This window comes from Cheilinus undulatus, linkage group 11, assembly GCF_018320785.1.
Source record: "Cheilinus undulatus linkage group 11, ASM1832078v1, whole genome shotgun sequence".
NCBI classification, from domain to species: domain Eukaryota; kingdom Metazoa; phylum Chordata; class Actinopteri; order Labriformes; family Labridae; genus Cheilinus; species Cheilinus undulatus.
Window position 1 is genome coordinate 49,164,843 of NC_054875.1, and position 72,089 is coordinate 49,236,931.

At 40.2% G+C, this 72,089-nt stretch overlaps 3 protein-coding genes across 3 annotated transcripts in view; all 3 read right to left on the reverse strand.

Moving 5' to 3' along the window:
- The window catches only part of pim2 (Pim-2 proto-oncogene, serine/threonine kinase), a 7,429-nt gene extending 1,149 nt beyond the window's left edge, over window positions 1-6,280 (reverse strand). The window contains exons 1-7 of the mRNA XM_041800366.1: window positions 5,993-6,280; window positions 3,931-4,031; window positions 3,774-3,824; window positions 2,713-2,921; window positions 2,440-2,609; window positions 2,155-2,331; window positions 1-1,797 (exon numbers count right to left, since the gene is read on the reverse strand). The exon at window positions 1-1,797 is cut by the window's left edge and continues 1,149 nt beyond it. Of these exons, the coding sequence (XP_041656300.1) occupies window positions 1,640-1,797; window positions 2,155-2,331; window positions 2,440-2,609; window positions 2,713-2,921; window positions 3,774-3,824; window positions 3,931-4,031; window positions 5,993-6,086 (960 nt within the window). The 5' untranslated portion in view covers window positions 6,087-6,280 and the 3' untranslated portion in view covers window positions 1-1,639. The remainder of the gene's footprint in view (window positions 1,798-2,154; window positions 2,332-2,439; window positions 2,610-2,712; window positions 2,922-3,773; window positions 3,825-3,930; window positions 4,032-5,992) is intronic.
- A 5,970-nt stretch (window positions 6,281-12,250) lies between these two features.
- otud5a (OTU deubiquitinase 5a) lies at window positions 12,251-56,746 on the reverse strand. Its single transcript, XM_041799884.1, has 9 exons — window positions 55,898-56,746; window positions 47,116-47,209; window positions 19,297-19,361; window positions 19,055-19,211; window positions 18,667-18,815; window positions 18,340-18,525; window positions 17,891-18,095; window positions 17,686-17,757; window positions 12,251-14,063 (listed from the first exon to the last, which is right to left on the reverse strand). Exons 1-9 carry the CDS (start codon window positions 56,483-56,485, stop codon window positions 13,930-13,932), a joined length of 1,650 nt encoding a protein of 549 aa, XP_041655818.1. The 5' UTR covers window positions 56,486-56,746; the 3' UTR covers window positions 12,251-13,929.
- A 10,780-nt stretch (window positions 56,747-67,526) lies between these two features.
- si:ch211-180f4.1 (uncharacterized protein LOC100144405 homolog) overlaps window positions 67,527-72,089 on the reverse strand; it is a 14,465-nt gene continuing 9,902 nt past the window's right edge. The window contains exons 10-12 of the mRNA XM_041799066.1: window positions 72,061-72,089; window positions 71,776-71,934; window positions 67,527-68,072 (exon numbers count right to left, since the gene is read on the reverse strand). The exon at window positions 72,061-72,089 is cut by the window's right edge and continues 156 nt beyond it. Of these exons, the coding sequence (XP_041655000.1) occupies window positions 67,527-68,072; window positions 71,776-71,934; window positions 72,061-72,089 (734 nt within the window). The remainder of the gene's footprint in view (window positions 68,073-71,775; window positions 71,935-72,060) is intronic.

A 72,089-nucleotide genomic window follows, 5' to 3' on the forward strand; every position in this document is an offset into this window, starting at 1 on the left:
AAACTTCTGCAAATTCTCTTAATTGCACAAAAACATTGGAGATGTTTTTGTGCAATTTTAAATGTTTAAAAGAGACATGAATGCAGCTTTTATGTTGGTGGTAACCTCACATCTCCCCAGCGTCTCCTTCTTTTCCACACATTGCCAACGCTTTGTGCCAAATTTACACCGCTGTTTTTCTCTAAACTCAATGTTGGAATTGTTGCTGATGTTTTTGCACAATTTAGGAGTCATGCAGGAAGCATTGTGCAAAAAAGAAAACAGGTACAGAAATGAGGAACAGAAGTGATTTTTTTAAAGGCACTGATGCTTTTTGGTGCCACTGATTCTTAACATAAGAGATTGTATTGTTTTAAAAACCTGTGGAAGTGTAAAAGTCTGGAACATTTAACAACCATAGGACTATAAAAACATGTAAATTTGTTCCCGGAACATTTTAAAGCAACTAACTGGAGTCTAACTTTACATCTCAGAGCAGTTCTTTGTGAAGGGCTGTCTTTTGGTCCTATTAGATTAGATAAATGAGGAATGATTTTGTTGTAGGTTCTTCTTATTTTGGTGAAAACTGCAGAAAATCCTAACACTTTTAGCTAAAACTTAAAGCACAGGCTTACAGAGTTTACGGTGGATGCTGGCATGAACAAAACACGACTTTAAACTGTATTTATGGAGATTTACTAAAAAGGATCAAATGACGACCACCATAAAATATCTCCTCTCTTCTCTTGGTATTTTTTATGATTTCTTTTAAGTTGGCCGCACAAAAGGCGATTTTTGGGCCTGATTTTCCCCTCGACACTGTCTGTTGGGGACTTTAAGGCCTGCTAGAACTGTTTGTCTAAATAATCCTCTGGGCTTTGGTCTAGAAATCTTTTTATGATTGATTTGTGGAGTTTATCAGCAGGCTGAGGGGTCGTGTTTGACCACACAAGTTTCTGTGAGATCTCAGGCCTGTGATATCACAGTCTGGCTGAATCATCCAGTGTGAATTTCAGAGAATTTTAACAATAAAATGTAGTTGAAAGTGTCTGAATTTCTGCTGTTTTTAAAATCAATAAGAAGCGAAAATCTTCTGGTGTGTGGTCAGCCTTAAAAGGAGTGTTTAAAGAAGCTAAATCAGTGTTTCAGCCCTCTGACGGTGCTGGATGAGAAACAAACAAACACAAAAAAGATAAAAACAAAAAACTAAAATGTGGACAGATCTGCCAAAATGAAAAATAAATATTTAATAAATAATCAAAGAGAACTCAGAGCTGCTCCGTTCACCAGCAGAGATAAATAAAGCAGAAAACCAACTCAAGCTAGAATAAATATTTCCTTTAGCAGAGGCCGAGAACTTTAGAAAACCACAGCAGTGTTTTCACCTTTTAGATATTCTGGGTTTAGTTATGAGGACCTAAGAGAAGACTGTACCCCCTCCCTTTGCTGTGAAGCTAAACACGCTAAAACGCATGCAAACTGATCAGCCTCTTTAACATCCAGTGTCAGTTTGTGTCCCCGCCCTCCTGGCTGAATAGAGTCCTACACCGTCATTGTGTGAGGCACCAAAGAGTCCAGAGTCCTGTAGCGACCCCAGCTCTGTCACAGTGAGCGAGTCCAGAAAGCGGCGAGGTCGGGGCGGCATTTATTTTGACCACCGTCACAAAGACTGAGCCGGCAGAGAGCTGTGCTCCTCCTGCCCGTCGCCCTCTTCCTCCTCATCCCCTCTCTGCATCCACGGGTGGGACAGGATCTCCTCCAGGGACGGACGCTCCTCGGGACGGTAGGACATACACCAGCGAATCAGGGACTGGCACTCTGAGGAGGCAGGCAGAAAGGGGAGGAGTCAGAGCAGGTTGGCAACTAAATATTTCAGCGATGTGATACTGGTTTGATACCATGGCAACAAAAATAAAAGTCCCAGACAAGGCTAGTTAAAAAGTCTTGTTCTGATTACCAGAATTCTCCTCACTCCAGCAACAAAAACAGAAGTCTACGTCCCCGTTACGGGGTACTTTCTTATTCTTACAGTCCAAATATTGCAGATTTAGACTTGTACATCATCTAAACTGCATGAATGTTGCCGTAATTGCTCCAAAACATTGACAACATGCATTTGCCCACTTGTCAGTATAAATGTTCCTGTTTCTACACCCTGGCAACAAAAGAACTCACCTTTAGAGACCCGCCTGGTGAAAATGGGCGTGGCCCCGACAATCTCCTGGTCACGCTCGAACGGGATGTCGCCGCACACCATGTCGAAGAGCAGGACGCCCAGCGACCAGACGGTGAGAGGGACGGCCTCGTAGGACTGAGACACGATCCACTCAGGAGGACTGTAGACCCGGGTCCCTGAGGACACGAGAACACGTCTGTCAATCATCGTTTTGTTTACATGTCACATTTTAACTCTGAATAAATGAAACCAGTCATGTTGACGTAACATTTCTCTCTGCGTACCTTCAAAGTCGCTGTACGGCGTCTCTTTGAGTGGCGCTCCTGACCCGAAGTCGATGAGTTTGACCTCGAGCGTTCTTGTGTCAACCACAATGTTCTCGTCTTTGAGGTCTCTGTGAACGACGCTGTGAGCGTGGACAAACTGCAGCCCCTCCACAATCTGACGGAAGAACCTGGTGGACGAACAGGAAGTGTTAGTGGAGAGAACCGGAATGAAACACTTTAACGCCGGCATTAGCGAGGTTGAAATAAACAGCAGAGAAGAGGTGGTAGAACCTGAGAGCGAGGCGTTCAGGCAGCGCTCCTCTCTCCGTGATGAAGTCGAACAAATCCTGACACTGTGGCGGCCTCTCCAGCACCAGCAGGAAGCCCCGCCCCTCCACCTCAAACCAGTCCAGCATGTGGATGACGCCCTTGTGCCCGCCGACATCTGACAGCCGCTGCAGGAGAGCAATCTCCATGGGAACGGGACCGACCACACCAGGCTGAGGGAGGGATTAAAAACACAAGACTTAAATACAGATAACTAAAGTCAAACACATTTATGAAATATCTAAAAACAGGATTTTTGATCAACTTTACATAATCCGTTATTTTAATATTAATGTCAAATACCCTACAGTTCTATTTATTTCTCTAATAAGAAAACTGGTCAGTCAGATATGTATTTATCATGAGCAGTAGACAATTACAATTTTAAACACTTTATCTGAAACCCAAGCCCTTGTCAAACCTTGAAAACAGAACCTAATAAGAGAAAACCCCTGGAACAAAAGCAGAAACTCCCTCTGAGTTTGGATTATCAATAATAAAATAATAAAAACAGATTATTTCAGTAACACCTCGATGACTCATGCATGTTTTTTACATTATTAGTCATCAGCTACGTGGCGTCTGTGGGTGGTTTTCCCCCACGTTGTGGTCTGCAGGTGTGCTCAGGTGGTTTTCAGCTGGTGGGGGCTCTCCCTAATGAAGCTGTGATAAATTAAAGATGACTGCCACTGAGGGGAAATCCTGCTGCATCACTTTCCCCTCAGTGATGTCACAAGTTTCCATGGGAACTACAGGGCCAGCCCGGCCCATGGCTGTAGTTCAGCTGAGAGTCCAGCAGGGGGCGTGGCTGAGTTACACAACTAAGAGCTCTAACTGCAGCACCATGATTGGCTGATAAATTAACAGAACAATGTGGATAATCAACTAAACATGGAAGCTATTTCAAAGTTTGACTGTGGAATTATGGGACACAACAAGGCATTTGGAGCCAATGTCTGACTCTTAGGGACAAATTCTGAGATGGTTAAGCTAATAAATAAGAGATAAGTGTATGATAGACTCACCAGTCTGGCCCACTGCTGGACTTTGTCACTGCTGATCTGTTTGATGGCAACCTGCATGGACAAAAAGGAGACAAAAAAGGATTTTCTATTAATATGAAATCAAATAAAATAGGAATACACTCATAAAAAAGTCCAAAAGTGAGGCTGAAAGTCTGACCTGCAGTCCATCTGAGAGCCTCTGTCCTGTAAACACTGAGCCGAAACCCCCGCTGCCGAGCAGAGACCCACAGTGATACTGGCTGCAGAACGGTTCCTTCACTGAAACACAAAGTCACACAAAATAAGTTAACTGTGAATGTTTAACAAGGAATTTACAGTAAAAAAGAACTGAATCAGACTTATACTATTATTACTGATCCATTGTCTGCCTCTGGGATAGATAATAAAACCGTTAACATTTCACTTTTAGGGCTCTGCTGTCCCCAAGAACAACCAACAAACACAGAACAGACATGACCTGGTTAGAGAGAGCCTGCAGAGCATTCTTTAAAAGACAAATGAGGAAATTATCCTGAATAATTCCAAGGAACCTGTTCTGTGCTCTGCTTTATTTGCATGAACAAGAAGGAGATGTGTAATTATAGATTTCCACATCTCTCTGCTGTGTATTATTAGAGCCTGTTTGTTTTGTGCTGTTGTACATGAGAGATAACACGGCAGGGCTGGGCGATACGGACCAAAAAAAGGTCATACTTTTAGGCTAAAATGGCGATGAATAATATGTATCTTGGTGTTTTTGTAAAGAAAAACAAAGTAGATTCTACGTTGAACCCATGTGGTTCAAATGCCAAGAGTCACACAGGGACTTTTATCGAACGCCAGCTGCAGAATGAGGTCCTTCCTGTCAACAACCTTTTACTGAGCATTATACTGGCATCTGTATTTCACAAATCAACATCAAAACAAGCTTTACTGACTTAAAAATCAGTATCTTGTTATAATTAGTTTGGAAATGTATCAAAATATCTGAAAACTAGACGTATTTCCCAGCCCTAGGGTCTGTCTGAGTTTGTTTTGGTGTCTGCTGCTTTACATAAGAGATAACACGGTGGAGAAGTAGAAACTAAATTTAAGCTCAATAAGCGTTTTCCTTGTAATATCACTTTTTGCTCAGTTTTACTGCTGTAATTTAAGCAGCTGCTGTTTCATTTAAGACAAAAAGTTTAAAAGCTTCTAAAATGTATGGTGGCCCTGAAGGCCAACTAAAAAAACTTTTTACTGAGCAAAAAAACAAACAAAAAAATGACAAACAATATTCTATGAAAGAGCAAACATGAAAAAACATGTTGTGGAGCACCTGAAAACGTATGAAAAACAACAAAGAATTTAAAATAAAAAACACAAAAAAAGTCATGAAAAACACTAGTTTTGATAGGGGTGCACAAATGTTATTGGTATGATATCAGTATTAGCAGATATTAACTTAAAAAAGTGAAATATTGTATTGGCAAATATAAACATTTCTGCTGATATTCATAACTGATATTTTGACAAAAAAATTTGTACATATCAGCTGTTAATATTTGCCATACATACAAATACGTTTTGGAACTTTAACCAACAGACCTGCATCAGCAAAAGTCCTTTTCTTATTCTTCATCACTCCTCTCACTTTAATGTCTGATTTAAGGACTAATTTTTTAAGTCTGAACTAAATTTAAACATCTATATCAGATAAAAATACTTTGTAAAAACACAAAAGCTCTTAAAGATGCACAATATGTGACTTTTGTTGATATTTACAAAGTGTTTCTATGATTTTTGATAGTTTCTTGTGAGATCATTAATAGTTTTGCGTTTATTTCTTTTCTTTTTTTTTTTTTTTTTTTTTTTTTTTGGCATTTGCCTTTCAGGGCCTCCGTACCCGCTAGATTCACTAAAACCAAGACGTCAAAATAACCATGAAGAAAACAGTTCCATTTATCAGATAAAGCCTCGCACCCTCAGCTGTCAAACCCAACGACGGTTACGTGGTTGGAATGTTAATCCGGAAGTTTAAATTGGTTGTTTTTTTAAATTTTAATCTGGTATTAACCGAAATAAGGCCTGAAAACGCCCACTCTACTTCAGTTTAGTTGACGTTTCTTACTTTTACAACGCTCATACTGTTTTCGGATGAGTGCTGACGCCTTCTTTGGTTCCCTATATTTGTTTACATGCCTTTAAAAAGCATAAAAAACACTTTAATTGAACATCTAACAACTCTTTTTCAGTCTTACCGTTTTTTCCACCGACTTCCTCCTCCAGATGAAGATCAACGGCTCTTTTCTCCAACATTTTCTGGAAGTTTTCAGTTGTTGAAGGTTGTAACATCCATCTTGCTCGGAGTTAAATTCCTTAAAACTTCTTTTTCCGGCTGATGTCGACGTTTCCCTTCGAGTGTTACAACTTAAAATCCGATTCCAGCGGAGAAAATTACGTTAAAAGTTAAATTCTCCCGGTAAAGGTGTGTAAAAGTCGAAAAGAACAGCCCGATACTGCTGATAGAATCAGTACAGTTTCAGCTGACCGCCTTATCTGCCTTACGTTACTGTTTTGCTCTGAGTTTATACTCCTTCTCTGTAGCCATGCCCAGATCGCCCTCGCTGTCCAATCAGCGTCGAGCCTTGTGCTCAATGTTTTGAACCGAGCGACCAATGACATTTAAGCTGCGGTCAGACTCATGAATATTCAACTCCCGCGAGAGGAATTCGTAGAATTTAAAGCAGCACGGCCTGCTGACGGGAAAGAAGACGACGGTTTCCCCCCAAACTTAGAGCGCGAGGAGCTAAATCGAAACGCACCAACGGTTAGCTGACGTTACGCGCGCTTTCTCTTCCTCTCTCACGCTTACGCACGCGCACGCCGGCCTCCTTCGTGTGAAACTTCTGTAGTGGCCGCAGTAAGGTTGCCATAAACGAGGGGTTTCTCGGCATTTAGAGGCCGCGGTTTCAAATGTCCACTGTATAAGAGGCTTCCTGTTCCTGTCAGAGTAAAGAAATTACGATAAAGACTAAAAGAAAGACAGAGAAGTCCCTCATCAGATGTCACAAGTGGAGGAAATTCCTCTACTTTTACTGAAGCTACACCTGCTCTGTCACCATCAACTCCTCACTACTATTTAAAAGGCGTCATACAAACCATTACTGAGGAAACTTAGAGTGAGTCCTCAGAATAAAAGCAGAATGTTGGCATTCATGAATCTATCTCTATTAAAGACCAAAGAACAGCTTTGAACACTGACTTAGGTGCATTCAGAAATAATTCATGTGTCCTTGCCTAGTATCAAGTTTGTTGTTTCAGCCTGATGCTTCAATGGTTTAAAATGAGAAATTATGGCAAATTAATAAAAATTGTAATATCACATTGACATGCACTCAGACCCAGGGCCATAGCTAGGGATTTAGGGACCCTAGAAAGAATAGTACAGATTTCCTCTTAGCTGGCTAGCCAAGCAACAAATGTTGCATCTTTTTTACAAATATATATGCATTTTGATGTATTTTTTTAACCATAATTTCCCAATTTATGAGCCGTTTTTTTTTTTACTATGGCTAAATTAAATGTACTTGCAATATTTTGTAGTGCTGGACCACACTATTTGGCCATTTTTAAGAGAGGGGCCCGAAGAATTGTATTAGATACAGATTTCAGTCTGTTGACCCATTTATTTATTCACTTTTGATACAATAATGACACTAATTATTAACCCCTTAATGTCTGTTGTCGCATATTTGATACATACTTTTAGGATACCCCTATCTAATCAATATGTTAAATTAATTACTCAAAAAACTTTTTTTTAAAAGATTTATTTTTGGCCTTCATTTGATAGGACAGTGGATAGAGTTGGAAATAGGGGAGAGAGCTGGTAGAGACATGCAGGAAATGGTGCCATGGACCAGATTTGAACCTGAGTCGCCTGCATATATGGCGTGCGCCTTAACCACTTGACTACCAGCGTGCCTTGAAAAATTTATGAATACAATCTGATAAAAAAAATGATAAAAATGCCGTCGAGTGGATTATCTGTTACTAAAAACACCCAATGAATAAAATGAGATACTAAAAATAAATTTGTGAAATTTTATGGAAATTTGGATTTTTTTTTTTTTTAATTTCAGTAGAAAGTTAAATAAACATTTCAGTCCAAAAAATTTGAATTTTCTGGCTATTATTTGTGTTTTCAGGCTTTAAGGGGTTTAGAAAAAACAAACAAACAAACAAACAGCGTATGGAAGCCCATTTCTGCCACTTAAAAAAGAAAAACATGTAAGGAAAAAAAAAAAAGTCCAAAGCCATAATTATCAGATTTGAATTTAAAACTATGAGATAAAAAAAATCATAATTAAAAGATACAAAGTCGAAATTATGAGATAGAAAGTAATTTGGTCAATTATAACTTTTTATGTCATAATTCTGACATTTTATCTCATTATTTTTTCCTATTAATTTTGACTTTTTATATCATAATTACGACTTTTCATCTCATAATCATGACTTTTTTAATCTTATAATTATGACCTTTTTATTTCATAATGATGACCTTGAATTTTTTTTTTCAAGAATTGCTATACTTTCATATTTTTCTCCTTTTTGTTTGACCCAAATGGGCTTCTGTACAGGCATCTCAGGGGCCCCTCCCTACCGTGGGCCCAGGGAATTAGTAACCCCCCCCCCCGTGCTACGCCCATGCTCAGACCCTCTACAACACTTGAAGTTCAGCTCAAGTTTCTCCCATTCAACTGGATCTTTGCTGAGATGTTTCATCACCTTGACTGGAGTCCACCTGTGGGATTGGAAAGGCACACTCCTCACTATAGAAGGCCTTGCAGCTGACAATGAGCCAAAACCAAGGGTCAAAGGTCAGAGGAGCTTAAGGAACTTAAGGAATAATTGCATTTCAAATTGCAATATTGTGAAAAAAATTGCAATTAGATTATTTTCCCAAATCGTTCAGTCCTAGTCAGAGAGGTGACCAAGAAGTTACTCTGCCTGAGCTCCAGAGATCTGTGTGGAGATGGGACAAAATTCTAGAAGGACAACCATCACTGCATCCCTCAGCTGATCTGGACTTTATGGGAGGATAGATGGAAGCCTCTCTTCAGCGCTGAACAACGAAAGCCTGATGGGAGAAAAACGCTACTGTTGTACTCAAGACCACACTATCCCAGACCAAGACTTGCCCGAGACCGGAGTGCACCGAGGACAAGACAAGACCAAGGTGGAGACCGGGGGAAGACTGAGGCCGACCATAAAAATCCATTTTAAAAACCACGACGAGGTTGAACAGTGAAAGAGCATTCTCTCTTTAATTTTTGTTTTCTTTTTAATAAATTTGACGGATAAAAACAAGGAGTCTGCAACTCTTTCAAAGCACATGCAAAAATCTCAAATCTTAAATTTGTTCAAGTAACGTCTTGTAAAAAATAAATCCTTTTATGTTTGTAAAAGCCACTGACAAGTCTGGAATTATTTTAAATGTCTGAAAATGAGACGTTCATCTGGATTAGTCAGGTGAACGAGGCCTAAAGTGTTCAGAGGTATTTCTGACTACAAGTAAGACAGACTGATGTCTGAGTTTTTGCAGGTGTAGCTGTTTGTTGTTTAGTGAGTGCTTCTCCTTTTTATCACATTAATGAAGTCCAAGAATAGCAGATCAGCCAGATGATGGAAAATCCCGAGTCCGGGACTGAGACAAGATCAAGACATTCAAAATGTGGTCTTGAGACTGGTCTCAAGTACTGCTACACTAAAAAACTCCACGTGAACGCCAGCATACATTTTTGTAGCCTTCCCCAGGTCTGTGCACTGCAGAAATCTTGTCCTGAGTTAAATCCATCATCAAGAAATGGAGGGAATATGGCACGTTTAAATCTCGTCCTCACATACTGACAAACTTTTTTCATTGGGAACTGAGTGTTTTTATCCCAATGTAGTGAAATGAATCAGCAGGGATCCTGAGAAAACCACCTATATTTATTTGTTATTAATAATCAGGTGTATGACTGAGTCCACTCTGTAATAAAGAACAAAGAAATACAGAAAGAAGACTTTAAGACTGAGGAAATGATGGAGACAAAGGCTACAGAAGAAAACAGATGAGTGAACGTGAGGAGGAAGAGCAGGTAGAGGTGAAGTAAGAAACAAACTAGGTCAAGAGTCAAAAAAGGAAGTTGAAAATGAAGTCAGAGAGGAAGAATAGAGAGGGAAGCAAAAAAAGAGCCAGAGATATAAAGACAGGATGTAGTGTTTGCAGATAATAAACCCACGGACATCTGTTACTTCAGAAACATTTTCCTCTTTTTATTCCAAGAAAAAAAAAGATCTTTTCATCCCAAACAAGAAAATAAAATAAAACAAACTCATAATATTAATAATAACAACAATAATCAATCATTAAGAGGATAAGTATGACAATTCTCAATTTTTCTCTCCTTTTTTTTTAAATTTGTCACTTTTTCTCTGATGATATTGGTCGTGGTCAATTAAACATGCAGCTAAATAAGTCCGATGATGATGAAGATGAAGATGGAGGTAATGTTGGGGAGGAAGAGGAGGAGGAAGAAGAAGCGTGAAGTCACTGCTGGCGAACATTTTGTGGCTTAATGATGAAAAGTAAACGTGATGGTCGATGTAAAAAGGCTGCCGAGGGACGCGGTGACGATGAGGAGGACTTTGTGTTGCTAGTTGACCCGACCTAAGGTTGTCAACTTTTCTAGTTCTTTTGGATTCTAAGTGTCTTAAAATGATCTGATTCTACAGTCATCAAAAGCCCAGAAAATGACCAAAACAAAAAATAAACATTTTTCATGAGAGAGGTGTGTGGCATGGAAGAAATCCATCAGGAACTGTAGTTTTTTTTGAAGATGGAAACATGTCAACTAAAATGTAGCCAATGTTTTTGTGCAATTAAGATAGTGTGTACAGAAGCTAGCATTTTTTAAATGAAGAGACTAATTAATAATGGGGGTCTAGGACTTCTAATTTTTTTCTCTGTGCTATCAAAAAGGTGTCAATATTGTTGGATATCTTTCCAGCTGTAGTTCCATGAGTGTCCACTAGAGGCTGTCGCCTAAAGTGAGTCCATCCCCATAGAGTCCAATGTTAAAGTGTTCAAATTTGATTTACAGCCACTTTATACAGTTTAGTTAAACTAAACCGGGCCAAATTTGTGGTATTTTGTGACACCACCTTTAATACGGTTGCAGAAAAGTAATTCTTTTTTTTAAGCATCAGATAGTCCAAGATATTTTAACCAAAACACTATGTATAAATTACACAAAAAATAGGCAATACTTCTATAACTAAAATCTGTGGATGTCTGCTTGCAAATCTTAAGAATAAAGTTAGCAAAACTATACAAAATTACACATTTCCAGTACTGAAACACTGCCAATGTTTTGTGCAATGTCAACTGTGCACATAAGTTAGTGTCTTTTAAGTCACAATTTATAAATTTGCCAATATTGGGTGTCTAGGGCTTCTGATTTTTGATGCTTTAGTGTCAAAAGGGGGAAATAGTTGGATATCTTTTCAGCTGTAGTTCCTTGAGCATCCACTAGAGGCTGTCACCTACAGTGAGTCCATCCCCATTAAGTCCAGTATTAAAGTGTTCAACTTCAGAGCAGAGATAAACACGTTTACATCAACTTTTAAATAGAACTGACTTATTAAAATAAAATTAAAGTTAACCTTGTCAGAAGTTTCCTAATAAGCAGACATCACTAAATAGCTTACATACATGTGTAACATTTTTGTTAATTACACTTTGCTCACATATTTGTGTGATTAAGTCTGCCAGTGTCTGCTCACAAATTTTAAAAATAAAAAGTAAGCATAACTAAATTGCCTGTTTTTGCCACTTCTAAATCTTCCCACTGTCCGCCTATTGTTGGCTCTGCTGGCACTATAAACAGCTTTTTTACCACTTTTTACGCCAAATTTCACAATTTGATATGCCCTTTTTTGCGTTTCACCCATTTCGTCCAATTTCTGTCGCAGCTAACCCTTTTTCCAGTTTATATCAATTTTTCATCCAATTTCAACAAATTTTCACCTATTTTTGACACTTTAACACCATTTCAGCCACTTTCTTATCCCTTTTTTCCACTTAATATGCCTGTTATTGCCACTTCTTCGGTCATTCTTGCCACTTTTATTGAGTTTTTGGCATTTCTAACCCATTTCTTCTCCTTTTAAAATCCAATTTCACCACCCTTTCCACTATTTTTCCAATATTAACCCATTTTAGCTATTTTTAATGTATTTTATTTCTGTTTCAATCAAAAGGATTAACATTTTTAAGAGGGCTACTTCCTACACAAATGAATTAAACAGATATTTGTTTCTTTGATAAGCATATACCACAGCTTAACTTTACAATGGACCGTTATTTTGCTGGCCCCCAGTTTGGCTGGGCCCCAGAAAGCACTCCTATTATTCTCCCCTAATGGGCGGCCTTGTCTGCTATTCTTGAATGTGTATGGCTGTGTTCAGCCACCATCAGGTACAGTGGGGGTCCCCAGTCTCTGAAACCTTTATTTTTGGGGTCGTGGGCTGAAAAGGATTGAGAACCACTGATTTAAACAATGCTCCGAAGTTTATTTTTTATGAAAAAAGGGGAGATTAATCAATATTGGGTGTCTAAGACTTCTAATTTTCTCTGTGCTATCTGAAAGGCGTCACTATTGCTGGACTTTTCTGAACTGTAGTTCCAAGAGTGTCCACTAGAGGCCGTCACCTACAGTGAGTCCATCCCTATAGAGTCCAATGTTAAAGTGTTCAATTTTAGAGCAGAAACAAACACGTTTATAGCCATATTTTTAAGCAAATTTTAGTTAAATTTAACCTGGTCATACACCGACTTTTCTGACACCACTTTAATATAATCTCTTTCATTTAACAAGTTACAGAATTGAAAACAACAAAGTCTTAGAAAAAGTTCTAATAATCATTTGTCAACAAAAAGAGATCGACCACTGTCTAAATTGCAAAACTACATAGGCAACATTTAAATTAATTTAAATGGTAATTTATTTGTGTGATAAAGTCTGTAGGTGTCTGCTTTCATTTTTGAGTATTTATAAATAAACATAATAGAACATAATTGAACATATCCAGCATTGACATGTTGTCAGTGTTTTTGCTCAACATAAAAAATGTGCTGGAGTTTGCATTTCTGTTTACCAAAATAAACTAATATTTGGTGTCTAGGACTTTTAATGTTTATTGTGCTATCAAAAAGATATCGTAATGTTGGATTTCTTCTGATCTGTAGTTTCTTGAGTGTCCACTAGAGGTTGGCTCGAACAGTGAGTCCATCCCCATAGAGTCCCATGTTAAAGTGTTTAACTTTACAGCAGAAATAAACGTGTTTACAGCTTACTACTAAAAAGTTTTGGTCTTCCTGGGTCTTTATTTACTGGCTTTTGCTTTCCAAAGGTTCTGGGGCTACAGCTCTTTAGAGTTGTTAATTTCCCGTTAGGTTGGGGCTAGCAGTCCTCTAAAAATGTCAGCCAGCAGGAGCTATGAGACGAGTCTGACTCATCAGAAAATAAAAACACCATTTCTAACTAAGCTTACAGCGATGCACCTAGTTGGGCCTGGAAACCATGGAGCTAGCTTGGCAATCAAGTAAGACTTCAGGTGATAGCTTGCTCTCGTAGATGCTGCTTTACAGCATTAACCATCCTTAAGTGCTAATTAGCCTTCCTCACTGAAACCAATGACATTGTTAGCCTCAGAGCTAACTTCTGACAGCTAAAGAAAACAATTTAAATCGAGTGCTATGGTACATTTTTGTTGAAAGCTGCTCCATGAGGTGCTTTATGTCAGGTTTTAATCAGAACTGATCCCAAATCAGCTTTAAGACTGAGCTCCTCTGAGTGGTGACCAGGAGAGAAAAACGTGTCGGTTATGTTGGATCAAAAAGGCGTGACGGAGATGGAGGAGGAAGGAGGGAGGGGAGCAGGTAAGGGAGGAAAGAAGGAGGGAAGGATGGAGAGATGAGCGGATAAATTAAACTGGAGAAAAAAAACTAATGTGCATTTCTTCGTTTATTTTTTCCCTGGTCGATCTCCTTCTGAGGGGCAGAGGGGAGGAGGAAGGGGGAGGGAGGGGTGAGGCAGGAGAGGAGGTCAAGGTCATCGTTGTGTGTGCGTGGGCAGGCTGGTCATCAGCTGCTGTCGGGGGACGGCTCCCTCTCTCGATGCATGGTGGCGCTCTGGTGCTTCATGCTGTCCAGATACTCCTGCTGAGAGACGGCAAGCACAGAGGCCAAGATCTCATCGTCCTCCCAGTCCGTCAGACCTGGAACAGACAGATCCAGTTAACCACCGCACTCACTGATGACTTAGACCAGCGTTACATAACCCTGCTCAGCCAAAGAGCCTAACTGTTGAAAAATACCTTGCAAGAGCCACAATCTAAGTGGGTTAAAGTGGCAATAAAAACAAGTTAAAGGGGAAAAAAGGGTGAAAAGGGGCATAATCAGCATAAAATGTCAGATACTGGATGAAAAGTGACAAAAATGAAGCTACAGGTGGCAAAAATGATCAGAAAGTGGTGAAAACATTCAAAAAAATTAGTGGAAAGTGACTGAAATGGGCAAAAGGCAGCAAAGAGTGGCAAAAAGTTGGGAAAAAACTGGCATTTAATGGCAAAAGGCAGGATAAATGAGTGAAAAGTGGCAAAAATGGGGAAAAGATGCAAATAATAAAAAGCAGTATAAAAGAGTTAAACTAGAAAAGCACTCAGAGAGCATAAACCTCCGCCATTAGTCCTATCGCCCAATAGTGAAGAATCCTTTAAAAAATTCCTGGATCCATCCCCATGTGCCCCCCCCCGGAATTCGCCAATTACTCCCTCCCCGTTGGGGTGGAGACACGGAAAGGCAAAGCACTGGCATTGCCACGGGTGGACTGTCATGGTGGAAGCATTGCCTGCTGGTGCCAACAGATGCACTGACAGTCCGACCCATGGTCTCACTGGACGACTGGAAGTCATGACAGAGGGTGAATATGTCTCTATTCCTCCCAGCATTGTGAGTATTCCCGCTACAATTCGTTGTCTTTCTCTCTGTTACGCTCCGACTCATCTCCTTGACCGGGCGTGCGTCTTTCAAACTCTATAGACTCCAAAACTTTGAATAGAAACACACCCAAAAATGCGGCAGGGATTGAAGTTACTCATGTCCGCCATCTCCTGGTGTAAAGTGGTAACAGCGCAGACCTCCGCCATTAGCCCTATCTCCCATTAGTACAGAATCCTTTCAAAAATTCCTGGATCCAGGCGGTGATCTGGATCAGTCTCAAAATCCAATCAGTTCGTTCTTATACCATTTCTGACATTGCCTGAAAATGTCATCAAAATCCGTCCATAACTTTTTGAGTTATGTTGCTAACAAACAAACTGACAAACAAACAAACAAACAAACAAACTCACCCAATCACATAACCTCCTTAGCGGAGGTAAAAATGAGTGGAAAGTGACTGAAATGGGCAAAAGGCAGCAGGGAAATGGGCAAAAAGTTGGGAAAAAATTGGCATTTAATGGCAAAAGGCAGGATAAATGAATGAAAGTGGCAAAAATGGGGAAAAAATGCAACTAGTAAAAAGCAGTATAAAAGAGTCAAAAAATGACAATGACAAAAGTGGACCTGAAGCAGTAAAAATGGATTAAAAATGGCAAAAAATAAATTGCAAATAAGGGCAATGGAAACATACAGACAAATTTGAAAGTTGACAATTAAAGCCAACTATATAAGCGTGGGGGAAAAAACTGATTAATGTGACTGGCAATGGATTCTTCTGAGGTCAGTTTCTCTATTTTTTAAGGTTTTCTGGGGAAATAATATTTCAAATTAAGACATGAAAGAGCCACACATTGAGTATCACTGGCTTAGACCCTGTTTACAGTCCAGATTAACATCTGTCATTTTGACGGACAGGGTCGGGAAAATTCACAACTAATATTTTATAAAAAGAACAATCTTTGAGGCTGTGCACTGTCAGTGGCAAAAGATCAACAGCAGCACAGAGCAGAGCACAGAGCAAAATCTCCATATTCATGCAAGAAAATGAGAACCGTGCTTTTTAAGACATTATTTTGTTTTAAGAACATTTTCAATATGAAGACTAAAGCAGATCAGCCAGGCAATGCATAGATCATTAGACCCCTAATAACAGCACCCCACAAGATTTATTCAATATATTCCTTAAAGAGAGCATGTGGCAACTGAGGGAGAAAAGCTGTTAAACAGGCACCGCTATTCTCTCAGCTAGTAGCTAACTATCCTAGTATGCTACATGTAATGAAGCCACTTGCAAGACAAACAAAGGGCGGATTAGCAACAAGTTTAATCTGAAAAAGATGATACAGCCTCTTGAAACTGGAGATGCTTCATTTTCATGTTTTGTTAAGAAATAAAGCTAACCTTTAGTTTAGTCAGAGAAACAGGAGATTAGTCCTGATAACATCCTCAGGAAAATTCACCTCCATGAGCAGAGATATGGTGAAACAGAAACTTCCTGCTGAGAAGTTTCTGTCTGTTCTCTGACTAAAAACACTGCCGGCGTTGCTAAAAACATCTGATAAAGCCCCACGGTTGGATACCAAAACATTCAAACTGTGGATGTTTGCTTTCACTAACACCAGCATGAGCTTCACCTCAGACATAATAACAAACACACGTGCACAGCGCCGGCTCGCACGGCTGCTTCCTGTTGAGTTTTGACAGTAAACAACAGAAGAAGACTGACGGGTCTGTGACCTCGGCAGCATGAGCCATAGACACGATGGTTTTAATAAAACCTGCAGAGGTGCAGAAACAGTTAAAACATGACACAGGTTTAAAGTTCAACGTTTATTATAGTGACTAAGGTTGGTTAAACATCTGCTAGTTTGATATTATTTGGTATCATGAGTTAGTCTGTCATTTTGATAATAAGTTATGGTATCAAAAGAACCAAAAGCCTTAAAATCAGTCATATTTGTAACAAAACAAAGACGGTCTACATTGATCTACGTTGGCAGCCTCCTGATAGCTGTTAAAGCTTTGATATCAACGCCCCAGCATAGTTCCACCTTTACTATGATGGTTACAGAGGTGTTAATTAGAGACGAGGTGATTGCACCGCCTTCAGAGGTAGTAATAGGTTAAAAAGAAAACAGAATCAGCAGAGCCAGTGGAGGGGGGGCAGAGCTGTGTGCACGTGGGGCTACTGCTGAGCATGCTCTCCCACCGTCAGATAGGGAAACGTTTATCCCGCCTCTGTGGTATCAGTATGAATGTCTGAAAGATGAAGATGCTGAGGTATTGAAAAATGGCGCTGCTGAGGAAATGCGCTGTGAAAACACCTTTTTTATCCGATGTACAGATAAGCTGGAAACAGTGAAGTACCTCCAGTATGAATACGCCCGGCTGTGAGCTTTTCAATTCAAAATGATGAATTGCAAGTGCCGTCAATCAATTAAACTCCCACCACCAAAAACATGCTCGTTAGGTTAATTGGTGACTCTAAATTGCCCGTAGGTGTGAGTGAAGATATTTATGAAGATATTTCTGGGGAATAATGTTCTCTTCATATGCAGTTTAACTTATTAGAGAAAGAGCAACAGCCTTGTAGAGTAACAAATGATGATGAGAGCAGGTGGTGAGTTCTCTGTAGTATTTATGGGATCACAGTGCAAACTTTCCAGGATCAGAAGTCTGACTTTGTAGTGATTCTTAGCCTAAATAACGTCATTTTTATTACTATTAACATAGGAATTACATCAGCCCGAGGCTGTCAGCTGTCCCACATGTTTGCAGTCAGAACTGTTGTTCATGGTGAGGATTGGACTGTCATGTACAGTTGTCCTTTCTTGTTTCATGAGTATAATCCATTCAAAGCAGCAGCTATTTTAACACAGAACCAGAGCAGACTCTTACCAAAGGCTGTGGGCGACATCTCCTGCATGATGGCTCTGTACTCCAAATGATGACGACTCTGATTACTGGGACCTTCACAAGCACAAAAACTCAGAGTTAATGAGAATGGCACATAAGAAAACTTAACGCTGAAATAAAGGTAGTATTCTTGATAAAACTCCTCGCTCAGCGCCCCGTTTGGGTGACTCACTCTAACGAGTGTTACCTGGTGCGCAGGGGGAGGGAGGTTTGCTCAGGATGAGAGCGGCTCCAGCGGGGGAGGGGGGCTTGTTGTTGGTCGACGGGGTGGTCGTGAGGTCTGAGTGGGAGGGGTCGGTGTCCCGTTGCCGTGGCGACCGGGCGCTCCAGTCGTCCAGTCCGCTGGAAGCCGCTGCCGTCGCCGAGCTGCACGTGGCGCTGGCCTTACGAGGCTGAGGTCAAAAAGACATTTACAGTTACGTCAGTAGAGATCAGACGTATCTTTGCTCTTTAGATGTTGGTGTTTGATTGACAGCTGAGAGGGTAGGAGGCGGGGCCTCAATTAATAAGCATACCAGTTAAACAGATAGCTCATGATCATGTACATGCACAGCCAGAGCAATGATAAAGCTTTAAACTCAAGGAGAGTTTACTGCAGAAAAGCTTTGTGAAAATGACCCTCCTCCCCTCCCATACCTGTCTGGCCTGCTTCTCTTGGTCCCGCAGCCACTGCAGGTAAGACTCCCGGGCCACCTGCTCCTCGATGGCCTCGTTGGTGGCCTCCCAGTCCGTCGCTCTCTTCTTGTCCTCCAACATCTGCTGCTCGATCCACGACTCCTCCGACGTCTTGATGGCCGACTTCATCAGAGACTGATCTGCGTACTGAGTGGGAAAAAAGACACATTCTTTAAAATGGAAATATAGTTCCTTGATGCATTCTGGGATTAAAATGTGAGGTATATTCTTCAGCATCTTTTTGATTTCTTCCTAGTTTAACCCTGTGCTTGACAGTTAGGAACATACCCCTGGTTTGAAGGCTGGCAGTCCCAGTCCGACTCCGATCGTGGCCTTGTTGGGGTTGACCACGGAGTTGTAGTGGATGTTGCGGTGGTAGCTCACTCTGATTGGCTCATCGTTGTTCTGGTGAATGCCGTGGAACGTGTTGATTGGCTCTGTGGAGGAGGAGGAGGGTCATGATTGAGGTTTTCGAACTCTTCGATTCTTTTACACTTTTTAGTGTCATCTTTTATTTTGAGTATCATTTGTAATGAAAAGTATCAAAGATTTTACAGACGACATCTTTTATAAACACAGCAGTGAAGGAGAGGAACAAATCCACCACAATGGCAAGAAACCACCGCCTAAACTGCACAAAGAGGTTGGCAACCTTTGATGATGATGATGGACTCACCTGTGCCGTACTGGTACACCTCCACCGGTCTGTTGTACATCTCAGCCATCGCCTGCATCTCGATGTGGTTGCCGTGGCAATTGTTTTTCCTCTTCCTGTTGATGTATGTGGTGAAGTCTTCGGTCACATAGTTGGAGAAATAGTCGGCATTCTTCATCTGAGGGGAAACAAAACTTTATTAACACAAACGGCACAGACAGACAGAGGGGGTCTGATGTGAGAGAGGAGGTGGGAGGACTCACCAGGTAATCCATACAGTGTTTCCTGACCACTTCATGCATGTCCTGATCGCCATACACCTGATCAGCTAGAAGACAGAGAGAGAGAGTTTAGGGCAGCGGTTTTCAAACTTTTTTCGCCCAAGGCACACCTATGGTTAAGCCAAAATCTCAAGGCACACCATATTTAAATCAATACAAAATAGACTTTTTAAATAATGTTACAGTCAAGGTGGCCTATAAGGAGATAAAGGGGAGAGCTTTCTGGGGCCCAGCCAACTGGGGGATCATGAAGATGGCAAAAGTTGGCAAAAGGTGGCAAAAATGGGTTAAAGGTGATGGAAAAACATGGCAAAATTGGGCAAAAAGTGGCTAAACAAAGTCAGAAATGGGCAAAAATTGGCAAAGAGTGGCCAACCAATGTGTTGAAATTGGCCAAAACTTGTTGAAAGTGTCAAAATAGTGGCAAAAATGGGTTATAATTGGCCTAAAAGAAGGTGGTAAAAATGGGATAAAGAGATAAGAAAAAAAGGCAAAAGTGGCAAAAAGGTGGCAAAATATGATCACAAGTGGCAAAAGGGGTTAAAGTTACTACAGGGTGGTAAAAAGGGGTTAAAAGTGATGGGAGAAAATGGCAAAAAATGGCAGAACAATAGCAAAACTGTGCGAAAAGTGGCAAAAAGGTAGAAAAAATTGGTTTAATGTGGCAAAAAGTTCTAAAAAAAGTTGCAAAATTGGGTCAAAAGTAGTAATAAGAAGTGGCAAAAAAAGCAGTCAAAAGAAGTTGCAAAACTGGGTAGAAAACTTGTTTAACTTGGTTAAAAACAACACTAATTAACAACTTTTACACCAATTCAACCCAATAATGGCTTGCCATGCTTTTCTGCTCTTAATGAGGTAACTGTTAGCCAGGATGCTAGCACCAATGCTACTGAACCAACCCACATACACTGATATCATCAATAAATCCCAACTGGGAGGCCAATTCTCTGGGGTTTTTCAATGGTCCATATCTGGGGGCAGGCCTGGTTACAGTACTTGCCATAAAGTTCTAGTAATAACATATGGTACAAATTCCCAAGGCACACCTAGACTTGCCTTAAGGCGCACTAGTGTGCCTTGGCACACCATTTGAGAACCACTGGTTTAAGGTCACATGTTCAAGATAAACTGTGTGAACATGGTTTATGATCCTCAGCCACTATTAAACTGGGTTAATAGAAATCAGCTGCATCACCACTTCCACAGTTGCCCCATCATTAATTTGGGGTGGCAGCCCAACACCCCAATGAACAGGAATGAACCAGAATAACCAGTATCACAGATAAAGTAATTATATTATGCATTAAACTGTATTTGAATCTGTTTTTGGTGGCCAGATACAAAGCAGTAATCCTTAATGTTTCGTGTGGATGCCCCTCAATGAGTACTGAAAACTCAGGTGGTCTGGGATGAGGGATGGGAATTGTTAATTAGAGCCTGGGCTTAGATCGTCTATTTTCAGTTTCCTCCATCATCAGATAGACTTTTTAGAGCCTAAACTTACTCAAAAATTGAAGGACTCTGCAGGTAGATCCAGTCTTGCAAAATTAACAGTTCTCAAAGTTAAAGCCCCTCCTCTGACTTTGGTGTAGATTTATAACATCTGGCAGGCACATGCAGCTTGGAGAGATCTACAAAAAAGCCTCTTGGGCAAACACTCTAACTTCAAGAAGGAATACACCATTTAGAGAAAACTAGCAAAAATTGGGTTATTTTGGCCCTGTTCCAGGGGTCACACCTGACCGACCCTTCAAATTTGCATATGTTTTGATAACAGGAAGTAGTTTATCACTCAGCTATGCATTGTTCTATCTGACTGAAGCTTCCTGTGTTTATGGAAGGTCAATGCCCACATATACTAGTATGGTAACTTTTTTATAGACCACAGCACCTCCTAGTGGTGACAGGAAATGTGAAGGTTTATGGTGCAAGCTGTTGTTACAGTTCTTATAAATGACTCATGGTAAATTTGTGTCAGGATGGCCAAAAGAAGTTGTGTGTAAAAATCTGACCTCTCATCAGAGGGTGTGGCCTCAGGGCTTGATAAAACAAAAAAGTCACCGTACATCTATAAACAGCCTGGTATACATAACCTTCTCTGAGACAAACGTCATGGACTTGATAACAGTCTTGGCCTGAACACATACGCAAAATTTTGATCAATTATGCAGCGCCACCCTCTGGCAACTGGTAGTAACTGCCTCTGATATTAACATAATTCCCAAATGGTCGTGTTAACCATTCTAAAAAATGCCAAGGCAGATATCAAGATATTGACCCTACTCCAGTATGGAGGTCAAAAGTCTACATCAAGAGGAATAGCCATGGTGATTTTTTCTTCACCGTAAAACAGGAAGTAGATTTTTTGGGGGGGTCTTGACTCTTGTAGAGCCATGAAACTTGGCACAAAAATTCTCAGTGTCATGCTAAGATGATTGCTATGAGGGCATGGCTCATTGGCTCAGTGATTCAGTGGCGCCCCCTACGATACCTCATAAACTGTGGGTATGTGTATCATGTGAGGATTTGTCAAAAGGCTTCTTGGAACCATAAAATAAAATAAACAGGAATTCTGCCATTTGTTTTGGGATTTTTTTTTGTGTGGTTTTTTTTTTGTTTTTTGATAAAACAGGGTATTTCACAGGTCACATTTTACTGAACTCCTCCTGGAGCATTTAACCAAACATTTTAATCTTTGGCATTTTATAAGAAGAGATGCCATAGAGCAGGGGTCATCAAGAACATTTGCTCAAGGGCCAGATTTAGTCTTGACAGAAACTCTGGGGGCCGGACTTTCAAATAAACAGAAATTAAATAAAAATTTTGGTCAGATTAAAGATATTATTGAGCATTTATATTTTCACAGGCCCACCCACAGAATTTGCTGGGCCCTTGAAAATATCAGAGAATGGGCCCTCCCCAATTGTGATTTAACAGCGATATAAACTCATTTTTGACACTTTTTAGCCCCTTTTCACTACTAAATTCAGACATTTCTTCCACTCTTAACCCATTTTGCCACTCTTTAACCCCTTTTCACTATTTTTCCAGGCTATTTTTAGGCATTTTTAACATATAATTTAGACTTTTTGCCTCTTTAACCCATTTTTGCCTTTCTTTAACCCCTTTTAAACCACTTTTCCTGATCATTTTTATCCATTTTGTGTCTTTATTTTATCAAGTTTGCCACTGTTCATCTATTTTAGCCACTTTTAACCCCTTTTCATTACTTCTTTGCACCATTTTCACCAAATTTGACCAATTTTTGATACTTTATGCCCCTTTGTTCCCAATATTTGCAACATTTTACCCTCTTTCACCACTTTTCTTGCCAATTTTTGACCCTTTGTGCCACTCCACAACAATTTTTGCTCTAACCTCCTTTTTTACCGCTTTATCCAGACATTTTTGCAACATTTCTACCAGGGTCAACCCATTTTTTTATATTCACTTATAATGGATGACAAATGAATTTCTGTAACTGTTTCAAAATTTACTGTTTTTGGGGTGGATTTAACAGCTGCAGACAGCTACTCTTAAAACCACATCTTTTCCTCTTTTTGTGAATTTAATGATCCACTGGGGGCCGGACAGGAAGCTTTGGGGGGCCTGATATGGCCCCCGAGCTGCCAGTTGATGATCAGTGCCATAGAAGAAAAACCATTTAAAGCTTTTTCCTTATCTAAAAAACGTGGTCAGGGCGGCTCCTCAAATTTAGATGTCTCGCCATGCCATGAAGCTGCTTCTCACAAAAACAAATTCCATTAATTACCACTTTGGCCAAATCATGCTGAGATTTGCATTGTTGATATGCTTTCAGCTTATGCTGATGTGCGGGCTGTCGTTAGAGAGGGGGGTCGTGAGTTCTGATATAAGGGAACTGAAGATGTATCGATAATGCAGAGGATGAATGCACGGACTAAAGTGTTCTCACTTGGAATCCGAATGCCCCAAAGTAATCATTAATACAAAATATTAACCTGTTTCTTTGTTTACTCACATTGGATCCCCATTAGTTGTTACCGTAGTAACTATTCCTCCTGGGGTTACACAACCATGGTCTGGTTAGCACGATGAACTGCGCGAACCTGAACGCACGCACACACACACTTATCAGCGGTATGCAAATGAGCTTCACTTTGGTCTGATTTCCAGCAAGTCACATGGTCCATCACCGCAGCGATTCTCAGAACCCCCCCTACTTCCTTTTTCTCACTAGCGGTGTAAGTAACACACACACACACACACACACACACACACACACTCTTATCATCATAACAGAAGTAAAACACATGCTTGAGCAGCAGCAGGTGTGAATCTCTCCATATTCTACAGCCAGTATGCATGCTGGTGCATGCGTGTGCGTGTGACCTCTATTCAGTGCCTATATGGCAGTGTGTGTGTTTAACACACTCTCAGTATGACATGGAAGTGAAGTTAAAGGATCAGTTCATCATTTTTGTCAACGTCCGTCTCTTCCTCTCATTGAGTAAATGTGATGTGGACGGTTTTACTAAAGGGAAAAGACATTTTTATCTCATTCTCATTTTATAAAACATTTACAATATAAGGAAAGTAGGATTTTTTGCAAACTATTCTTAAAAGAATAAACACATGTCTGCATGATTTGTAGAGTGTTACTTCTCTGCAGCAAAACAGTACTAAACTGGTACTTTGACATATTTCAGGTTTATAAATTATTGCATCTTTTGCAATCCAAACAACTGCAGTAGGGCATTTTTCCAATTAAATGTAAATTTCAATTCATTGCTCAATTAAATAGAAACAGACATTTTTGTAATATTGATACCAGAATGTTAAACTTTGATTCTGAGCGCTATATTACTGATCACACTGAATTTTTTGGCACATTAGCAATGCTTCCATACTTAAATATTGCCATTTTTGTGCAATTTTGACAGTGTGCAGCAGTGTTCATTTCATCGACTAAAACTATGACTAATAATGTTTTTCCAAAGCCTTGTTTCCATGACAAAAACTAGACTAAGTCAAACAAACATAGATTTGTGATGACTAAAACTGATAAAAGTAAGTTTAATTTTTGTCAAGATGACTAAAACTAGACTAAAATGTAATGCAGTTTTCGTCTGACATTCATAACCTGTGATATTACTCCCGTCTCTCCCGTCTCTGTTTCTGATTTTGTCCACTGTTGTCCTCTATCAATGAAGGCATGAAATCCAAAAAATAAATCTTTAAATGAGAAAGTAACAAGATGGATAAGAAACTGACTTTCCTTTATGTAAAAAATGTGAAAAAGTTCAGATACGGTACAAATCTGGCATGTTTGGGATGAAACAAAACACATGCTCTGTTTCCCTGATAAAGAGGATTTTCCTTTAATAAAGCACTTCTCCATGGACAAATCAAACACTAGAGAAATGTGGGGCTTTTCCTTTGCTGTAGTAACACTGGTACAGACATTCAGGCTTAAACCCATTCATTTAGCCATTATCTAAGACCTTTGTCACGTTTGGGGTCAAGGGGGGCGGGGCCTGGAGCAGAGCTGAGTTGTACACCCTAGACCCGGGGTCATCAACCACATCTGCACAAGGGCCAGATTCAGTCTCCACAGATTCTGGGGTCCGGACTTTCAAACACACAAAAATTCAATCAATATTTTGGTCTGATAAAAATATTATTGTATTAGTATTTGTATTTCTTTTCAAAACGCGGGAAGTTTTTAGGTATCACAGCGAGATCTATCCCTGAAAATCCCAAATAATGGGCCCTCCCCAGCTGTGATTAAGAACTAATATTCATTCATGTTTGACACTTTTAACCCTTTCATTACTTCATTTGGAAATTTCTGCAACATTTTCTGCCTCTCAACTTATTTTTGATCATTGTTGCCACCTTTAAAACAATTTTTGCCACTTTTGTCAATTTTGACACTCTTTAACCCTTTTTTGCAACTTTCCAGCCAATTAATGTTCCTGTGTCCCACTCTTTAACCACTTTTCACTACTTTGCCAGGCTGTTTTTGCAACATTTTTGCACTTTTAACTCATTTTTGATACCTTTTTGCCTCTTTAAAACAATTCTTCTTTTCTCTAACCCCTTTTAAACCAATTTTCCTGCACATTTTTGCCCCTTTGTGCCACTCTAGTATCCATCTTGCCACTTTTTCACCTTTTTTCATTACTTTTTTGCAACATTTTTGCCACTAATAACCCTTTATTTTACTTTTTGCCCCTTTTTTCCTCTTTACCTATTTTTTTGCCACATTTTACCCTCTTTTCCTGCACATTTTTGCCCCTTTGTGTCTCTCTACAACCCATTTTGCCACTCTCTAACCCCTTTTCATCACTTACTCAGGCCATTTTTGACACATTTCTGCCAGTCTTAACCCATTTTTAAAAATATATTTACCAATAATGAATGACGAGTGAATTTCTGTAAAAACAGGTCAAAATCAGATCATTCTAAAACTATTTCAATAGTCGTTTTTTTGGATGGATTTAACAGCTGCAGACATTTGAAGCCCAAAGACACTCCTAAAACTAGAACATCTTTTATTCCTCCTTTTCTGAATTTTATGATTTTCTGGGGGCCGTACAGAAAGCTTTGGGGGGCCTGATTTGGCCCTAGGGCCACCAGTTGATGATCAGTGATCTAGACGGTCACCACCAATCAATCATAAGGCTGGCATGCAGAGATAAAACATCAGGCTTGCTAAGATTTACACCTGCAGTCAATTTAGAGTCAACAGTTAACCCCAAAACCATGCCTTTGGACTGCAGGTCTTTGGACAAACTCCACAGAGGAATCTCTGTTGGGCAGGGATTCTAACCAAGAACCTTCCTGCTGTAAGGCAGCAGTGCTAACCACTGAGTCATCATGCAGACCCCCCAAGTTTGCCATTTATTCTGCTGGATTATCAAAAACTCTGGATATTATTCAAACAGGGGACACGATTATTTAAAAAAAATAAATAAATAAAACATACACACTGACTTAAACTGTGAGGGGGAACATTCTGAACCTTCTGAGCCCCCCAGGCTTGCATGTTTATATGCATTTTGAAACACATGTTTTGGTCCCACTAAAAACAAATGCACTTTTTTCTAACTGCAGCTAAATGTCCTGTGTGTTTATTTAAGGCAGATGTCGCAGTTCAATGCAAATTATTAGGGAAAAAAACACAGCAGACGTGTGTCAGAGGGAAACTCCCTACAGATCACCAGAAAGTGAGTCACCAAACACCCTAAACACGTTATATTCTCTGAAAAACAACAGGATGAAGATTAAATAGGAAGATGAGAGTCAAAGAGGAGAAGAGGTAGAGGAACAAATGTAAGGAGAGGAGAGAACGCCACTAGAAGGAGAGAGGAGCAAAAGAAGAGACGGATGGTGTAAGGAAAGGAGAGAAGAGAGGATAAAGGAGAGTAGAGAAGGAGACGAGAGCAAACAGCAGAGGCTAAATGTGACCTGGTTCCTATGAAATGCCACAGATAGACTTCTGCAGAATTAATAAAAACCACAAACACAGAAAACAGCACAGCGAGTGCTCTGATTGGTCAGCACAGACATTATTCTGAGAAAGGGGCGGGTTTCTGTCCGGCTTGTTATGCTGCTTACGTCGATAAAGTTTTATCTGAGCCTCACAGGCCGTCTCCACCCAGCAGCACCCGCCGGTGGACTGCAAGGCATTCTGGGTACTGTAGTGAGTCATAGTGAGTCTTTGTGTAGTGAGTCACAGAGAATAAAGGAAAAAGGTTCTAATGGAAGAGTGCCAAACTCAATCACAGCAGGGGCCGAAATCTGAATTTAGGTCTAACCTGAGGGCCTAACAGGGTCAAGATTTAACCGAAAACTGTCAACTGTGTTTTCACAGGTAACTAGAGCAAAAACGCAATTTCAGCTGAAATTGTGTGGGGATGCTGAGAGCAGAATTTTGGAAGAACTGCTGAAAAAAGCCAAAAAGTACAATAGCTGAAAATAGTATAAAATAGCATGAAAGTAGCTAAAAAGGGAAATAATTGTTGGAAGTAGCCTAAAAAAGCTGAAAATAGCCTAAAAGTAGCTGAAAATAGCCTAAAAGTAGCTGAAATGGCATTCAGTAGCTGAAAAAGAAGAGAAATAGCTTAAAATGGCATGAAAATAGCTGAAAACAGTGGAAAAATACCTGAAATAGCATAAAATTAGCTGAAAATAGCCTAAAGTAGCTGAAATGGCATTCAGTAGCTGAAAAAGCAGAGAAATAGCTTAAAATGGCATGAAAATAGCAGAAAATAGTGGAAAAATAGCTGAAAGTAGCATAAAAGCTGATAATACCTGTAATACCTGATGTGTGAAGAATGTGAAATCATTGCTCAAAATATAGAATTTAAAAACAAAATAGTTGAAAAAGTATCAATAGTATAAAAACTTTTTAAAAATAAGTGAAAAGAGCACCAGAAGCTGTAGAGTATGATAGTAGAATAGTCAAAACAGCCAAGGAGTGCCAAAGTTATAAAGTGTTGAACAAAGTGCAGATTTCTGAAATTCTGCCATCTGTTTAACATTATTAAAGAAAGTTAAATATTTGAAAAACTATAAAAGTTAGAAATGAGAAAAGTCATAGCAGTCGAATGGCGAAGAAACAGAATTTTTTCAAGTTCAAACAGTGTTGATACGACAAAGTATGAAGGAGGAGATAGCAGACGCAGAAGAAGAGGAATATCGCGAATATCAATAGTGTGGGTGCTCAGCATCCCCACGAATGAATTAAAGGGAACATTAAACAGTGATGATAAATGATTTTAAGATTTCTAAAAAATTCAAAATGATTAAATATTACAGCATCAATGTTACTGTGTCCATGTCAAATAAACACTAAATAAATAAATAAACAAATAAGAGTTTAAAGGCTCAAAATCTGAGATAAAAAGTCAACTTTTTAAGCCCTAAAGGTCAAAATACAAAATTAAAAGTCAAAATAAGGTTCTTAAAAGGCAAATATATGAGACAGAGAGTTAAAATCATGACTTTAAAGGTAAAAAAAGAAGATCAAATTCAAAATTGTGATTATATGAGGCCAAAATATGAGAAATTTCTTAATCAGGAGTGTAAAAAGTGAAAATATGGGATTAAAAGTCAAAGTTAGGTGTTTTAAAGGTCAAGGTATGACTTAAAATGAAAAACTGTGAATCTAAAAGGTCACAATACGAGAGAAAAGGTCAAAATTATGAATTTTAAATGTCAAAATATGAAATAAAAATGCAAAATCCTAAGTTTAGGTCATAATCTTGGGATGCAAAATAAAAATATGGAATGAAAACACAAATTAATTTCTTTACCTCATTCCTGACTATTTCTGCTCTCTACTTTTTCAGATTTTTATGACTTAACAAGGATATTTTTTAATCTTTGAGGTTAAATTTACATTTCTACACTGGAGGAACTCTGCAGACCTCATCCGGTGAGCCAGTTCTAATTAAAATATGATATGGTGATGCAGGCCGGGTAAAACTGCACCGTGGACCGCATCTGAGTTTGACCCCCATGTTCTAATGCTTGTGTTTGCTTTAGATTCAAAATAAGTAAATCTAAACTGTTTTACCATACAATTTCAACCGGTAGCTTTAACAAAACTCATGCACAGCAAAGATAGGAACAACCAGCAGGATATCTAACTGTGTAAAAAACTAATGAGATTAAAAACCACTCATTTAAGGGTTGTGATGATGTCAGATTCTTTTTTAACTTTGATATAACTAATAAAAATCAACTAAAACAGAAGTCTAAGATATCCGATACTGGGAAATAAATTGATTTTAATTGACAAAAATTGCAGGCAAACTCCTGCATTTTGGGTTTGGATCTCCATCCCTGCCTTTGACCTCTAAAATCTATGCAGGTTATCCTGGGGTCAGAGTGGACATTTGTCCTCAGTTGGAAGAGACGGATCCAAACTTGTCTCATCCACAAGAGTGGCCTGGATGGACGGATGGGGAGCAGGTGGGTGGACCGGCCCATAAACAGATGGACCACCTGAAAACATCCTACTCTGGCTATTACAGAGGTTTAATAAAAAAGTACTAAACTAAAGGAGACAAAGAATAAATCACTAAAAAGAGAGAAAGAACAGACAGATGAGTAAACAGACTGATCCTTGTTTGGTGTTTTCCAGTATTAATAGTGACATGGTCGCTCTGCTCCATGACTCAGGGATCACTCAGCTCTTTATCAGTCATGTGATCAGTGACCTGTCAGCTGACCCAGCCGAGCGGCTGTCCTGAAGCAAACATCTCTGCGTTTATGTTTTAATGTCAGAGGGAGTTAAGTGGAGGAAAGGTCGCTGACCTCTGAATGCTGTCTATTTTCACTCATTACTGTCACTGTCAGCTCATCAGTCAATCAGAAAGCCCCGTCTGAGTGGCATAAACAAGTCAGAGCTCATACTGACGGGTTCATCAGTGAACTTTGGAGCTTTGTTAGCAGATCTCTCCATGTAGTGCCATCACCAGGTAGCCTGGTGGTTCTTACAGACTCCTCAAAGAAGCTTGTCGAGATTCAAGCCTCCATGCTGCTCCGTTCCTGCATGTCATTCCCCACTCTCTCTATAATAGCACCTTACCCTCTGTCCCTTTCAAAATAAAGGTATAAAAGCCCTGAAAAACATTTCTTTTAAAGCATCTTAATTTAGAAAAAATACTGTCTTGAGTCGTTTTGTGTTCACCCAGCATTTTTGTAAAGCATGCATGTAAAGCATTATGTTACTACATACAATCTCATTTGGCTCCTCCCACTGCAAAGGTAAACAAATGCCATGCATACTAGTCGCACATTGTATGTCAGACGGCTCCAAGACGCTAGTTAGCTAATTACCCCGTCATTTAAAAGGGTTGTAGGTTAAATTTCAGCAGCAAGGAGGTCAAAAGTCTCAACATTTGGACAGACGATCATATTTGTCAAATATTTGACACCAAAATACACAAAAAAACAAACTCAGTGCACCAACAACAAGGGCTTTAAACTCTGCTGGCATCATGGATTTACATTAAAGCCCAGTCAGTCAGCTCTGAGAGCACATCAGCTCACACCGCTGCGACTGAAGGAGATGATGCACGTAGAAGTTAAAAGGGACTTGGTGGTTCTTTGGGCGCTGAAGTACTTTCTGTAAGCTTCCTTCACGGCTAAACAGTACTCACCACTGCTGTGCAACATGGAATAAACATTTACAGTCAATCTTTATCTGTGTAAAAACACACCGAGCATTTCTAAACATTCTAGATCCTGTCAGATTAGAGTTGTGGATTATTGTTTCCTCCTAAAGATGGGGAAAAGAGTGCACAGGAGCTATTTCACACACAAAGACAGAGACAGAGAGAAGGAAGAAGGATGCAATTCAGTTTACCTGTGGAGTGTAAAAGCAATGCTTCAACTATAAATCACTTCCAGCACCCCTGTAAATATTCTTTTAGAGTTAAAGCATTATTCTAAAGGACTGAATAAAACATCTACAGAGGCATGCATGCTTGGAAGTGCCTGTTTAACATGATTTTTAAATGCCTGACTGATGTTTTTTCTTGTAAAAATGCACAAACGTTTACCCTGCTGCTGATTTTAGTCTTTCACTGAATTACCATGATGTCGTGCAGCGTCTCCAATCTCCTGACAGTCACAGGAGTTTATTTAAATGTCAGATGGGTTCATATGTGGTGACTGAAAGACATCAGGATTAATTTTAGAGAACAGAGATATATCTGTGGCTCTGAAAACAGAACTAAGATGTCAAATCAGGATCCTCCACATCTAATCAGAGGCTCGTTTCTCTGCTCTGTTTTACATTTCACAGAAGACACGACCACTGGAACACGCTCACAGAAACACGCATTCACACCTGTCAACGTGAAACAGAAAGTGGACGGTGTGTGTGAATGGGTTTTGACACATTAATAAAGTCCAGCTCTGTGTGGCAGGGTTAGAATTAGCACCCGCTATCTGCCAAATACGAGTTTGTGTTCAGAGTCCAGTAAGTCTGCACAGCTATAGAAACATCAGGTTTCTGCTTATTCATCTCTGAATTTTCATCAGTGGCTTCATTTAGTGTCATATAAGTGCAGAAAGATTTCCACCTCCATCCTCTCCTGATGCACATTTAATACACAGATGCAGGAATAAATGATCTTTGTGTTAAAACTGCACAGATGTGTTACTCATCAATCATCCCTAAACTATTAAATAATCATTTAATGTTTTATTTTGTTTATTCATGTTTAATTTATTCATGTTTCATAACTAATTCCACTGATGCAATCCGTTTAGGTTTCATTATTAATAATTCAGACTTTAAATCAAATAAACTCCACAGTTCAGGTCTCAGCTGACCCAAAATAAAGTCCTGAGTGTTTATTTATTAGTGTGTCAGAGATCAAACTGTCCGGTCACCTCGAGCCGGTCACTGAAGAATGACCCAGAATCACAAACACAGGCTGTGTGTTTTAATGGTCGAGTACGGTGGCTGTTCAGGGTCATTTTAACCCATTTAAAGACGGAGGAAGTCCTTTCCCTGCTAAACATGAAAATAAACTTGTGCAAAGGAGGAAGTCTAGGTCAGACCTGACCTAATAACTGACATCAATCTATCCTTCTGATTGGTCAGGTTTGATCTGACACCTTTGTTCCAACATGCTGCAGTAAAAAACACTTTTTCTAAAGTATTCTCATCACTTTAAGGCAAAGTTTATTTAGATAGACCATTTAAATCCAACCACAACTGACCAAAGTGATCTACAGAATCAAAATGCAACATCTAGACTAGACTAGAATAAATAAAGTAAAAGGACCATAAAAAAACCTAAAATGAACAAACGGCTATAGATTCAAAAACAATGTACAGTATGCCTGATTTGTTTTTATGTCATATCCATCCATCCATGCATCCATCCACCCATCCATCCCTCAATGCATCCATCAATCAATCCGATCATCCATCAATCCCTCCATGCATCCATCCATCCACCAATCCATCCCTCCATCAATGCATCCATCCATCCATTCCTCCATGCATCCATCCACCCACCCATCCATCCTTCAGTCCATCCATGCATCCATCCATCCACCCATCCCTCCATCAATCCATCCATCCCTCCATGCATCCATCCACCCGTGTGTCCATCCATCCCTCCATGCATCCATCCACCCATCCATCCCTCCATGCATGCATCATCCCTCCATGCATCCATCTATCCATCCATCCATGCATCCATCCATCCCTCCATGCATGCATCATCCATCCATGCATCCATCCATCCCTCCATGCATGCATCATCCATCCATGCATCCATCCACCCGTGTGTCCATCCATCCCTCCATGCATCCATCCACCCATCCATCCCTCCATGCATGCATCATCCCTCCATGCATCCATCTATCCATCCATCCATGCATCCATCCATCCCTCCATGCATGCATCATCCATCCATGCATCCATCCATCCCTCCATGCATGCATCATCCATCCATGCATCCATCCATCCATCCATCTACCCCTCCATCAATGCATCCAGCCATCCATCCCTCCATGCATGCATCATCCATCCATGCATCCATCTATCCATCCATCCATGCATCCATCCATCCCTCCATGCATGAATCATCCATCCATGCATCCATCCATCCATCCATCTACCCCTCCATCAATGCATCCAGCCATCCATCCCTCCATGCATGCATCATCCATCCATGCATCCATCTATCCATCCATCCAGGCATCCATCCATCCCTCCATGCATGCGTCATCCATCCATGCAGCCATCCATCCCTCCATGCATCCATCCATCCATCTATCGACCCCTCCATCAATGCATCCATCCACCCCTCCATCAATGCATCCATCCATCCATCCCTCCATGCATGCATCCATCCATCTGACATTTCAAACTGAACTAGATTTAAAGGTTAAAACAAAAGAGGGCCCACAACAAATCTAAGTTTTTATTGTGATGAATGCAGGAAGATTAAAATTTTAGGTGCTAAATTAATCCAAGAAAAAAACCTCCAAACCCCCTTTACCCTCAGGTGCAAAATATGAAATGACAAATTTTTAATATTTTATGCATTGACGACAGGTTGTTGCAGAAGAAAAAGATAAAAACTATAGAATTTTTGCATTTAAAAAAAAAATTAATGGGAGATAAGTTAGCTTTTGGTCAGTAACTTGTTCTGATTCTGATACCAGTATCAGAAATATGTCTGATGCTGCTTAAAATGTAGGTACAGGTATCGGTGAGTACATGAGTTTATGCTTCCATCAGATACCGTTTGGTTTAGCTTTATATTTTGCTTCGTTTAGCCATGCTAAATGTTAGCGCTATCAACTGGAAATCAATTCTTCTTTGCTGCTGGAAGACACGTAATGCACAAGCTACCGTTTTTACAGCAGTGAAGAAGAACCAAAGGACCCACTGCAGCAGCAAAGAATGGAGGCTCAGACCGGCGCTGACGTACACAACAACAAGAACCGACACAGTTTATCAAAAGTTAAATGACCTTTGAACCATAAATGGTTGCCTCTCACTTGTTTTTCCTCTTGAAGCTAGCCATTGTGTCATCTCATTGGCGCTATTGAGGCCTTTGAATTCCTCAGCGAGCCTGGATCTGGTGTGACTTTTCTGGACTTTAATGATTGGATCCACACCAGTAAACCTGATATTGAACATCATTTTATCCATTTTAATCCAATTACAATCATTTATTACCGCTAGCTTGGATAACCTCCATATTATTTACCCTTTGTGAGGGTCTGTCAGCCAGCAGGCTGTTCTGTTATCATAAAATAGAGCAAAATGGAGAGAGAGAGCCTGTGCTGCAGCCCCCTGTATTATTTTTATTCTAATATTAAGGAGTAAAACTCAATAATCAGCAGAAAATCAACTGTACATTATGACTCTTTGTTGAGCCATGTTCTGAGTCAAATATCAGTCTAGAGTAATTTACTAGTTAGTCCTGAAAGTTCACACTGGTATCGGATCAGGACTCGGTATCGGCCGGTACCCAACACCTAGGTATTGGAATCGTATCAGGAAGGAAATAAAGGTATCAGCATCCCATCCACAACCACCCCTTATATTTCAAGGGCAAGAGGGCACTCAACTCCAGGGCTGGGGCTAAAACTTAGAAATGGGACTGAGCCTTACACTGTCATTGTTAAAGTGATTACCAATCTATTGGTAATCACTTTAACTATGGCCATGTTGCTCAGCGGTTTGTGTGGGTGCAGGTGCAATCGTACCTGTGCAAAGACTGAGGCAGTGAACCACACTAGAACACAGTATGCCCCCCCCCCCGATCATGACATCACTCTGAAGTTGTTTTTGAAAGTACTGAATGTGACCATCAGCTGATGGCTTTGTTTTCCTGCATGCTGAAGTATCAGGAGCCAGCCGGCCTGACGGGATGTTTGTACCAAGAGGAAAACACCTTCAGGGGTGACTGGCTGTGTTACCGTGACAACAGGCTCACACACAGATTAGACGGGATCAGCTGAGTGAAACCTGTTGGGCTGGAGCGGGGGACGCCTCCGAGTCAACATGTGCTGGGCTCATGTCATCCTCATGTGCTACGTTCAGGGACGCTCAGACGTTTGACCTTTCACAGTCAGCTGACGATGATTTCATAAATAGAAGATGAAAATAATCCAACGGCTGATTCATGCGGGCGAAAACATGAAAATTTGTGACAGACCGTCTCTCTCTCCTCCTCTTCTCAGCGTGACCAGCAGCAGTGCATGCTGGGAGCTACGAGCATGCAGGCAGCATGCAGGAAACACAACTCTGACCAATCAGAAGTTGCTCAACAAGTCTGAATCACGACACCGAGTTTCCACATGTTTGAAGGGAAACATCTGACAGAACCTGACACACAAGCACAATTTAGAAAAACAAATTCTGTCAGAGAAGAGGGAAAATCAGTTTATTATGGATTAATCTGAAAAATATCAGAGTTAACACAATTTTAAGATGATTTTGGTTAAAATCAAACTATACATCTCTGCTTGAAGTTCAAGGCATCAAAAATCAGCCAATATCTTCATTTTAATGACCAAACTTTCCAAATAAGTTAGATCTGTGTTGGTAATGTTTTTGCCCTCAGCACACTATCAAAAGTTCAAACAAAACCATGTCAAGATATTTTGATTGACTGTTTAGGCTGGCCACACACTACAGGATTTTAAGCCTGATTCGGGGCAGGATTTGCCTCCCCCAATGATCGTGGGGGCATATCCCGCGAGGAGCCTCATCGCAAACGACTGTTTGTCTGAAAAATCCTCATGTGTGTGGTGTCAACATGCATGTTTTACTGCACCGAATCGTGTCGTAGCCTCCAAAATCCCGAATTGTAAATATCAAACGGCTAACCTGACCTGGGAAAGCTTCAATAGGAAACGTTTGAGAGAAGGCAGAGGCTTTGAAAAAAAGTTGGAGTGTGATTGGGTGAATGTTCTGTCTGTCACATCTCTACAAGCCAATCAGAGCAACAAAACATCTGATGTAGCCGCTATCAAGCTGCATGTGGGCAGCTACTGAGGAATAACGCCAAACATGGCGACTTTTGTCGTTTTTGAAAAGACAACAACTCACCGCTGTTCTTTGTTTTTCTTTTAACGAAGAAATATCATCAAGTTCTGATAAAACTGGCGCTTTAGCAGCATCCACGGTAATCTCTTCCTCCATAACTGCACCAGCTCTTGCTGCTGCTTGTTTACGTCACGACTCTGCCGCACCTGAAAGTACCGCCCCTCATCGCTGATTGGTCCTGTCACTTTCTAACCGAGCCCAAGCGGTTCAGATGGGAGCTTTGCAAGATGGATTCGCCAGTGAAAAACAAGGAAACGGGCGTATCCATCTGCTTTGCAAGGTTATCAAAAGGCAGAGTACCCACAACAACCAATGAGAGCGAGCAGACGGGGTAGCGTCACAGCCAGATCATACGAACTTTCACTGCTCACAGCCATGAACACAACTTTAACTTAATTTCAGCCAGGATTTCATCCTGAGTCTTTCCCTTGTTCTATAATTTTTGCTTCACCTGTAAGGTACGTCAGGACAGCCTGTTGTAGAGAGACACCAAGACAGTATCGACAGACATCTGTGTTTTGTTTTTTTTCACATGATCACGCAAGGTTGTAGGCAGGTCGGCAGGTGTGTGGTCTCCAGTAATCTGACAGTCTGGCTGAGTCGTCTAGTGTGTGCGTTCAGAGGCTTAAAGATGAAAAATCTTTGTCCTTAAGTCTGTGCTCTCTCACAGTTTTAAAATCGTTTCTTAAAAAAACGTCTAGTGTGTGGCCGGCCTTAATGTGCAAAAAGGTCCCGTTTTAAAATATTTTCAAAGTTTCTTAAGAGGTCTGTGGCACTGAATGACACAGGCAAGTTTAGGTGCAAAAATCATTTCTTGATGTAGCGTAAAAATGTGGTGCAAGGCAGACCGAAATAGTGCAATGCAACAGGTTATTTCACAGCAATGCTACTTTCCTTTTTTATTTTAGAGACAAATTTTTAGACTCTTAGTTTAGTTATGCTGTAAATAACCTGGGAACAACATCTCTTAAACACAAAGATGCAGGATGTTTGTATAGAAGTAGTGCTGAGAGTGACTGCTGCCCTCCGTCAGAGCCTCGACTCCTGTGGTCTGTTTAATTCACCGGTCAGGAAATACGTGTTACTAAGTTGGGCTGAGCATTTAATCGAAAATTAGATTAAACTGCAATATGGCCTGCTGCAATTTTCAAATCGCAGACGGTGCAATATTTCTTTAACCTGAAATTTGTGTCAAAATAGCAATTTTAAACTTTTTGCAGCAGCAGAGATGATATGCGGACATATCATGCAATCATAAAAGTGCCATTTTTTAAAAAAGTCTATAAAAAAAAATCCTACCTTATTTTTGTACGTTTTTCTTATTAAATATGAGAATGACAAAAACCCTTTAATGTAACAATTTATAACCAATTTGCAATACGAGTCAAAATCGTCAGAACTGTTCAGCCCTTGTTTAGGAATAAAAGAGAGTTAAGGAATAATCGCATATCAAATCGCACTTGTAATATTGGAGAAAAAATTGCAATTAGATTATTTTCCAAAATATATCGGGTACTAAGTCCATCCATCTTTAGATTAAAATGTTCCCCTCAGTGTTAGTGTCTGCTGACTGACAGAAAGTAGAGGAGAGAAAAGACCATGTCTCCTGGTCAATAAGTCCTAACCAGCAGACTTTCCCTCCTCACCTCGCTAAATAAACACTGCATGCTTTACTCATAAATGACACAGTGTGGACAGGATAACTAGCAGTTATCATTCTAGATAATGCAAACAGTGATCTGAGGATATTTTCTATGTTATAATGGAGGGTAATTAGCCGTGACCAGGTACAGTTGAAAGCAGGTTGATCATCTCTGCGTCAGCTCTTATTTAAGATAACATTCAGGGGTTTTTCCTGCACGTTCAATTACGAGGCGTCCGCCTCCAGCTCTCACATCTCTGACATCATTAAAGCGTATTTTCTGATAAGCATCACACTGAGAGGATGTCATTTTAAACAGAAATGACCTAAAAGGAAATATGCATCAGTGTTGATGATTAGCAGATTTATAACTCGCAGCATCCAAAAACCCTGTTAAAGGAGGCAGAGAGGAGAGAGGAGGTCAGTAAACATGTGAAGCATCAGCTGAACTAAACGGTCACTGATTGATGGGATTTGTTATTTTATATTTCCTCAAGCTGCAGGAAACTTCTCAATCACCCTGATTTTACTCATCAGTTATATCTAAGAAAGAGGGATAGACTGAGTTGAACCCTTCTAGAATGAGAGGGTCGAATTACACATTATTCAAATAAATACTTTAATACTATAGAAAAGTTACAGGTGATTTAATATTTAACATTAAAAAACAATTTCAGCATAAATAAGGGAAAAACGTAAAATTTAAAAAACTAAACACAATTTAGTTTCAGTTAAAATCAGCGATAATCATGAAGGTCACATGACCTACGGTCAGTACAGACAACCAATCAATCATTGTTTGTACAGCGCCAATTCAAACAGAAGTTATCTGAAGACAATTTACAAAGAGGGCAGGTCCAGAGTCCAGACCGTCCTCTCTGATGTGGACTACTACCACAGACCAGCATCTGTGGATGAGTATCAGTCAGTGATTTATTTTAAACATAAAACTGAACGGTCATGACATAACGGGAAATATAAGCCTTCTCATTTTAATAAAAGCTTTTAGGAACAAAAACTGGTATCATCCAAAATCTTTATCAAATTTTTGAAACCGAAGGAATTAGAATTCGTCATTTGGATTGAAGTCAGTGCGTCTCTGGTTAAAGTAGCTCTAAAAGCACAGCGTTGTTTAAAGAGAATATTCTTCATAGATTTGGCCTCTTATTTTTGCTCTCTATATGCACTAGTTTGGTGTATTTCACTTTAAAATGTACAGATTTTTCCCCTGGACCCTCCTAGACAGGTCACAGTGCACATGATGAGTAGCACCTCTGCCAGGAAAAACCCAGATTATGAGGATAAAATAATAAATAAAGCTTCATAAAGCTTGTTATGTTGATCTTTAAGATCGTACTGACCAGAAAGGTACACTGAGGAACCTTTCACAGGTTAAACTGATTTAGAGACTTTTTTTGTTTTATTTTTCTAACCTGAATGACGAATCGATCAGTCGTGTGTGGGTGTAATCGATTTCTTTGGTAGACTACAGCCCTAGAAAATTAGGGATGTTTACCTAATATTTCACCAGAGTTTTTCTCCACTTCTTTTGGTACAAGACTCAAACCAAACCAAACTAATCCATGTATTATTCGTTCATTTAAAGGTACAGTGTGTAGAATTTGGCTGCATTTCGCCGAACATAAACAGTGTAAATGGGATATAATGTTTATATATTTATGTGAAGTATGTTAAAATAAGTGCACAATCATCCCCTTTAAACTTTCGTTTTCATTTTACAAAATTAGAAAAATATCTTTTTAAATTTACATCATTGCGGGTCACCCTCACGGAGGCTGACATAACGAACCGCCATGTTGTCTACGGCAATGTTTTGGGGACAGAAAGAGCGAAACGCGATTTTTAAATACGAACCTGGCCGCCAGTCCTGAAAGCTACCTGGAAGGCAGATGGAGAAGAAGACTGACCTATAATCTATAAAAATGATGGTTACAAAAATGGATTATCAAACCCTCACCTCGTCACTGCTGTAATTGATGTCCGGCTCACGATCCTTTTTGGGCTTCACAGGCTCTGGTCGCTTAGTGATGTGACGTTTTGGTAACAGATCGGCTCATTCTAAAATCTGAATGCTAGATGTTGCTAAAATGCCAAATTTTACACATTGTACCTTTAAAGGTATGAGGACGAACAAAAAAAAACTGCTGGCATGGTTCTGTCAGTAATCCCTAAAACTTCACAACAGTGTTACTTTTGGTAGCTATTTTTAATTTTAGTCTTAGATTTAGTCTTTAAATGAAATGCATTTTAGTTTTAGTCACATTTTAGTCATTTCTATCCTTTTTAGTTTTAGTCCATTAAAGTCCTCACATTTGAGTCTTTACTTTTAGTCCAAGCGTTTATTCTCTTGTCTAAATCTGGTACCAAATCATGGTAGTGTGTTCTCTGCCAAACCTGGGGTCCCTGCTTTCTACAGCTGAGAGGCAGAATAGATACAGATGGATTGTTTTTGACAGACTTACCCACAGTGGAGAAATATCACAGATTTTGAATGTCCCATGAAAACTACATATGTTAGTCTAGTTTTAGTCATCTTGATGAAAATTAAATTTAGTTTTTGTCAGTTTTAGTCATCAAAGATCTATTTTTGTTAATCTTACTCTAGTTTTTGTCATGGAAAAAGGGCTGGCGATGAACATCTTTAGTCATACTTTTGGTCGACAAAATTAACACTGCTCCACAGACGTATTTGTACACACGAGCAATATCTACAGCTTATATATCAGCAGAAACTTTGGTACCCATCTTCTGTTTCTCCACATTCAAAACTAGAAAAGCACTCAGAGAGCGCAGACCTCTGCCATCAGCCCTATCTCCCAATAGTGAAGAATCCTTTAAAATCATTCCTGGATCCAGACCGTGATCCAGATCACTCCCAAAATCTAATTCACCGATTACTCCCTCCCCGGTGGGAGTGGGGTGGAAATACGGTGAGGCAAAGCACTGGCTTTGCTACGTGTGGACTGTCATGGCGGAAGCACCCATGGTCTCACCAGACAACTGGAAGTCATGGCAGAGGGTGAATATTCCTCTATTCCTCCCAGCATTGTGAGTAATCTTGCTACAATTCGTTGTCTTTCTCTCTGTCACGCTCCGACTTGTCTCCTCGACCGGGCGTGTGTCTTTCAAACTCTATAAACTCCAAAACTTTGAATAGAAACACACCCACAAATGCTGCTGGGATTGGGGTTACTCATGTCCGCCATCTCCTGGTGTAAAGTGGTAACAGCGCAGACCTCCGCCATTAGACCTATCTCCCAATAGTACAGAATACTTAAAAAAATTCCTGGATCAGACAGTGATCCAGATCACTCCCAAAATCTAATCAGTTCTTCTTTATGCCATTTCTGACATTTCCTGAAAATTTCATCAAAATCTGTCCCCAACTTTTTGAGTTATGTTGCTAACAAACAAACGAACAAACCCACCCGGTCACATAACCTTCTTGGTGGAGGTAATAAAAATGCTAAATGTCAAACTGTTCCAGGGGAAACTGAAATTTAAAAAGCAGAATAACCATTTTTAATGGATACAACATGGACACCAAGAATCTGATGCTGCCTGACATGAGGCGGTCTCTGGTACCAGACCACCACCAGACAGACAGACCTACAGGGAAACACATGCTCCTGTAAGCTAGCAGCTGTTAGCGTGTTAGCCTCTAGCTGTGAGGTGAACTCTGCACATATTTAATCATTTCTTCTGACTGAATGTTCCTGAACAACATCTCTGGTATGCAGTGATCACAGGACTGATCTGTTGTTTCATCAGCTGGGAGATAAAAACAGGTTGACAGCACACACCCTTGATCAACCCTTTAAGGAATCTCGACTCAAGCTGAGTGTTAAAGTCATGAATATGAGCTGCATCTTCACAGTAACCCTACCCTAACCACTGTTGCCACTTCACACCAATTTTAACCCATTTTCATAATTTTTCCCATCAATTGAAAAAGTGGTTATTTTATCAGGTTGGATATAAATGATGGCTATCACCGCTTAACTTTATAATGGAGCATGATTTTGCCTCCATGGGCCCCCAGTTTGGCTGGGACCCAGAAAGCTCTCCCATTTACCCCCCTCGTGGGTGACCTTGTCTGCAGAAAACTATCCTTGAATGTGTGTCTGTGTTCACCTCCAGGTCCAGTGGGGGTCCCCGGTCTCTGGTACCTTTCTTTTGGGGGTCGTGGGCTGAAAATGTTGAGAACCCCTGCTCTAGTGGACGTGCAGGTTTTAAACGTCAGTACTGGCTTCATTTTTCCCCAGCGCTGTTTGCTGCTGGGTTCAAACTGGACTCTGTTTAAGCTGTAAATCAACTGCTGACCCTCAGGCTGAGAACCTGATCTGAAATATCACTGTTGGTCAAAAGCACACACACACACAAACACACACCTGTTTGTTGTGTTTGATGTGTCAGAACCTGTTTCACACCACACTGTTAACTTTCTGTTTCAGGTGGGCAGGTGTGTGTGTTTGTTAGAGCAGTACGGTTTTCTGTGAAACGTTAAAGAGAGAGAAGAAACGAGCCCTGAGAAACTGAAGTCAGACCTGAAGTAGGCTTACAGCTAAAGTGACATTTTAACTTCACTTTTATTCTGAAACACCAACGGATGATGCACAAGTTCTTTAGAAATCAGACAGGACACACGATGACGCCGGTATATACCCACTAAATATGACTGAAGATTTGTTTTCAGATATGAGCCAGGACAGGTTAGAAACTTTAGTGCTGAGTTGATGGACATTTAAAATCTATGAAATTTTTAGGGCTGATGGCCTTCAGTTTTCACAGAGACCACAGCAGAGGACTATCCAGGTAGAAGGAAACATACACGAAGCATTCATGCCATCGGAGTTACTCGGTGTTCTTCAGAATTAAAAAGGTGCTGGTATCAGCATCGGCTAAAATAAGTCTAGAAATATCAAAACATCAGGATCAGCAGAGGTCCAGTACTGTGCATCCATACTCAAAATGAGGTTAAAAATAATTTTATGCTGCAGAAAGCTTGTTATGATTGTTTTTAGACTTCTTTTAGACCAGTGGTTCCCAAACAGTGCTTTCAAACAGACACGGTTCTGGTTCTGGTTCTGGCCCTGGCCCTGGTTCTGTTCTGGAGTCTCAGAACCTTGGTGTTTCCTGGTGAACCAGCCCGCATTCACACCAGTCTAAGCAGAACCAAAGTGGGAGGATGTGATGAACATGTATCACCACGTCCAGCTCCACTTTTACCCAAATCTTTCTCGCTGTCCTGGGATTCCTTCTTCAGTTTCTTGAGTTTATCCATTATTTGGTCAGGTGTTCAGGTGAACCCAGCCTTTGTCGTCTCTTCCACAAGTTCAGTATTTAACTTGCCCCTCCTTGTTCTACTCTCCAGCTTCCCCTGGAAATCTGTCGATGCCCAGACTACAACCAAACATTTTGTCTCCCAGCAGACCGCTTTCTCTCAATTTTCAGCTTGTCTTCACAACCTAGAATGTGACACGCCCACTGATGATGTCACGGTTCCCAAGAAAGAACCAACTATTTTTGGTTACAGCTGAGAACCAACTTTTCAGGTTCAGAACCATTTTTTTTTTTCAGTTTGAATTAGAGCCCAACCGATATGGGATTTTTGGGGACGACGCCGATACTGATATTGGGGGCTAAAAAAAAAGCAGATAGGCTTTATGAAATAAGAACATTGATATACACCGGATATATACTGTACAGGATCACAAATTCTTATATTTATATTATCTTTGTTTATTTCACAAAGATGCAAACGCTGTATAATAGTCTTATATTAGATAATGGTGGACATGTGAATTAACAGTTGCATGTATCATTATTTAATCTCTACCCCTGTGTCTCTACTCCTCTAAGCAGTAGGGACACAACTGGTCAACTACAACTCCCACAATGCTTTGCATGTCAACAAATATGGCTGCCCACTGAAGAGTCAAAGTACATGATCGAAAATTGATTAAAAATGGATAAAAAGACGCTTTTTATTGGATGCAACGCTGTGGATTTAATCTCCAAAGAGCCCGAAAAGTCACCAAAGTTCCAGGCTCACTAGAAAATGTTCTGTAAGAGCTACAAATGCTTGGAAGACATGATTAGAAAAACACAACGGAGAGCTTTCACGTATCCGTGCCACGTGAGCTCTAAGGGTTAATATATCGGCTACATACTGGCCGATGTTCATTAATCTGTGATACACTATAATCGGCCTGCTGATCAATCAGTCGAGCTCGAGCTTGAATGCGCCGGTCGGTTCGAAATTAGGTTCAGGAACCGGGACCGGCACAGAGCCCTTCCAGTCTGAAAGGACCCCCTTGGGGGTCACGAGACACCGAGTGGGGGTCATGAGATGCCTTCCAAGAAACAGAGTATTTGTAAATAGTTTTAAATTGTAATCTTTGCACATTTCTGTAGAAATATGCATAAAATTACTTCAATTCAAAATACAAACATGGGAATTTGTTGAGATTTATGCTGAAATCGAAGCAATGTTTAAAAAGTCCTGCACATGACGATTCTTGAATGTGCACAGTCTTAGGAACAGCGAGGGTCCCCGGGCTTGGTCACTGTTATTATGTTGTCCTGGGTTGAAACACTTGGGAACCCCTGCTTTAGACTACCAGGAGGGTGAACTGAGGACACGGCCACTGATCAGGATGATGGAGGGATAACGTGGAGTTTTTCCCCCAAACCACAAATTGATTGGTTGGTGTGTGGATGAAATTACAGTCGACCATTTTCCTCTGTCAGCTCCAGGCCGAGCTTTCACACAGTTTTGATGCAGGCAAAAATAACTGAAGCTATAAACTTCCCCCAGATTGAATAGTTTTGATTAAGTGGAGGAATCAAAACTTTTGGGGGATTTATTTTGGATTTAGGAGGAACATTTGAAGCATACAGGTACTTTATAAAAGCAGAAGAGCAGCAGATAAACACAGAAACTCTGAGTTACAGAGAATATGAACTCTTTCTCTTTTTTATCTATTCTGATGTAAATCGCTGTATCATACATTTTTTTCTCATATCATGCAGACATAATGCTCTATGAAGGGGATAAGGTGTCATTTCAGCCCCATCTCCAGAGAAACAAAGTGTAGGTCAGCTCCAAGAGCATGCTGGGTAATAAAGGTGTTTAATGAGGTCTCTAAACTGGGACAGAACTGCAGGTGTGTGATCAGGTCGACGGACTGAAACTCCGGAACAAACCGAGTTTATTATCTCACTGCAGGAGGACAGGTGTGGGGTTACAGCTGCAGCAAAAACACACACACACACACACACACACACACACACAGGTAGGGGTGTGATGACATAAGAGCAGGAACCTTAGATGTGTTATCTGAAACAGAAGCTGGTCTCTGAATGGACCTGAAACCTTCTTCTTTCACTCTGACCCAAATTTCTGCATACCTTCCCACCACACACACTCACACACTACCAAACACACACACACAGACGCTGTCTATCAGTGTCACAGCGCCCTCTGCTGGCCGAGCAGACTCACAGCAGCGACACAAATGCAAGTTTCCATTCATCAGCCGTCCCACTGGCGCCCAAACGGCGGGGGAGTCTAGGTGTCTAAGACCCACTTCTTCTTACTACAGCCACACAATAATGAAACACGCTCTGACACATGTTAGAGAGGATATTTTACATGGATATGGACATGGTGTGCCTAAGAATTTTTTTATCTTAGGTGCACCTTCCTGGGGGGTCTACTGCCCCTGCAATGAACTATGGCGGCGCCTGGCTGAACTTTAGACTGCAAGGACTTGTTTCAGGAAGTACTAATGGTGATGTGCACTATGGACCAGTGGTTCTCAACCTTTTCTACCCAGGACCCCAAAAATCAAGCTGCAAGAGACTGGGGACCCCCACTGTACCTGAAAGGGGTTGAACACAGCCATGCACATTCTAGAATCTTGCGCTGACAAGGCTGTCTGTAAGGGGGGATATAGGGGAGAGGATTAACCTGAAAAATAACCACTCTCACCAAAGAAGCAAGTATGTTTTTTATTCATTTGTGGGGTAGATAGCCTTCTTAAAAACAGGTTCAAATCCCTTTTGTTAAAAAGAGAGATAAAATAGGTTAAAAATGGCTAGATTAAGTTAATAATGGCAAAAAAATGGGGGGAAAGATGGTGAAATTGGATTTTAAAAGTAGCAGATATTGTTTAGTGGCAAAAATTTGATAAAATTGGCAAAAAAATAAGCAAAAAGTGGCAAAAACAGGCACTCATAGTGGTAAGGGGAATTAAAAAGTGGCTGAAATGACTTTAAACTGGCAAAAATGAGCATATCGCAGTGAAATGTGGTTGACATGGGCGCAAAACGTGGTAAAAAGTGGTTAATAGAGGCAATAATGGGTCAACAGAGGCAACAACAGGTGTAATGTGGCAAGACTTGGTTTAGAAGTGGTAAAAACAGGCAGAAAAAGGTGTTGGAAAGGGTTTGAAATGGGAAAAAATGGGTTTTAAGTTGCAAAAATGTGTTACAATTAGCAAAATCAGCAGGAAAAAGTGATAAAAACAGGTTAAAATTGAGAGGCAACAGTGTAATTTTAAAATTATTCTTAGTTTTTTTAGGGCATCTTGTGACCCCCTCTCAGCGTCTAGCGACCCCCATGGGGGTCCCAACCTCAACGTTGAGAACCACTGCTATAGACGACCATATTATCCACGGCCTGGATGCCACACAAACATGCAAACAACTCCATGAATCTATGATGAAGGTCCATCTGAGCAGAGACAAAGTTTTAACATCTGTGGATGATCTGGTGCTCAAACAGCTCAGGAAGTGTGATGTCATTTACTTTGTTTAGGGGCATTATCATTTTTATGTCCTTCATTTTTATTAAGAAAAACAAACATAAAACACAAAAAGGAGGATTTTGTAAACCATTATATAAATATTGACACTTGAATGTTTGAATAGTGTGCACCTAATCTCTGCCGCTGCAAAATATTGATTTATTAAACTAGTATTTTGACACATTTCAGTTTAAAGAAATATTGCGACTTCTGTGATGTGAAAATCAAAGCAGGCCATATTACAATTTAATCTAATTTGGGATTAATTTCCCAGCCCTACTGTATAAGTGTGGGAAACAAACTGATAAAGTGACTAGGAATGAATAATTTCTGAGGTCAAAATTTCCTTTGTAAGGTTTTCTGGGGGAATAATACTTCAGATTAAGACATACAAGAGCCACAAATCATCCTAAAAGAGCCACATGTTGAGTAACTGCTCTATGGTGTAAATTTTCTGTACCCTTTTATAATCACGATTATGAAGTCTTTTCTATTTTTTTCTATTTTAAAGCTGTTGTTGACATCTGGACTCTGGGGTCAAACATGCTTAGGACTGACAGATTCCCCAGTAAAATGCATCAGAAGAACCGTCTTTGCTCTGTTATTTCTTGAGGAAAAGTAAATGATGATAATCATAAATACAGTAGTCATGTTCCACTGCTCAGGTGAAAAGCGTCGGGTATGTTTTTGGTTCACATCGCCCAGCCCTAGAGTGATTATTTGTTAAAAAAAAAACTCACCAACGGCTCTGAACAGACACGCCCCGTCCTCCTTCATCTTCTTGATGACGAAGCCTTTCTTTTCCCTCAGAGCTTTTTCAAACCAGTGCTCCTGCTGAAAACACAAACACACACGCACACACGTGTTAAGATGTGTACTGAAGAAACAGCTGAGCCAACAGAACAACATTACCCAGAATTCATTTCTCTTCAGACTCAGGCTGTTTCCAGTTTGGCGTACCTGCAAACATTTAGAGTTCAGAACACAGGAGGTTTTGGGTGGGGCAACACCACGCTTTCACCCACATGAGTTTTAACTTCAGTGTCCCCCATCCTTGATGTTATATTTTAGCACAGCTGGGAATACGTGGCGCTGTTTATCTCTTTCTTGGTAAAGTACTCATACAGTCATTGACGAAAGTATTGGCACCCCTGGAATTTTTCCAGAAAATACACCATTTCTCCCAGAAATTCTTGCAATTACAAATGTTTTTGGTATACACGTTTATTTCCTTTATGTGCATTGGAACAACACAAAAAATCAGAAGAAAAAAAGACAAAATTGACATAATTTTACACAAAACTAAAAAAATGGGCCGGACAAAATGACTGTCCCCCTTTTTAAACTGTGGGTAAATCATTTCATTTCCAGCATGTGATGCTCATTTAAACTCACCTGTGGCAGTAACAGGTGCTGGCAACATAAAAATCACACCTGAAGCCAGTTAGAATGTCTAAAAGTTGACTCAACCTTTGTGTTGTATGCGTGTGTGTGTGTCACACCAAGCATTGAGAAGAGAAAGAAGAGCCCAGAATCATCTGAGGACTTAGGAAGCAAAATTGTGGAAAATATGAACAATCTCAAGGTTTCAAGACCATCTCCAGAGATCTTGAAATTCCTTTGTCCACTGTGTGTAATATAATCAAGAAGTTTATAACCCATGGAGCTGTGGCTAATCTCCCTGGACGTGGACGGAAGAGAAAAAGCTGACAAAAGAATGCAACACAGGATAGTTGGAATGGAGGATAAACATCCTCAGTCAACTTCCATGCAAACTCAGGCTGTCCTGCAGTCTCAGGGTGCAAAAGTGTCAGCTGGGACCATACGTGGTCATCTGAATGAGATGAAGCGCTATGGCAGGAGACCGAGGAGAACCCCACTGCCGACAAAGAGACATGAAAAAGCCAGACTGGAGTTTGCAAAAATGTACCTGAGTAAGCCTCAATCCTTCTGGGAGAACATTTTGTGGACAGATGAGACTAAGGTAGAGCTTTTTGGGAAAGCACGTAATTCTACTGTTTACAGAAAACAGAATGAGGCCTACAAAGAAAAGAACACAGTACCTACAGTCAAACATGGTGGAGGTTCAGGGATGTTTTGGGGTTGTTTTGCTGCCTCTGGCACTGGGTGCCTTGACTGTGTGCAAGGAATCATGAAATCTGGAGACTATCAAAAGATTTTGGGCCGCAATGTAGGGCCTAGTGTCAGAAAGCTGGGTCTGGGTTAGAGGTCATGGGTGCTCCAGCGGGACAATGACCCCAAACATACCTGAAAAAGCACCAAGAAATGGTTGGAGACAAAGCTGGAGAGTTCTGAAGTGGCCAGCAATGAGTCCGGATCTAAATCCCTATGAAGTGATCCTAAAACTGCTGTTGCAAGAAGCACCCTTCAAATCTGAGAGACCTGGAGCAGTTTGCAAAAGAAGAGTGGTCCAAAATTCCAGTTGAGAGGTATAAGAAGTTTGTTGATGGTTTCAGTTATTTTTTCCAAAAATATGCAACCAAATATTAAGTTGAGGGTGCCAACAATTTTGTCCGGCCCATTTTTTTGAGTTTTGTGTAAACTCATATCAATTTTGTCTTTTTTCTTCTGATTTTTTGTGTTGTTTCAATGCACATAAAGGAAATAAACATGTGCAAACCAAAAACATTTGTAATTGCAACAATTTCTGGGAGAAATGGTGTGTTTTCTGGAAAAATTCCAGGGGTGCCGATACTGTTGTCAATGACTGTATGTGAGCAGATGTTGGTTTAAATAACTCATCTGGGACTCTTCAACTACACAAAGAAATTCTAACTCTGTAAACTCTACCCATGGGTTTCTGCCTCAGGAAGTAAAAACTGCGGCAGCAAAGACTTAAGATTTTGGAAGATCCATTAATGACCAATGCTCTTTTATAGCTTCTACTCTTGATCTTTCACTTCTTTCATGCCCTTTAAAAAAAAAAAGATTAAGTTTGGCAATGCAAAGAAGGGATAGCGTACACATGCAGCAAATTATTCTCCTGACAAATGAGTTAACTTTTTATTTTGTATAAGACTGAATCACATGGACAAGACTGTCATGATCAAAAATCGGGGCATAATCTGAGATTTTTAGTATGTTTTGTTTCATCAGCCACTTTAGTTCAGCTATGACAGTTCTTCTTTCTCGGCTTAGGAATGAAAGAAAAAGCAGACTGTATTCTGCCTGATCTCTGACTCATGAAGAAGTCCGTCCTGTCTGCTACCACTGTCGACATTTAAAGAGCCACAGAGCTAAACATCCTTCTCAGGAATCTACCAGCCCTCCGCCAGCTTCACATTTAGTCATATGAAACTCCATCTAATCAACAGGAAGTATCGCCATCTATCTGCTTCTGTCTCTTTTGTTTTTGTGCCATTTTAGTGCACAAATGAAACTCGAGACACTCCGCATTATGAGTGCGTGACAAACACCATCGTGGCCTCTTCACACACTCCTCGATCACAAGAGACCAAACAGCGACAGAAAAGTAGGTCCTGGATCTGGTTCTTGGATCCCTAAAGAAGCAGCATCGTTTCCTAAGCTGCAGCCAACAATCATTTATTATCTCATTATCTGCTGCTCATTCCTTTACTCCAGTCTCAGTGAGAAAAACAAGAGCTGCACATTTCAGTCCCATGAATACAGTTGTCACAATACCAGAACTATAAACGCTGATGCCAATCCAGTAGGAAATAAATGATATTGATCAGGATATTTTCTTGTTATTACTAATTAACACTGCTAGAAACCTCCAGCTCAACATTTAAAGTAGGGGTGTCAAACTCAGTCCCAGCCAGATTCTGGATTTAGGTCTCACCTGAGAGCCTACTGGGGTCAACACAACCTTAAACTGTCAACCTCATTTTCACCAGTAATAAACAATAAAAAAAAGCCTTGATGATAAATCAGTTAGAAATTTAAAAAAGGAAAATGATGGGTTTAAAAGCTTAAAATCTGAGATAAAAATTCCATCTTATTAGTTCAAAATGTCAGAGCACAATACAAAAAATAGAAAAAGAATGTCAGTGAAGGTCAAAATATGAGCTAAAAATTGAAATCTTGAGTTTTAAAGTCAAAATATGTCATAAAATTTAAATTGTGAGTCCCATAGGTCAAAATTTGGGATTGAAAAGCCAAAGTTAGGGGTGGAAAATGTCAAAATATGAGCTAGAATTCAAAATAATGATTTAAAAAGTTAAAAATATTACTTAAATTTAAAATGTTGAATCTAAAAGCTCAAAATATGATATGAAAAGTCAATATTATGAATTTTAAAATGTCCAAATATGTGAAAATTTTGAAATCATGGTTTAAAGTACAAAATATAGGATTACAAAGCCAAAATTATGAGTTTAAAAGGTAAAAATATGGCTTAAAAATTATAATTGTAAGATAAAATAAGATATTCCTTTATTAGTCCCACAAGGGGAAATTCCAATTTTTGTGTTGTGACTCTTAAAGATACAAATATGACATATTAAGTCCAAATTATGAGTTGTAAAGGTCAAAGCATGAATTAAAAGGTCAAAATCATAAGTTTGAGTCATAATCCTGAGATGCTAAATTGAAAATATAAAATAAAAACCCAAACTAATCTCTTTTCCTACATCCCTGACTTTATTTATTTATTTATTTATTTTTGAAAAATGTTTTTATTAAGTTTTGTAGCATAATCCACAATAAATGTACAAACATTATATTGTAAATTGTTTTCCTTTTTACATTAACAAACATTCTAACAAAAGAAAACATTCAACACCCACCCTCTTTCAACATAACATTAGATACTCTCTTTCAAATACCAATTTGCAAGCAAAGAAATAAAAATATCTGTACATACATACACACATACATATTTGCCTTGTATAAACCATAACTTAAATCCTGCTCCAGTCTCTCTGGGAAATTTCACCTTGATTCTCCAGCTATCCTACTCTCAGTCTCCTTCCTGCAGAAACTCTCCTATGTCCCCATTTTTCATACCCTGACTTTATTCTAATAAATTTTCCTACTCTTTACTTTTTAGATTTTTAACAAGGAAATTTTAAATGATCAAGTTGAAGTTTACATTTATACTTTAAACTGGTTGAAATCTGCAGACCTCATACTGGCGGGCCAGTTATAACACAAATAGGATATGATCTTGCGGGCCAGATATAATCATTCCCCGGGCCGGATTTGGCCCCCGGGCCTTGAGTTTGACACCCCTGATTTAAAGTCTAGAAGAACGCTGGCAGGGTTTAAGACATAATTTTGGCAACTTTGTAAAATACTAAAATGACTGAAGAAACGTCAGTACTTGACAACCGCTGGATTTGATTTGATCTTTCTCTTTCTATCGACACGGTTTTTGGTTAAAAATATGACTGAAGGGGCCGAGTGTTCAGGTCTGCAGGTGACCCAGGTTCAAGTCTGGCCCCCATTTCTCATCCCTGTTTCCAACTTTATCCACTGTCATTCTCTCTGAGTTAAGGCATAAAAAGCTCAAAATATATCTTTAAAAATAAATGTATATGACTGAAGAGCTCCTGTGTTATGGAAGTTTTGGCACCATTTTACAGGCGCATAATAAGGAAATTATTTCAATAATGGGAATGCACCAACACACTGGTTTAACACCAGTATCAGCGCTGTAGACAAACATGAACTGTAACCAGTAACTAGGGTTCACCGATTGTGTCCGGTGAATATAATGCTAGACTTTAGTCCATCTAACTCCTGATTCAAAGAAGAGATTTTTCATTCAGCAAAAGAAGAGACCTACTGGACAAAGGAAAAGGTTAGCATTGAAGGAGTCTTACACCACAAATGTTCATATCTGATGATGCAATAATTAACATTTTAAGCCCATAATATTGTTCATACCTCGTGTTACCAGAAGCAGCTTGACCACCTCAGCAGGAGAGAAATGAAACTTAAAGCAGCCAGATGAAACAGCTTTCCTTTCACAAGTACAGCAGCTAAGAGCCTAATCATATTGTTTTTTATTGGGACTCAGACGTAAGAAAATAGCGGTGACTTTTGCCCAGATTCCCATTATTATCATCTGGAATTAGAAAAAACATTTATGTAAATTGTGGATTTAGAACCACGGTTTTCAGTTGGTTTACCGTACATTTCTGACTTTGTATTGTTGTAAATATTTGCCAATATAAATTTTCAATTTTATAAAGAGAAAATTGATGAATGATTTGAAAAATTCCATTTTTTTTTAAAAATACAAGACTTTTAAAACTCAAAAACTGCTAAAGAAATGCAGGACTACATCCACCATTTGTGGCCCTGATAATGCAGAACATCGTTTCAGACCTGCAGAACCAAAACTAAAACGACTATAATCCTGGGCTCTTTTCCTCTTTGCCCTGAAGTTCTGTCACTTCCCTCTGTTAAACTTAAGCTGCTGGACACACCTGTTAAAATGGATCCTCCTGCATTCACAATGTGAAACAGAGAGTTCTTTTCTGTACTTTCTCGTGAGAATGAGTGCTCTGCTCAGGTCTAATGAACCGTTATTATTGAATATATATATATTTTTTATTCAACCTTTATTTAATTCTTGAAAATCATTGAGGTTTCCTTCATTTACAATGACGTTGACATACATAGGCCACACAATTAGAACTAACTAAAACATCAAGACAGTCTGACACCCAGTAAAACAGTAACACACTGTGGTGTCATCATCTGAGATCATTGCCCAGAATTTCCCAAGAGTAATGAGTGTATCATTCTTATAATGCTGTTTTAAATCCTTCTACATTTTAGGAGCACAAAAGCTGAATGCAGATTTACCCAATTCAGAGTAAAGTCCTGGGACATTCAGTAGAGCAAGTTTGGTCATGTCTGGTGGTCCAGTTCAGTATAGATGTTACATCAGATGGTGTACATCCAATCAGGGATTTATAGTGTTTATCATGCCTTTGTGCCAGAGATGCCAAATCAACTTTGTTATACAGATCACAGTGATGAGTGTTATAAGGATCACCAGTTATGAACCTGGGGCCGAGCGATAAACAGTCTAGAGATTTGAGTGTGGAAGCAGCAGCAGGTCTAAAGACGACAGCATCGTAAAAGAACAGACAGAAAACAGCCTCAGTTAAACTTCTCCTACAGTCAGGAGGACAATTAGAAATGTGTCTGTACAGAAACCCTGGCTAAGTTTAAGATTTTCAATATTGTGTATAAAAATGAATGATTCATCAAATCAAATACCGATATTTGTACTGATAGCACCGCTATCACTGAGCGTGGATCATTGAAGGCTGTTAAAATCAACATTTCTATCTCTGGAGAAGATGATAAATTTTGTTTTACTAAGCGTCTGAAGACAGTTAAAAGCACATCGCTGTTTCAAATCAGCAGAGCAAAGAAAATAATCCTGATAGGGGTGCACCGATCACTGATCTATAAAAAGCCTGACCTGCCGATTCCACTTTTGGCTGATATCGATTTTTTAATAACTGACAGCGTACACCTTCTTATTCTATTGAAAAACATTGAACAATACCCGTGAAACAATACAAACTTGCTGTTTTAACTACAAATGAGGTAGTTCTCTCAAATATAAAGGAAAAGTTTATAGCACTGCTGTCCAAACTACTAAATTATATCAGTTCCTTTAGGCTGGCCACACACTACAGGATTTTTAGCCCGATTTTAGCCAAGATTTGCCTCCGCCGACGATCGTGGGGGCGTCTACCGACTGGAGCCTGGTCGCAAACGATTATTTGGTCTGAGTAGTCTGCATGTGTGTGGTGTCAACTTGATTCATTTACTGCTCCAAATCGCGTCGTAGCCTCCCAGACCCATGAACACAACTTTAACTTAATTTCAGCCAGGATTTCATCCTGAGTCTTTCCCTTGTTTTATGATTTTTGCTTCACCTGTAACACACGCCAGGACAGCCTGTTGTGGAGAGACAGCAAGACGGTATCGACAGACATCTGTGTTTTTTTTGTTTTTTTTTGTGAAGTCACATGATCACGTGAGGTTGTAGGCAGGTCAGCAGGTGTGTGGTCTCCAGTGATCTGACAGTCTGGTCATCTAGTGTGTGCGTTCAGAGGATTTAAGATGAAAAGTCTTTGGAAACTGTCCTGAAGTCTGTGGTCTCTCACGGTTTTAAAAACCATTTCAGATTTAAAAATCGTCTAGTGTGTGGCCGGCTTTAGTCTTTCATTTTTCATATTTTAGTGGGTAGAGGTAGATAAGATCAGTGGATAAGATCAGTTTTACATGTAAGTATCAGCAAATCGCCGATCCCCCAAAATTAAGGAAACCGGCACCGATCAATCAATCAGTGCACCCCTAAATACTGTCAGCATAAAGGTGAAAGTGAAAGTCTGCTAATGAGGAAACAACATTATTAATATAGATGTAAGCAAAATAAGGCCCAGAACTGATCCCTGTGGAACACCTTTTGATAAAGATTAAAAACTATGACTGAATGTTTCCATCCTTTACACACTGGCATCATTTGAAAATAAACAAAAAGTAAAAAAAATCAAATCCAATATTACTAAATATCCAAATGAGAAGATTGTGACTAATATGTGGAAACCAATCTTGGATTATCTTCCTGCTGACACCCTCAGGTTGCTGTCAGTTCGACCAAGTCTATTAAAGAAATTATATTAGTGTCTACTGGCAGATTGATTAACTATGATACCAACAAACTAAGGGAATGTGAATATTTCTAAATTCTTTTGAACCTTTTGTTTTATTCATTTGTCTGTGTTTTGTAGTGATAATGTGTTAATTGTCTTTGGGTTAGTGTAACTGTTGGATACTATCTTTAAAAAATAGTAAAGTTGTTCTGGAATAAATGTATGATCTAAAAACTTTCCGGTCATTTTCCTGTTAAACTAAGGAGAAATTTCATCTTTATTCGGTCTATCATGCTTTTATAGTCGCCCCATTATACCTCTGAACATTTAGAATTATCTATAGAGCAGCCTTCTTGCATTTTCTGATTGGTTGCCGTTATTATTGTTATCAGTTTTACTGCTCCATTCTGTAAAGTTCGGATTCAACTGATATCTGCAAAACCATGTATTGTTGCATATTTTACTATAAAACAAAACTGGAAGCATCCTAACGCCTCCACTCTGTCATTAGCATTGTCTTTAGCTTCTTGCTAATGTAATTACCGCTACCTGCTCCGTTTGTATCTTTAGCATCGTTGTTAGCTAATATTCCTCAATCCTGACGTCAAAGTTGTTCCTGAATCGTTATCAAAACTGGTTACTTATTGTTAATGGTATAAATATAAACAGAAGTATCCCACCTGCTCCAGCGTATCATTAGCATCGGCGTTAGCTCACTGCTAATGTTATGCTCTCACTGTTATTAGCATTCCCGTTAGCTCATTGCTAGCATTAGCTCCTACCTGCCCCCACTGTGTTATGCATTGCCTTTAGCTCGTTGCTAGTATTATGAAAGCTAACATTAGCTCCTAATGTATTATCAGCATTGCCGTTAGCTCATTGCTAATATTATTATAGCTAGCTTTAGCTCTACCTGCTCCACGGTAGCCGGGTCCATAGACTGCAGCCTCGCCGCATTCTCGTACTCGTCCTCGCTGTTGTTTCCGGCTCCCTCCTCGGTATCCTGGCTTGATCCTACTCCTCCGGGTCCGGTCACCCCTGGCTGGCCTCCCCCGGCCAGAGCTGCCACCACCCCGCCGGAGCAGCTGCCTGCCTGCCGCCGCCTCTTGCTCAGTCCAGGCCCGGAGCAGCAGCTTCCGATACCTCCTCCGCAGCCGACAACGGCCGCCGACACAACGAGCTCCCCGCGGGGCCCAGACACCATCCCGCCGCTGCTGTCCCGGCCATCTCCGGGCCCTACCGGTGACACGGAGCCGACGGGCGGCGGAGAGGCCTGTTGCGGCCGGGAGCTCGCCTCGATGCTCCGCCGATCGTCCCTCGCGGAGGGCGGAGCGGATTGGTAAGACCAGGGCGGAGGGGAAGCCCTCGGACGGGCGCCGGTCCGCCCTGCGTGGGGGTGCGGGTGTTGGTGAGGGTCGGAGCCGCTCCGACGGTCGCTGTCATCGGCATGATCAGCGACCCCGACTCCCGAGCTGGGCTTCTTCTTCGGGAGGATTGTCATGGTGGTAGTGCTGTGTTTGTGTGGTGTGGTGTATGTGTTAGGGAGGGGGTCAGAGGGTGACGGTCCTCTCTTTCTGGATCAAACTGCTCGGTGTGCTGGTCCTCCGGCTGGCCGCTCGGTTCTTATCCCCGGGCAGAGGCGCCTTACGAACCGACACACACAGAGTAAGCCCGGTTCGGCTCCCGTTCGACGGTTTATTCGAACAAAAACAAGAAACGTCGCTCTCTTCCCGTTAACGGCGTCCACTCCACAAAACATCAACACAATCTGACGGAGGGCCGTGACGTCACTTCCTGGTTGCGACGGCGATATTACGTCAGGCCGTTTACCGACCTTTGTTATCATTATTTTTCTGATTTAAACATTATTTCGCATGAGATTCAGTCCACATGGAAGCGTTTTAAACTCACTTTAAAGATTTTTAAAACCACGTTACATATTCCTAAATTTCCGACTGAACCATCGCGTTTTTTCAGATAAACAGGGTCACATTTTACCCCGGGTGTTTATTTGTTGTTGTTTGGCCGTGGTCAGCACACCTATCTGAATGAGTAGATGTCACTCTCGAACACTGCCAGGTGACATTTTACTACGACTCATATGTATTAGAGTACATCGACTTATGTGTACGTGCTGATATGTGTGTCAGTATGTGCAAATATTAATATGTACATACATTTGTATTGCCTTCTACAGTCCTACAGACGTCACAGCCAGCTTACCAATGTGGGCATTTTTTCTTCTCTCCTTCACTAAATATTAAATAATTATTTTTTCTTATATTATACATTTTTTTTTTCATACGTGTTTCACATTAATATGATGCACCCTAAGTGTACTCCTGTTAGTCTGGTCTTGGTCCTTCTTTGTCTTCTGTATTTACAAGTGCATGTCAAAAAATTAGAATATCATGAAAAAGTTCAATATTTTTTGTCACTCTTTTCTAAAAGTGAAACCCATATATTATATAGACTCATTACACATAGAGTGAAATATTTCAAGCCTTTTTTTCTTGAAATGTTGATGATTATGGCTTACAGATAAAACCCAAAATTCAGTGTCTCAAAAAATTAGAATATTACATACAGATTAATAAAAAGGATGTTTTAAACAGAAATGTCAGGCTTCTGAAAAGAACCTCCTTTTGCATGAATTACTGCATCAATGCGGCGTGGCATGGAGGCGATCAGCCTGTGGCACTGCTCAGGTGTAATGGAAGCCCAGGTTGCTTTGATAGCGGCCTTCAGGTCATCTGCATTGTTGGGTCTGGTGTGTCTCATCTTCCTCTTGACAATCCCTCATAGATTCTCTATGGGGTTCAGGTCTGAGTCAAGCACACTAACTCCATGGTCATTGAAGCAGCTTTTGGTACCTTTGGCAGTGTGGGCAGGTGCCAAGTCCTGCTGGAAAATGAAATCAGCATCTCCAAGCTTGTCAGCAGAAGGGAGCATGAAGGTCTCTAACATGTCCTGGTAGATGGCTGCGTTGACTGTGGACTTCGGAAAACACAGTGGACCAACACCAGCAGATGCCATGGCAGCCCAAATCATCACTGACTGTGGAAACTTCACACTGGACTTCAAGCAACATGGATTCTGTGCCTCTCCACTCTTCTAGGAAGCATGAAGGTCTCTAAAATGTCCTCCTCCATGCTTCCTTCTGCTGACAAGCACCATGGAGATGCTGATTTCATTTTCATTTCATCACTGCCAAAGGTACCAAAAGCTGCTTCAATGACCATGGAGTTAGTGTGCTTGACTCAGACCTGAACCCCATAGAGAATCTATGAGGGATTGTCAAGAGGAAGATGAGAGACACCAGACCCAACGATGCAGATGACCTGAAGGCCGCTATCAAAGCAACCTGGGCTTCCATTACACCTGAGCAGTGCCACAGGCTGATCGCCTCCATGCCACGCCGCATTGATGCAGTAATTCATGCAAAAGGAGGTTCTTTTCAGAAGCCTGACATTTCTGTTTAAAACATCCTTTTTATTAATCTGTATGTAATATTCTAATTTTTTGAGACACTGAATTTTGGGTTTTCTTATCTGTAAGCCATAATCATCAACATTTCAAGAAAAAAAGGCTTGAAATATTTCACTCTATGTGTAATGAGTCTATATAATATATGGGTTTCACTTTTAGAAAAGAGTGACAAAAAATATTGAACTTTTTCATGATATTCTAATTTTCTGACATGCACCTGTAAGTATTCTAGATGTGCTTTGTCTTGATTTTTTACTTTTGTATGATATTGCTCTTGTAACAACCAAATCTCCCCCCATAGGGATCAATAAAACTAATCTTATTGTTTCTTATTTTTTATGGATTTTTGAACAAACCACTTGAAGCCATGTTTTTCCTCTAACTTAAAAAAATGCTCTTCTAGACAGCTTAAGTCAGCAAATGTCTGCTTTTATCTGATTAAGTTTATTTTTTTTATTATGTATATTGTATCTGAAGTCTTAATGTCAGTTGCATACATTTAATTTTGCATTCAAATTTTGTATTCCCTGCAGATTTTTTTTTTCCAATAAAGAAAAAATGTTCTTTAGTATTACTGGAACATTATTGGAACTATTTTCTCTCATTTGAATTCCATTAATACTCTCACTCTCTCAATGCTGTTTATTAAAGAAATTTCACACTGTCTTTAAAAAATAAAAACTCAATATGTATATGGCTCTGCACGTTCTTTACTTGAGTATTTACATGACCTTAATTATTCCAAACATTTCCAAGCCAGAGATATGCTTACTTTTACAGCTGTTACTGTACAGTTGACAAAGAAAATAGATTTCACAATTTAAATCAATGTGAGTCTGTACAGAACACATAAACATGATTTATTCTTAAAGTTTCAATAACATCTGATATGTTGTTTATGTTCTATTGTGATCATTACATTCTAATTTATCAACATTTTAAACATCATCCCAACTTTTTAGGACTTGGGGTCGCACTGCTGTAATTTTAGACACTGTAAAGAAGTTTCCTTTTACTATTTGATAATTGAAAACAAAACGTTACTGTAAGTTGGATGTCTAGGACTTTATGTTGTGTTGATATCAAAGAAAAGTTTGCAGAGGGGCTGAGTTTTTGCAGAAAGATTGTCTACATTGACTGAAATTGTGTCGGCCATGTTTTTCTAGGTAGGTGTTTTATTGCCATTGCTATATTATATACAACGAAATGTAGTTTGGCTACACTCCCCAACTTAACAGCATCAGTCAAAAAATTTATTTTAACATTTTTTCAGTGAAGGCAAAGGCTGTCCGAGACACTCACCAACCTCTGCATGCAGAGATTAGACTTCTACATCAGGGAGGAGTTTTACTTAAACCTGGAGGGACAAATCGATCAGATCCCTCAGCTAAAACAGAAATCAGACAAGAAGCTGTGGAGTGACAAAGTGTGTATTTATATAACTTTCCTCGCTCACACACACATACTCACACACACATCTTTAGTTACAGTTGGTGCTCAGTGTTGAGTAATAATCATATCAATAATCAGAATAATTAAATTATAATATAAGCAATAGTTGTCTTCAAATATAGAGCGATACACTTTATACAAAATACCCTGCATATTACTGTCAAGTTTATTTTAGTCATGAGGAGAGCAGTGAGGTGTGACGGTTGTTCTCTCTGATCACCACTGGATGGCGCCACAGCCCAACTCTGGGGGGTTTTCAGACATTGTTTAAATCATAGATGGTGTATGAAGATAATTATGTTAATGTACAGTCGATGGTTTGGACAAATCAAAAATATTCTCTTAGAGGAGAACGGTTAAACTCTGGGTTATGATGTGACTTCTTCTGAGGTGAAAAACCCTTTCAAACATCTAAACAGCCTCTGAACTGGCTTTTATTAGAAGATATGACAACATGAGGGAGAAAAGCTGTTAAAGAGGGACAGATAGCCTCTTAACGTGTCATTATGACATAACAATCTTTCCCTACTGTTAACTGTCCTCAGTGGTCTTCAGAAAGATGATGTCATCCTTTGAAGTTTTTAATTGTCTTCAGAAAGATGATGTCATCCTTTGAAGTTTTTAATTGTCTTTAGAAAGATGATGTCATCCTTTGAAGTTTTTAATTGTCTTTAGAAAGATGATGAGGCTAGAGGTGCTTCCTTAACAGCTTTTCTCCCTCATGTTGAAATCTCCTGGATTTGGACTGCAGAGTAGGAGAGAAAAAAGGTTGTTGTTTATCAGTGGTCTGATGGAGGCGTACATTTGTCTGCTGGGTTAGTTTGATCTTAAAACAGTCAGAATCAAAAGAATCAGAACTTTTTAGCAATGTATGCCATGACACTGTAAGTTTTAACATAATTGGACAGAATTATGAACAGAATTAACCAATTAGCTGCTATCAAAATTAACATCTTTTTAACTTTGATTAACTGTGTCCACCTCTGAGTTTAGACGCTAGTTAAAGCTATCATTGAATGACTGCTCCATTATAAATTAATCTCAACATGATTTTCTTCATTGAAGCCCCCAGAGTTCAGGGTAACGCCTCCATATGTCTTCAATGATCAGAGGAACCATCAGATAAGATTCAGTATCCGGTAGTATAAAACAATAAATCTTCTTGATGTCAATGCTGCAACCAGAGAACCAAAGAAATATCTTATAATAATAATAATAATAATAATGCATTTATATATACAGTGTATATTCATTTAAATGCCCACAGCATCCTTTGGGTGTATGTTCCTGAAGTGTTTTGGTGACAGTTGAGGGATTATTTGGCTAAACGTGAACGACAAACCTGCAAACTGACGGATCAAAAACTTTAAACATAGAATATAAATCCCACCACCAGGGGGCTCTGAATGCAAACAATAACAAAAGATGACATCAAGGGTAGCAGGGAATTACTCCCATGATTCCTTGCTTCAACTGCAGATGAAAATAAAGCGAGTTTGGTCGGCATTGTATGCAAAATGGACAAATTTGCATAATTATGCAGGGAGACAAAGTTTTATTTGTATTAAGTAACTTAAGGTGCTTTAGAACAAGCATTGTTCTCAACAATGCTTGTCTACAGTTACTTCAGGAGAAGTTCCTGGGACTAAAAGTTCCTGGTAGTTTTGGTATCTAAAAGCATCTAAAAATAAGACAATAATTGTGAACAGATAATGGAAGAATTTCATAGAAGTCCTGATGAATTCACCAGATCTCCAGGGGTTTGTTTCTGCAGAATTATAAAATAAATTAATGATAATTTCATGACATTAGGTGTGTGCATGCAGCATGTTTTTTGAACGTTCCTCCTTCAGTTTGCAGGTCGTCACACAGACGTGTTTTTTTTATACAAACAGTCCTAAATATGAGTGCAAAGGCATGCAGCACCACCAGCCTCCACCTCAGTGCAACATCTTCAACAGATAAAAACCCAGTAGTAGAAGAAGAAGAAGAAGAAGAAGAAGAAGAAGAAGAAGAAGGTGTAACAGGATATAAAATAGATTCAAACTTTGTGTGAACATCAAGACATCAGCGTGGTCGCCGTCTGTGTCTGTGCACAGGGTATTGATAAAGTTTTTCCACATGGGTGTAACAGTGACGGACTTTAACCTGAATACATCCCGCCTGCTGACGGATGCAGGGGTTACTACAGAGGAAGATGGTTACCATGACAACCACGGCATTGCTAGTAGAACAGTCATGCTGATGGAGACAGCGACTAAAGTGAAGAATCTGCAGGGTTAAAGGTCCCGTACTCAGACGCCAAACGCCTGTTTGGTTCAAAGCTGAACTGAAAGTGACGCCGTCTGCAACGCTGAAACAGGAAGTGACATCATATAAGACCTGGAAGAGGCAGAGATCACCCTGGCCTCTCATGCTGTATATTTCTGTCTGCTACAAAGTTTTAAAGAGAAACTCCTTAAAAACATATTCAGAAACACACAGGATGATTTTAACAGCAGTTACCGCTCTGAGCATGCTCAGACTGACTCTCAACACTAAGACTTCTTCTGGAAAACTTAAAACAATCCAATATCAATTCATTCAAGCCTGCAAAAGTATGACTGAATTTTTCCTTCTTCTGACTTTATCCATCCCATAATTTCTGCAGTTCCTGACGTCATGCATGAACTTCCTTCAACGAGGAATAAAAGTCGACTTCGCAAATTTTAGACAACACATTTCAATAAGGTTCTCTAGAAATAGCATAGTAACTGCAGGACTAACTAATGCGAGCCAACTGGGAAAAGATGACCAACTTATCATTAAGTCTACTGGGTATTTAATGGTTACATGAGCCCTGTTTGGCCGGCTACCAGTCCAGGGTGTGCCTCACCTCTCGCCTAAGGCTGGGCTACCCCTGGTACTAGACCAGGGGTGTCAAACTCAAGGCCAGGGGGCCAAATCCGGCCCGTGCTGCAGTTTTACCCGGCTCGCAGATTTCTACCAGTTCCTTCTGATTGGTCAGTGAGGCACAATCGTCATTGCTGAGCGCAGCTCCAAAAGTTAAACTTTCTTCACCTGTGAGAACACAAATCAGCCGACTCTGAAGGCTGTTTTCTCCTTATTTCACTACAGAGTAGCTATGCCACTGGTTGTGGACCTTGTTGTTAAGTGTTTCCAGATCAAGATTTTGATCATTAAACTGGATTTTCATCAGATTTTAAGCAGCATTTTTGGATCACATATTTTCAGATACAACAGCGACCTGATCGTATGTTCTCATCAGTCTCTTCTACATAATTTTATACCCATCAGTCTTAGTTCTTCTCAGTTTATCATAAATATGCTGCTGTAATCTCTCCTCCCTGTGAAATAAAAGCTATAAAACACATCATAGTTTAAAGCATAAACTCTTTGTTCACATGTAAAGGTCCCTGTCTCTTGTCATGCTAACAAAAGTTCTTCAGTACGATAAAAACATGCAAAAAATAGAGATATATATGTTTAAACATCTGTTCTGTAAAATAAGACGTCATCTGCGTACGGTTGAATGTTTGTAGAGGTGTGAGAAGCAGCGAACGGTTGTAAAATTAAAGCTTAATTCAATGTATTCTCATCAAACATCTGTGCTATCACTCTCTCCCAGATTTGAATACGGGACCCTTAAGTGCACCTCTAAAATGTTTAAAGTGAACTCTTCCACATGGCTGCCTGTGCTGAGTGTTAGTGCTGCATTCGCGTTCATCGGATGAACTAAATTACAATAATCTGATTTTTTTTAACAGTACAGCTACTGCCAATGTGCTTGACAGAGAGGAGACGGAGGAAGGACAGAAGAGAAAGAAAGCAGAGACCATATCTGCCGAGGAAGAGGAAACAGAGAGAAGTCTCTTCAGATGCTGCTGGAGGAAATAATCGGCCGGTTTCAAACCGGCTGTGCTGTGACCAAACAGAAAACACAGGACACTGCTGTCCCACTGAAGGGGCTAGTGAGGAAATCCCTAAACCCACTGATGCCCGAATATCGGCCCACACAAGTCAACAGTGCAGACCGATGGGCAGGAAAACACCAGGACTTCACCAGGATAGTCCACCTTCACCGGTGTTTGGTCCAGTTCGAAGACAAATCCAAGACCATCGTCGGTTCTAGTCGCACTGAGAGGTCCTGTTCAGACTGATCCAGACTGAGGAAAGTTCAGCAGAACATTCTGGTGTTTTTCTGTTTGAGCTCTACAACCCTGAATCCTGTTTACCATGGAACTTCTAATAAACGGGGAGAGAAACCGAACCAATGTTCCTGCTTGTCCAAACATTTGCAGTATTTTCTTGCAGACTAATGTGCAGGAGATTGGCTGCCATTTTTGGTAATTTACATCAGTATTAGGAGTCCAGGATTTCTATTTTTGGTTCTTTGGTATCAAACAGTTATCAACATTGTTTGTTTTTTACTTGAAAAATGTATTCAGATATGTACAGAGGCTGGGTTCCGTCTGCCTATTTTTGCCACTTTTTTATTGCCCATTTAAGCTACCTTTTGTTACCTATATTTTTTTTCCATTTTTTGTCCCATTTCTGCCACTTTTTCCCCATTTTTGTTACTTTTTTCCATTTTTGCCCATCTAAGCTACCTTTTGCTATTAAATACCCCTTTTCCAACTTTTTTTGCCCATTTTTGCCACTTTTATGACCAATTTTTGCCCATTGAAGCTACTATTTGCAATTAGATAGTAATTTTCCCTACTTTTTTGCCACTTTTTTCAATTTTTGCCACTTCTATCTCATTTTTGCCCATTTAAGCTACCTTTTGTCATTTAATACCTATTTCTTTCCAACTTTTTTCCCATTTTTGCCCCTTTTTAGCAATTTTTTTCCATTTTTTTTAACCAATTTTATTCCATTTTTAACATTTTGAAGCTACCTTTTGTCATTAAATACCACTTTTTCCCAACTTTTTGGCCCATGTTAGCCACTCTTAACTGCTTTTTGCCCATTTTAGTCACTTTCACTGTTTTTTTGCCATGTTTTTTTCCCACTTTTGAACTATTTTTTGCTACCTGTAACTCATTTGTTTGTCACTTCTCACCCATTTTTGCTACTTTTTAAGCCTTTTCCTCTCCATTTTCACCCACTTTTGTTGCTTTTTGACCATTTTTGCCACCTTTAACTTATTGTTATTGCTATTTCAAGCTAGAGCATTATGGCTCTTGCAAAGGTATTTTTCAACAATTTGGCTCCAAATTGATATCAGGGGCACAGGTGGTCTGGTGGTTTTGTCCCCATGTACAGAGGCTGGGTTCAGTCTGGCCTGTGGCTCCTTTCCTGCATGCCATTCCTTCCTCTCCTTCCCTGGTTTCCGTCTCACTGCTCTATCTTTAATGGCCATTAAGGCCCAATATAATTACTATACAATTTAAAAATAATTCTGATACGAAGAGGATAAAATCTTCTTAAGCAGTGAGCAAATTTAACTTTTAAGGTGTGCTAGAATGAGACATCCTGCTGCTGAAACAGTGAAGTTGTTCCCCAAAAGACTGCATCTTTATCGATTAAACACTGCAATTCATTCCTGTGCATAAGTTCAAGGCATGTAGGGCGCTAAGGGTTCATTACAAGGCCTGAAGTGCCACAACCCAGGCTGTAGGAGGGGGCGGAGTCAAGCTTGACGGCTTCTCCTTTCACCCTTGTTAACATTCCCAGAGACCAACAGTGGTTTTCAGGCCTTTGGAACATTAACAGCACTACTTGCCAAGATAAGCCGTACTTACTCGCCACATCCACCCTGAAGGTGTGGACTTCAATATCTTCTCAACAGGTTATTTCCCCATTCCCCTGGTAAAATATAAGGACATCCAGAAGATGATTGGGGTTGTGTCAATCCTCCTCAGGTAGCTTACTCTCCATTGCATCTGCTACTTTTGGCCCAAACATGCCTAAAAGTTCTGCTCAGTACTGCATAATCACAGAATCAAACTTTCATCTTTTGGTGTCATTTGGAGCAGCTGCACCCACTTTAGAATTATCAGTATTTAAAAGTTTTGTGTTTGTTTTTACTGTTTATTTTAATCTGAACATTACTGACATCTCTCTTCCTCTCCTCTTTTCTGTGTTTGTACACTGCCCTGCAGCCTCATGCCCTTATATGGGCATAAAAAGGACCTTCCTCTATGCCAGTGGTTCTCAACTATGGGGTCAGGACCCCATTGGGGGGTCACAAGACAGTGGGAAGGGGTCTCCAGATACTTTAAAGAAACTAAGAATATTTTTAAAATTACACTGTTGCCACTTTACACAAATTTTTGCCAAAATTTAACCATTTTCATCACCTTTTCTACCAATTTTGGCACATTTTTGCCACTAAAAACCCATTTTTGTCCATTGTAAACCCTTTCACCACTTTTTTCTGCCTGTTTTTACCACTACTAAACCAATTCTTGCCACTTTCTGCCCATTATTGGCTCTGTTGACCCATTATTGCCACTTTTAACCATCTTTACCTCTTTTAATGACCTTTTAAACCACATTTCACTATTTGATATGATCATTTTTGCCAGTTTAACCCATTTCTGCCAATTTCCACCTCAGTAAACCCTTTTATGCCAGTTTGTAGCAATTTTTCATCCAATTTAACCAAGTTTCCACCTATTTTTTTGCCACTCTAAAGCCATTTCAGCCACTTTTTAATCCTCTTTTACCATGTTATATGCCCATTTTTGCCACTTTAACCCATTTTTGCCATTTTTTCATGGTTTTTTTTTTGCCACTTTTATTTACTTTTTTCAATTCTAACCCATTTCTGCTACTTTTAAAATCCAATTTCACCACCTTTGCACCATTTTTTGCTATTATAAACCCTTTTTAATTCTGTTTTTAAGAAAAGGGATTTATATCTTTAAGAGGACTGCTTACTACACAAATGAATTAAGATTTGTCTTTTGATAAGAGTGGTTATTATTCAGGTTAAATATAAAATACCACAGCCTAACTTTACAATGGACCAGGATTTTGCTGGCCCCCAGTTTGGATGGACCCCAGAAAGCTCTCCCATTTCTCCAGCCCTGTCTGCACTGCACATGTTCATGACTGTGTTCAACCACCTTCAGGTCCAGTGGGGGTCCCTGGTCTCTGACACCTTTATTTTGGGGGTCACGGGGCTCTATGCAAGGAGAAATGTGTCATTAATTTCTGTTGATGCCAGCAAATCTTTTCACCCTTCAAGCCTTCTTTTTGTGTTTTATTCATGAAATAAGACATGCATCTGGAGCGGCTGGCTCAGTGTGACTTATTCTAAGTGTAGTCAGATATTGTGGACTAGAAATGAGAGAAATGCTCAAACTTACATTTGAGTTTTGAAGTGGAATGAACAGGATTTAAAGTTAGGAGCCTAAAAACACCAGAATGTTCCTTTAGGACGCCGTGTCTTGTTTTCCTCCAGCTGTTGTTCAGTTTTCCTCCTCCTCTTCCTCTCATGTTTGACATCTTCTTCACCTTGCTCTCCGTCTGTCAGGCTCTCCAGGAGTCACATGACCTTTGTTTGCTGGTTAACCTCCGTCCTCGTTCTCTTCTCTCCTCCCTCGTCCAATCACAACCCCCCTCCAGTGTCTCCCCCCCCGCTCCCTCAGCTACCACATGTACGTCTTTGTGGTGTCGATCTGACTCCCCCCCACCTCTTCCTCCCTCCCCCCTGCCTCCCTCTCCTCCTCCTCCTTGTCATCCTTGTCCTTCTCGGCCTCGCTCTCCCACAGCGTGATGAGCGGCGGGTACAGCTCGTTCAGGGGGATGGAGGTGGCGTGCTGCATGTACTTCTTCAGGGAGTGGCCGCAGGACTTGTGCTGCTGCACGCGGCGGCCCATGTAGATGACCAGCAGCGCCATGATGGACAGAGCGAACATGGAGCCCATGACGGCCGCCAACGCCACACTGCTGCGCCGAGACGCCACCATCTCCACAGAGAAGCCCGCCTCTTTGGTGGTGATGTTCAGGCAGGAGGTGTGGACGGGGGAGGAAGGAGAGGAGGAGGAGGAGGGAGAAATGGAGGTCGGGGAGGAGCTGGGAGAGGAGGAGGGGGAGGAGAAGGAGGGAGGGGAGGAGGAGACGGTGAGGCAGACGTGGTACTCAGTGGCAGGAAGGAGGTGAGTGAGGTTATACTCCTGAACGTCCACGGGAACCTGGAGAGAGAGAGGAACTATTAACGATGCAGAACTATCAATAAGGCCGACACCCTACCATAGGTCTACAATCTGCCTCCTCCAGGTCTTAACCAGGTTTTAAAACGATGCAGACCACAAGCCCCGGGACTGGTCTGCAGGTAAGATCTGGATCTGTCTCTAAGTAACGTCTCTGCTGTGAGAGGAATGCCTGCAGACGGCGATACGACCAGTCAAAACATGACACTGAGACCTGAAAATATCACACATGCATTCCCTCATCCGTGTCTCACTTTACGGTCGAACAAAAACTTTCTGGTTTTGGGGGTCAGGAAAAAACAGTAAAAAGGGAAGCTGCTGGATTTAGCAGGGCACAAAAGCTGCAACACAGATGTGACAGGGTTACAGAGAAACTTATGGACTGTTGCTGTAAAGCATTGGTTCCCAACCTGGGGTCCAGGCCCCCCCCAGGAGGGCACCAAAGATCTTAGGGGAGCGTGAGGTTTTATCTGCTCTAAGGCTGCAAAAATTAGATTTGCAGATATTGGCTAAAACCACGACAAAGCAATTATTAAGTAGTTTATACAAAGGTTTTCTGGTAAGAAAAGCATACATAGACCTTTTAAGGCACTGATCATCAACTGGTGGCCCGAGGGCCAAATCAGGCCCCCCGAAGCTTTCTGTCCGGCCCCCAAAAGATCATTAAATTCAGAAAAGGAGAAAAAGAAGATTTTCTGGTTTTAGGAGTGTCTTTTGACTTTAAATGTCTGCAGCTGTTAAATCCATCAAAAAAAAAAAAGATTACTGAAATAGTTTTAGAATGATCTGATTTTGACCTGTTTTTACAGATATTCCCTCGTCATTCAGAATTAGTAAATATATTTTTAAAAATGGGTTAAGACTGGCAGAAATGTTGCAATATGGCCTAAGTGAGTGATGAAAAGGGGTTAGAGAGTGGCAAAAAGGGTGGAGAGACACAAAGGGGCAAAAATGTGCAGGAAAAGAGGTTAAAATGTGGCAAAAACAATTGGTAAAAGAGGGAAAAAGGGGAAAAAATTATTTAAAAAAATGAGTTAATAGTGGCAAAAATGCTGCAAAAAAATTATTACAAAGGGTAAAAAAAAGTGGCAAGATGGATACAAGAGTGACACAAAGGGGCAAAAATGTGCAGGAAAAGAAGTTAAAATGTGGCAAAAAAAATTGGTAAAGAGGAAAAAAGTAGAAAATGGGTTGTTAGTGGCAAAAATGCTGCAAAAAAGTGATGAAAAGGGTTAAAAAGCGGCAAAAATGGATACAAGAGTGGCACAAAGGGGCAAAAACGTGCAGGAAAATTGGTTTGAAAGGGGGTAGAGAAAAGAAAAATTGTTTTAAAAGGCAAAAAGTTATCAAAAATGAGTTAAAAGTGGCAAAAATATTGCAAACACAGCCTGGCAAAGTAGTGAAAAGCGGTTAAAGAGTGGGACACAGGAACAGTAACTGGCAGGAAAGTTGCAAAAATGGGTTAAAGAGTGTCAAAATGGACAAAAGTGGCAAAAATGATCAGAAATAAGTTGAGGGGTAGAAATGCTGCAGAAGTGTCCAAATGAAGTAATGAAAGGGTTAAAAGTGTCAAAAATGAATGAATATTAGTGCTGAATCACAGTTGGGGAGGGCCCATTATTTGGGATTTTCAGGGGTCCGGACAATTCTGTGGGCCGGTCTGTCTCTTTGTGTCCTGCTGCATTATAGATAACAGGGATAGATCTCACTGTCATACCTAAAAATATCCTGGGGGGCTCTGAGGAAAAATGGTTGGGAACCGCTGCTATAAAGGATGTTTTTACCTTTATTTACTGTCAGGGCACCAAAAAGGGCCCTTTCATGTCAAATTTGTGCCGTGAAGAGGCACCTTGTTATTTTTTGTCCATTAAGATGCCCTCTTTGCCAAATTGGTCTTAGGGCACCAAAGAGGGTAAATTTTCATTTTTTCCATATAGAGGGCATGAAAGTGGACACTGTATCAAATTTTTCAACATTCAGCCCCCCCAAAGAGTACACTTTGTTAAATTTTTCCACCTACTGGGCACCAATAGGGCCCCTCGCCAAATTTTTTCCATTTCAATAGACACCTTGCCAAATTCTCTACTTACATGGCATTAAGGAGGGCACCTTGGCAAAACAGTCGATTAAAAGGGTGGCAAAAAGGCACATTAAATCTTGTCCATTTAGAGAGGGCACCTTGTCATTTTTTGTCCTTTAAGAGGACATCAAAAAGGAAAATCTGCCAATTTTTTCCACTTTCAACCCAAAGAAGAGGGCACTTCATTGAATTGTTCCATTTTACACCAATAAGGCACTACATCAAAAGTTGTCCATTTAGACAGTGCCTAATTTTGTCCACTTAGTTGCCAAATTTGTCCACTTACAAGGCACCAAAGAGTGCACATTGTCAAAACTGTCAATCAAAAGGGCGCCAAAGAGGGCGCTACATCCAATTTTCTCCATTTAGGTAGCGCCCTTTCAATTTTGTCCTGTTAGAGGGCATCAAAACTTTCTCAATATTTTTTCACTTTCAGCCCACAATAAAGGGCACTTTGTCAAATTAGACAACTGACTGGGCACCAAATAGGGGCACTACATCAAACTCTGCCCATTTAGACAGTGCCTTGTCAATTTTTCTTTACTTGAAGGGCACCAAAGGGGGGAAATGGTCACATTTTTCCATTTAGAGGACATCTGAGAGGGCAATTTGTCAAATTTTGCTCCTTTAGAGGACACCAAAAAGTGCACTTCATTAGGTGTTCATTTAGAGCGTGTCTTGTCAAATTCTGTCTACTTTCAAGGAACCAAATAAGGCACCTTTTCAAATTTTTGCCATTTAGAGGGAACCAAGGAGGGACCCTTGCCAAATTAGTCCATTTACAGTACACCAAAAAGTGCACTTCATCAGATGTTGTCCATTTAGGGTACGCAGTGTGTCAATTTTTGTCTACTTTCAGGACACCAAAGAGGACACTCTGACAATTTTTGTCCACTAGCAGGACATCCTGGAGGCCACCATCATGTTTATTTATCGTGAAGTCTTTCAAAGGGCACTTTCACTGCATTTTTAAATGCTGGGGAGTCAGGGAGGCAACCCCCCATTCTGGCCCCCTCTCAGTCCAGCAGTGCTGTACACAAACAAGCTGGAAATGAGGCCAAGGAACCGGGAACTGGCATAGAAGCATCTGGTGTGATGTGTCTGAATGCTACTAGCAGCAGCAGCTGGAGATGAGAGTTTTTCCACCCCTAAGACAGTTGACAGAGATATTTTGGTGCTGCCAAATGCGGCTGGAGAAGCCTTTTATTTTGAATGTTTGAATTCCATCATTAACATTTCTGTCTGTTCTCGATAAGAAAAATCTAGTTTAGCTTGTTATTGTCCTGTCTGTGCCACGAATGAAAGGTCACTGACAGTTTCGTTCCTTTTGTTGACCAGACGATCCCTGCATTAGGGTTAGTGTTTTATTTCTCCATAAACAAATAAAAAACAATAAAATGAGGACTGGACCCTGGGGAACGCCACAAACACATTCTCAGATAACAGATTAGTAAAAGGTTAAATCATCATCAGTGAAACTCCAGTCAGAGGGAGTGAGGATCTGCAGGATCAAACCAGCACTCCTCCTGCTTTAATGAACCTGAACAAACACAGACAGGTGTGATCTGAGCTATCTAGCTCAGAGAGAGGGGTGGGCGTGCTCACCTTGGTGGTGTAGCTGATCTGAGGGTTGTCGATGTGCACCGTGGCACTGGTCCAGTGGGGCAGAGGAAGGGGGGCGTCCTGCGGGTTCTGACCCAGAGGTGAAGGTCCTCTGCTGGGGTACAACTTCCACTCCAACACCACCGACTGAGCGTGCACAACCTGCATGGGGAAACCAAAACACCCATGACATCTCCACTTTTCAACGGACTTCCCAAGCACGTCTGATGTAGCAGATTTTACAGCAAAAGAGAACACGAGAACAGGTGAGTGAAAGTGTCGTCTGACCTTGGCCATCACCACCAGCGAAGCTGCAG

Coding starts and splice junctions, on each gene's coding strand:
- otud5a (XM_041799884.1), bottom strand. CDS start 56,485: ATGACAATCCTCCCGAAGAAGAAGCCCAGCTCGGGAGTCGGGGTCGCT. Junction 18,816..19,054: donor GGTGTACCAGTACGGCACAG/GTGAGTCCATCA, acceptor CCTCCTCCACAG/AGCCAATCAACACGTTCCAC. Junction 18,096..18,339: donor AAGAGAAGCAGGCCAGACAG/GTATGGGAGGGG, acceptor TTTTGACCTCAG/CCTCGTAAGGCCAGCGCCAC.